Below are 72,089 nucleotides of genomic sequence, written 5' to 3' on the forward strand. Positions count from 1 at the left end.
TTTGTATATATCTACTAGGTCCATCTGTTCTAGTGTGTCATTTAGGCCAATGTTTCCTTATTGAACTTCTGTTTGGATGATCTATCCGTTGGTGTAAGTGGAGTGTTAAAGTCCCCTACTATTATTGTGTTACTGTCTATTTCTGTTTTTATGTCTGTTAATAATTGCTTTATATATTTAGGTGCACCTACATTGGGTGCATAGATATTTACAAGTGTTCTATCCTCTTGTTGGATTGTTCCCTTGATCATTATGTAATGCCCTTCTTAGTCTCTTTTTACAGTTTTTGTTTTAAAGTCTATTTTGTCTGATATGAGTACTGCTACCCCAGCTTTCTTTTCATTGCCATTTGCATGGAGTATCTTTTTCCATCCCTTCACTTTCAATTTGTGCATGTCTTTAGGTCTGAAGTGTGTCTCTTGTATGCAGCATATATATGGGTCTTGTTTTTTTATCCAATCAGCCACGCTATGCCTTTATTTGGAGCATTTAGTCCATTGATGTTTAAAGTAGCTATTGATAAGTATGTACTTACTGCCATTTTTAACTTTTTTTTTCTTAGAGTTTTAGTAGTCCTTCTCTGTTCCTTTCTCCTTCTATACAGAATTGATGGTCTCTTTAGCTTGACCTCTGTCTGAAAGCTCTACTCTTTAACTCCCCTCCTCCCTCATTTTATGTTTTTGGTACATATCTAACCTCTTTTTTGTGCATTTGTATCCATTACCCTCTTATCATGGAAATAGATAATTTTTCCTATTTGTGGTCTTCTCTTTTCCCCTTAAATCAGTCCCTTTAACATTTCTTGCAGCACTGGTTTCTTGATGACAGACTCCTTTAATTTTTGCTTGTCTGGGAAATTTTTGATCTCTCCTTCCATTTTGAATGATAACCTTGCAGGGTAGAGTATTCTTGGCTGTAAGTTTTTTCCTTTTAACACTTTAAATATATCGTGCCACTCTCTTCTAGCCTGTAAGGTTTCTGCTGAGAAGTCAGCTGATAGCCTTATGGGGCTTCCTTTGTATGTAACTCGTCCTTCTCTTCCGGCTTTTAGGATTCTCTCTTTATCTTTAATTCTGGACATTTTGATTATGATGTGTCTTGGTGTGGGCCTCTTTGGGTTTATGTTGTTTGGGGCTCTCTGTGCTTTCTGTACCTGGATGTCTGTTTCCTTCCTTAGGTTAGGGACGTTTTCATCTATTATTTCTTGAAATAGATTCTCTGCCCCTTTGTCTCACTCTTCTCCTTCTGGGACACCTATAACACGAATGTTAGTGAGCTTGATGTTGTCCCAGAGGTCCCTTAGACTGTCCTCACTCTTTTTAATTCTTTTCTCTGTTACCTGTTCAGCTTGGGTGATTTCTTCTAGTCTTTCATCCAGCTCGCAGATCCGTTCTTCTGTATCCTCTACTCTGCTTTTGAATTCACTAGAAAAATCTAGTGAATTTTTCATTTCCAGTATCGTATTCTTCATTTCTGATTGGTTCTTTTTTATATATTCCATTTCTTTGTTGACATTCTCACTGAGTTCATCTATTCTTCTCCCCAGATCAGTGAACATCCTTAACACTCTTAGTTTGAACTCTCTGTCAGGTAGGTTGCTCATTTCTGTTTCACTTAGTTCCTTTTCTGGAGTTTTGTCTTGTTCCCTTACTTGGAACGTATTCCTCTGCCTCCTCATTTTGCCTCTTTCCCTGTGCTTGTGTCTACGTATTTGGTAGGTCAGCTACGTCTCCTGCTCTTGGATAGGTGACCTTATCCAAGTGATGCCTTAGGAGTCCTGCAGTGTGCTTCCCTGAGTTCTCAACGTTCCAGGGGTGACCCCATGTGGTCTACGTCAGTCCTTCTGTTGTGGCCTGTTTGCTCTCCCTGTATGCGCCCTGGTAGGCCGAGTTATGCTCCTGGTCAGCTGTTGTAATGCTCAGCTGTTTGTAGTTGTTGTCGGCCCTTCAGTCTCTTTATCAGGTGCGGGGAGCCCCAGCACAGTTGGCTGCAAGTTCTAATAACACATTTGTGTTGCAGTATTTCTTTTAAGTGAGTAGGCTCCCAGCGTGGGAGGTTGTTAGGCTCAGGGGCTTACAATTGCTATAAGCCTCCAGACTTTAGGTCTCTTGTCAGCTCTCTGAGGATTGCAGCTGGGTGGGGCTGGCCTCAGGCACGGGAACACCCAATTGTTTCAGGCTTTGGAAGGTGGGGCAAACCCCCTCTGTGGGTCTTTGAGAAGCACAAGTCTTCTGCAGCTGACAAGCCCTGCCGCTCACAGGCCCACACACACAGTCAACACAGTCCTGCCCCATGTGTGCGCCCCGACCTCCTGAAGTGGACCCAGTCTCTCCACGGTGGGAGCCCCACACACTCCACCACCAGCCCACACTCTCCACCCACTCGTTGTGCATGCCCTGCCCCACTGAAGTCTGCTCAGTTGCCAGACTGCAGAGAATCTAGTCACCTATCTATGCAGGCCCACAAGTTGCCTGAGGGCTTGTTGTTGGGTGGGGCCAGTCTCTAGGGTGGGCTGCCTGCCCTGGCTAAGCTGGATTAAATCGGTGCTCTAGTAGGTGGGGCAGGCCTGGGCTAGCAGGCCCCAGGGAGAACTCCAATGGTGTCTGTGTCAGCAAGCCCACACCAGGCCACTACAATGGCCACCGCCAATGTCCCAGTCCCTGGAGAGGTCTCATCTCTCACTGAGATGCACTCAGGGCCTCTCAGCTGAGTCTGTTTTCACCAAAGCACTATGCACCTTTCTTTCTGGTGATTTTCAGTTGCTTTCTGAAACAGGTGAGTTTGCGCATGGGCCCTTTAAGAGCCGGTTTTTAATTTCTTTGTGAACCAGCTTTTCTGGGGGTAATCCCCAATGTTTTAGTAGCAGGCAAAGTCACATATTATGCCACTGGTCTCGATTGTGCTTGGTCCACAAAATGCCTCCAGCAGGGGCGCTCCCCAGCTCAGGGCCCCCTGCCTCCAGGGAGGGCTGTGTACCTGTGGGCTGCTCCCTGGCGGTCATCAAGCTGGCGGCTTGTGAAGGCGGCATTTTTTCTCTCCCGAAGGTAGTTTCTGCCTCTTCCACCTCAATTTGGGTTGTCCTTTGTTGCAGGAGTTCCTCTTATCCAGTTTTCAGTTCTCTCTCAGGGGTAATTTTTCCATGAGTAGTTGTAAATTGGCTGTGTCCGCGGGAGGAGGTGAGTTCAGAGCCTGCTTACGCTGCCATCTTGACTTCCTCTCTCCTATGGTCTAGATTTAGAGGTATGTGTCTTTGAAATCTTTTAGTAAATCCTTCCACAAAGGCTTCAGAATGTTTTTCTTTTCCTCTGGGTACATAGTTTCATTTTGATGTAGGGGAGAAGACCTAAAGAAAAGTTCCTATCGGGATATGAATATTACCTTCCAATTTGGCCAACTTCTGACCATAGAGCTACTTAAAAAACATCCTTTCAAATATTTTGTCAGGTTTCAGCTGGAACAAACAGCAAATATTTCTTGCAGCATTGAATAGCCCCATGGATGCAAGAGGCATTCCCAAAGAGGGTGCAAAAGATACTACCCTCCCAAGATCCAGAGCCATTCCCAAAGCTAACCAAAAGAAAGAAAGACTCAGACAATTCCTCTGACTGGCAATGGTCAGTAGGACTCTAGCCACAAATAGAATGCAATTCACGTTTCTCTCCAGCCATATCTGGCTGCAAATGGGATAGAACTCACATCTCTGTTTAGCCATATTTTTGGAACCCCCAACCTAACGGTTGCCAAGCCAAGTTTTCAGGACACAAAATGAGACAAACAAGTAGGCAATAGCTGCCCCTAGGAGAGAAAGAATTGACAACCAATGGGTACCTAAAAACAAATTCACGAATCACAGTTGAAATATCTAATTCTTATAAATGTGTTTTGCTTGCCAATATGAATTTGGAAAGGAAGGTACAATGTGAAATTTTACCTTCCTCTATCAACCAGGCACCACAGATAGAGATCTAGGAGAGCTGACTTTGGTAAGAATTTTCACTCTTTGCTGGCTTCTGCCAGTTTTGCTAGTATCCTATCTGCAGGCTCTGGAGTGAGTGGGGTGTCCCAGCAGGTATCATTTTGGTCACCAGAAAATATAGATGAGGAAAAATAATTTTTTCTCTATCCTTTATGGTGAGTGCTTGGCCTAGACTCCTTTTCCTCTAGGCCATCTCGTAAATAGATAAGCTTATCTAGGTTAAAAGTTGTCTACTGTGGTCACTGTAATTCAAGATTATATTTGGTAAGGTTAACCTGCTTGTTTAGTCTTAAAGCAAAATTTTATTTACCCAAGACCTCACACTGTACCCAATCCAGCTTAAATTGGACCCAGTCTGACTTTATACCCGATCTGGTTTCCAAGTCAGATCTAGTCCATCTCCAGACCTATTCCAGCTTAAGTCAGACGCAGTTCAGTTTCTAAGTCAGATCCAATCTGACTCTGGCTGGTTTCCAGACAGAAAAAGAACTGCTCAAATGAAGTCTGAAAGCTCATAATACAAAAGTTGCAGAGCTAGAATCTAAGCCGAGGTTTACTTATGACCTCCAGAGGCAGCAAGAAAGCAGCGAGCTCAAACGGCTCAATGGGTACCTTTGCCTTGTTGCTTGTTGCTCCTCGGGGCCACTGGGGGTCTCCTTCAGTTTTCTCTTTTGACAGTAGAACTATTAAAAGGTAAACTGAGACATAAGAATCTTAAGTGTTTATTTGAGCAAAGATTGATTCTAATCAGGCAGCATCCAATCTAGCAAATAGAAAGGAGCTCTAAGGAGCTGTATAAAATGAAATACTTATAGCCAGAAGGGAGTGAGAACAAGAAAGTTATAGTAGGCAAAAAAGCAGGTTGGTTATTGCAAAGTTATTTTCCTTTAGGTGATGGCAGGGGTTTATTAGGCAGATTACCTAATGAGTACTGATCAAGCAATTTCTAATTGACTGGTTTAAGTTCCCATTTCTGGGAGAACCAAAACTATAATTAAGTTAAACATTGGTTTGCTGATGTAGGGCTTAGAATAAGCAGCTCCATTTTGGTCCTGTTGTCTTGTTTTTTAAAAACACCATGCAGTAAGGTTATAGTAATGATTAAAAATGCCCCAAAAAAGATAATTTTTAAATCTAGATCATTCTAATATCAATAATCAGGAGAAAATATTGACAATCATGATAGTTTTGTTTTCAAAAAACAAAAAAACCCAGAGGTTCCAAGACAATCTTCCCAAAGAATTTAGGTGAAGAATGGGCAGAGACACTGAAAGTCATTACCACACAAACTCATTAAAACAACTAGAAAGAATCATCCTAAGAATTGGAGTACTTTTTGGCCATAAGGATATACAATCTGGACATGTTGAACCTAATGTCAGAGTAGGATCAAAATATGGAGTAAAAGACCCTATTGCAGAGAAATGTGCAGGGTCAAGGTTATAGTTTACTTTGCCCTTAGATTGGGGGCACATAATTGATAGTTTAGTAAGAAATCATAATTTCTCCTGGATTTTCCATGTTCCAAGATATTTTGATGTTTGGGTTTCTTTTTTCAAGGGAGAGATTATTATGTTCCCAAGGTGAAAGTTTAGCATAGAGCAATACGCTTGCAAAGAATTCAATCTTTTTCCCTTTAATTAAATTTCCCTTCTATGATGTACCCTTTTACTCTTATTTCCACAATAAGTACCCAGGTTTAATGAATACATACACACAGACAAGGGTCATCATGCCTGCTTATTTTGTAGACTATACTCTTAGTTGGTCTTTTGCCTTCAAAAGTCTTAAATTAGATATTAAATTATTTGGTACAAGATTTAAAGGTTTAAATGATAGACCTCATATTTAAAAATGTCTAATATGATGTCGAACAAAAATAAGTTTTAGGTTGATTTGTTTTGAGTTATTCTACTGCATGTTAATAGGAAAGGATATAATGCATTAAATAAATATATCTCTATCAAAAAATAATCTAAAATTGATTCCTCACATAGGATACTGAAACTTTGTGTGCCGGTAAACAAAATATAAAATACTCATCATCATCAAATCATTCTCTAATGTGATTTCAGTTATAAGTTTGTCTCTCAAAACTTTCAGTAAAAACAGTCAAAAATTGACATTTATAAAAGTTATGAAACTCCAGACAGAAAAATGTTACATTCATATATCTAAATAATTCTATTTTTCAATTAAAATGTACAATAACAACAGACAATAATTAAAGTTTCTTCCTTAAATATTTGAGACCTTGTAGCTTCAGTCAGCATATTTTTATTTATAAGTCCTGTTCTGATGATAAATACATATCTTACCTTATTAGACATTTTTAACATTATATTAGGATGAACATCCTCTAGGAGCTGTGTACAAGCTCTGGAGTTAGACCATACTATGACATTGCCAAATATATTTAAGTTCTCTGAATCTCACTTACTTTCATTAAAAAAATTCTAGAGGACTTCTAGTTTCTGGTTCCACATGTAAGGAGCCTGGAAGTCACTACTTCATCCTGACGAAAGTAGGAAGCTGAACAGATTAAAAAAACAACAACTTTTCTTGGATCTATAAGAGATGGGAGGACAAAGGGCAAACCATTGCCCCAATATTGGAGAGATTTAGAGGCAAATAGAAAGCATAACAACTTACTGGAGCAAAGACTAAGGAGCAAAAACCACTGTGGGAACCAGTGCCAGGATAGGAAAATCTGAACTGTAGTTAGCAAGTTGCTGGAGGCTCAGTGTGGACAACTCAGAGAGTTAAAAAATCCAAGGGGATGCAGTCATGGGGGGGCCCCCACAGGATTGTGAGATTTGCCTCCAGGAGCTCAACCAGTTTCCCACAGTGAATATCTGAGAAAGAGCCCCTCAGTCTTCCAGGAGGGCATGGTGAAAAGAAACTATTTTGAAATATGCCCCAGTACTCTGTTCTTAGCAAGGCTTGCCCTCAGGTGAAACTAGTTAACCAGAGCCTAACTTGCTGGGGTATTATCAGAGCTTAACTGAGGTCAGTTAGCTCCAGGCTTCTATGTGGGAAAAAGGAAACACTCAACTCCAGCCCACTTTAGCCATCTTGTCCCACCAAGTGCAGGGGAGAGAGAAGAAAAAACTGAGAAACACTTATGAAGTTCACATGCTAGCGGCATAGGCTTATTGAAAAAATAAGACCTAATCATAGGGCTCTAGAACTCTTCCCCTCTCCTGATACCTCACCTCCATATTATTAAAAGCCTATTTACAGCAGTTCTTTTTATCTAGTATATCTGTATCTAGTTTATCTAGTGTGTCTTCAGCTATCAAGAAAAAAATTACAAGCTATACCAAAAGGCAAAAACACAATTGGAACAGTCAGAGAAAGCACCAAAACCAAACATAGCAGGGATTTTGGAATTATCAGATGAGGAATTTAAAATAACTATGATTAATATGGTAAGGGCTCTAATGGATAAAGTAGGCAGTATGCAAGAACAGATGGACAATGTAAGCATAGAGATGGAAATCCTAAGAAAGAAACAAAAAGTAATGCTAGAGATCAAAAACACTATAACAGACATGAAGAATTCCTTTGATGGGCTTATTAGTAGACTGGGCATGACTGAGAAAGGAATCTATTAGCTAGAGAAAATATCAATAGAATTCTTGAAAACCAAATAGCAAAATGAAGAAAGACTGAAAAAAAAGAACAGAATATCTAAGGACTGTGGGACAACTACAAAAGACGTAACATGGAATACCAGCAGTAGAAGAAAGAGAAAAAGAAACAGAAGAAATATTTGAAACAATAATGATTAAGAATTTCACCAAATTAATTTCAGACGCCATACCACAGATCCAGGAATCTCAGAGAATATCAAGAAGAAAAAAATACCCCAAAAAACTATACCTAGGCATATTATCTTCAAATAACAGAAAATCAAAGGTGAAGAAAAAAATCCTGGAAGAAACCAGAGTTAAAAAAAAAAACAACACCTTACCTTTTAGGAACAAAGGTAAGAATTATATCTGACTTCTACTCAGAAACCAGATGAGCAAGAAGAGAGTGGAGTGAAATATTTAAAGTGTTGAGAAAAAAAACTCACTAACCTAGAATTCTATACCCTGCTAAATTATCCTTCAAAAGTGAAGGCAAGGGGCTGGCCCAGTGGCATAATGGTTAAGTTTGTGCACTCTGCTTCAGCATCCTGGGGTTCACAGGTTCAGATCCTGGGTGTGGACCTACACACCACTTATCAAGCCATGCTGTGGCAGGCATCCCACATATAAAGTAGAGGAAGATGGGCATAAATGTTAGCCCAGGGCCAATCTTCCTCAGCAAAAACAACAACAAAAAAAAATAGTGAAGGCAAAATACTTTCTCAGACAAACAAAAATTAAAGAAATTTGTTGCCAATATACCTGCCTTGAAAGAAATGTTAAAATAATTTCTTTGGAGAGAAGGAAAATAATATAGGTCAGAAACTCAGATCTACATAAAGAAAGGAAGAACATCAAAGAAGAAATAAGTGAAGATAAAATTAAAACTTTTATTATTCTTATTCTTAATTGATATAACAGGTAATTGTTCAAAATAAGAGCAACAATGTGTTTTATTTTGTATTATTATGTATATCATAAGTATTATATGTTGTATGCTTATGTATGCTTTTAAATAAGTGAAATGAATGACAGTGATGTTACAAGATCCTGGAGGAATGAAATAGGATTATTTTTTATTATAAGGTATTCACACCACCTATGAAGTGGTATAGTGTTATTTACAAGTGACTTGAATTAGTTGTAAACTAAAATAAATTACATAGGCATTTCCTGAAATGTGCAGTCCAGTTTTCCAACTTCATATGATTCAAGGTTTTCTCTGAAAGATAAAATTCCCTTGATATAAAGATTACTAAACATATATGAGAATATCAACTTCCATAGTTGGTCTTGGCCTAGTTGTATTAAGATATTAGCTTACCTTTAATATTTTAAACAAACCGAGAAACAAAAAGTATACCTCGCAAACAGTGGAAATGCAGTGTAGAAGGCTGAATATAAAAAGAACAAGTTAGGATTCTGAGTGATGTGAGTTTTAATTCAAGCTTCATGATTTACCCTGTGGCATTTGAAAGTTATTTAACCTCTCATAGTTTTTATATTTATCAGATAATTATGACAACATGTTAAAATTGGATGAAAGGATTAAATGAAAAAAGAAAGTGAATTCCCTTGTGCAAAGTATTATTCTGCTGTGAATAATAAAGACAGGTGAGCTATCAGTCATCTTATTTAAGGAAATAACTACCTTTATTCTTACTTAAGGAATATTGTAAACCAAAGTTGGAAAACTAAACCTAACAATTAAATTAATATCCATGTTAACTAATGTATATGTTATATGATTTTAAATAGTCAAGGTCTCATTTCTTCCCAAGAAAATATTTCAATACTGTTATTTCTCAAATTAAACTCCTGTCTGTTGCCTTCCCTCCACTAATAAAACTTTACAAAAAAAAATCTATCTTTATGGCCACATGACAATGTTCTTGTGAAGAACAAAGTCTGATTAAATGAAATTGTGCAACTGTAATCCAAGCACAATACCTAATTAATGTCTATTTTGCTTTCTTCTTCACACTCTCTAAATACATAAATTAACTGGAAAAGAAACATGCCACGTAGTCCCCTTCTCCTCTGACACACATCCTCCAAATGAAGGCATCCCCTAGCACTGCAGTAAACTACTGTAATTGCTTGACTTCTTTTCAAAACTGATGCATTTCCCATTGACAAAGATATTTTCTTCATCTTTTAAAACAAACCTAATGGAGCTTGATATTAAAACTCTGTTAAATAGTATGAAATTCTATATCATGAAAAGTACCTTCCAAGAAGATGACAGATTGTTTTAATGAAGAATATTATTTTTATGATTTCTCAAAATTATTCCTTTCAATTATTTTTCTAGACACATTGACTTTTCAAGCACAATTATATATATGTGTGTGTGTGTGCATATATGTGTATAGGTTTGTGTGTATGTACATATAATATATTTTTGCCCTTATTATTGATCATGAGTCTGTGTTTTTATACTCACTTTATATATTACTACTATGAATAACAAGGTCCATCATTTTTTATTTGAAGCATCTACATAATTATATTATGTTATATTATATTTAATTATATATATATCATATATAATTATTTGATTTCTGTCTGATTTTCAATGCATAAAAAATAAAATTATTGGAGTGACGTCAGCATCATGGCGGAGTGAGCTTTCCCGTGAACTCTTCCCCTGACAAGATACAACAAAAGCAACAGTCACAGACCAACAACGGAATCCCAGACAGTGAAAACCTAGAGCGGAGGGATCCACACTGCCGCACATCTGAGAGCAGAACGTGCTGGGTCCCCGGAGGAAGTGGGGAGAGGTAAGGAGAACTCCTCTCCCTCCCCAACAGATCAGCGATCCCGGTCCGCGCGGCTCCCAGAGAGGGGGGAGGGGCGGCCCTCAGCGGGGAAACCGTGGCTCTTCGGACTCTCTCAGCCAGTGGGAAACTCCCGCACAGAGGACTCAGAGAAGCCACAGGGCTACCATCAACATCTGAGCACCCCAGAGAGTGGATAAAGAGGAGCAATCGAGAAGCCTCCTACGTCAGGGACCCAGAGGGTAAAAGAGAGAGCTCCCCCCTCCCCACAACGCGGACTCTGCAGCTCAACCAACCAGACCAGATGTAGCGATCCTAGGCAGACCTGATCAAAAAACTGGACCCGTGGATCGCAGCGGGGAAAAAAAAAAAAAAACTGCGGATCGCAGCAGAAAACCCGGGGCAGAGTGCAGGGGGCTTAGACTACACAGCCCTTTACCACCAGACAGTGGAGGCAGGTGGAAATTGCAACCAGAGACTTCCAGGATGAGGAAAAACAAAACCAACACAAGAACCACAATGCAAAAATATATGAAATCACCAGACCAGAAAGAAAATGACAAGCACCCAGAAACCAACCCTGAAGACACAGAAATCCATAACCTAGACGACAGAGATTTCAAAATAGCTATCATAAAAACACTCAATGAAATACGAGACAACACAGACAAACAATTCAATGAGATTAGGAGTTTCTTCACAAAAGAGATTGAAATCATAACGAAAAACCAATCAGTGCTGATGGAGATGAAGAACACAATGGAGGAGATAAAGGAGAATCTGGAATCTTTAAAGAACAGAGCTGACAATATGGAGGAAAGAATTAGTACTTTAGAGGATAGGAATACAGATATACTCCAGATGGAAGAGGAGAGAGAACTAAGACTAAAAAGAAATGAAGAAAGACTCCGAGAAATATCTGACTCTATTAGAAAATGTAACATAAGAATTATAGGTATTCCTGAGGGAGAGGAGAGGGAAAGAGGAACAGAGAGCCTATTCAAGGAAATAATAGCTGAGAATTTCCCAAATCTGGGGAAGGAGCAGGAAATACCAGTAAGCGAAGCCAACAGGACACCTATATATATTAACAGACAAAGGCCTTCACCACAACACCTAGTGGTAAGGCTAGCCAGGGTCAATGACAAAGAAACAATATTAAGGGCAGCTAGACAAAAACAAAAAATAACGTACAAAGGAACTCCCATCAGGCTCTCAGCAGATTTCTCAACAGAAAATTTTCAGGCTAGAAGAGACTGGAATGATATATTCAAAATACTGAAAGACAAAAATTTTCAGCCAAGAATACTCTATCCAGCAAAAATATCCTTCAAATATGATGGAGAAATAGTAACTCTCCCAGATAAACAAAAGCTAAGGGAGTTCATGGCCACGAGACCCCCACTACAAGAAATACTCAAGAAGGCCCTCAGGCCTGAAAAAAAGAAGAGAAAGGGAATACAAAGCTTGGAGGAAGGAGAAAAGTAGGTAGACAAAATCAGAGAAATAGTAGATCTTTACCGGAATAGGTTAGCAACCACTTAAATACTAAACTCAAAGATCAAAGGAAGAAATTCACCAAAAATAAATTTAACCACATCACTGTAAACACACAGCCACAACACAAGATAGAATAAGGTATAACAAGAACAACTTAGAAGGGGAAGAGGAAAGTGATTGAATTGACTTAGTATAAGGAAATAGGAGGCCATCAGATAATGGACTATCTCATACACAAGATTTTTTGCCCAAACCTCAAGGTAATCACTAAACAAATAATCAAAGCAAAACCACATATGATAAACAAAGAGAAAACTAGAAGAATCATAAGACAGAACAACCAAACTGAATTGGCAGTCCAAAACAAATGGGACAAGAAACAAAGGAAATGCAAAAGAACCAGAAAATAAGTGACAAAACAGCAACATTAAGCCCTCATATATCAATAATTACCCTAAATGTAAATGGATTGAACTCTCCAATCAAAAGATACAGAGTGGCAGGATGGATTAAAAAGCAAGACCCAACAATATGCTGCCTTCAGGAAACACATCTTAGCACTAAAGACAAGCACAGGCTCAGAGTGAAAGGATGGAAGACAATACTCCAAGCTAATGGCAAACAAAAGAAAGCAGGTGTTGCCATACTCATATCAGACAAAGTAGACTTCAAGATAAAACAGGTTAAGAAAGACAAAGAAGGGAAATATATAATGATAAAAGGGACACTCCATCAAGAAGACATATCACTTATAAATATATATGTACCCAACATAGGAGCACCAATGTACATAAAGCAACTATTAACAAACCTAAAAGGAGAAATCAACAACAACACAATAATAGTAGGGGATCTTAACACCCCACTTACAGCAATGGATAGATCATCCAGACAAAAAGTTAATAAAGAAATATTAGACTTAAATGAAAAACTGGATGAGATGGACCCAGTAGACATATACAGAGCACTCCATCCAAAAACAGCTGACTACACATTCTTCTCAAGTGTGCATGGAACATTCTTTAGGATAGACCATATGTTGGGAAACAAAGCAAGCCTCAATAAATTTAAGAAGATTGAAATCATAACAAGCATCTTTTCAGACCATAAGGCTATGAAACTGGACATGAACCATGAAAAAAAAACTGGGAAAGTGACAAAAATGTGGAGATTAAACAACATGCTACTGAACAACCAATGGATCATTGATGAAATTAAAGGAGAAATCAAAAACTATCTGGAAACAAACGAAAATGATAACATGCCATATCAAACCATATGGGATGCAGCAAAAGCGGTCCTGAGAGGGAAACTCATAGCGATACAAGCCCACCTGAACAAACAAGAAAAAGCCCTAATAGGCAACCTTAAATTACACCTAACAGAACTAGAAAAAGAAGAACAAACAAAGCCCAAAGCCAGCAGAAGGAGAGAAATAATAAAAATCAGAGCAGAAATAAATGAAATTGAGACAAAAAAAACAGTAGAAAGGATTAATGAAACAAAGAGTTGGTTCTTCGAGAAGATAAACAAAATCGACAAACCCTTAGCCAGGCTTACTAAGAAAAAAAGAGAAAAGGCTCAAGTAAATAAAATCAGAAATGAAAGAGGAGAAATTACAACAGATACCATGGAAATACAGAGGATTATAAGAGAATACTATGAGAAACTATATGCCAACAAATTGGACAATCTAGAAGAAATGGATAAATTCTTAGACTTATACAACCTCCCAAAATTGAACCAAGAAGAAATGGAGAATCTGAATAGACCAATAACAAGTAAAGAGATTGAAATAGTAATCAAAAACCTCCCAAAAAATAAAAGTCCAGGACCAGATGGCTTCTCCAGTGAATTTTACCAAACATTCAAAGAAGATTTAATACCCATCCTTCTCAAACTATTCCAAAAAATAGAAGAAGATGGAACAATTCCTAAATCATTCTATGAGGCCAACATCACCCTGATACCAAAAGCAGACAAAGACGATACAAAGAAAGAAAATTACAGGCCAATATCGCTGATGAACATTGATGCAAAAATCCTCAACAAAATATTGGCAAACCGAATACAACAATACATTAAAAAGATCATACACCATGATCAAGTGGGATTTATACCAGGGACGCAGGGATGGTTCAACATCCACAAATCAATCAACGTGGTACATCACATCAACAAAACAAAGAATAAAAACCACATGATCATCTCAATAGACGCAGAGAAGGCATTTGACAAGATACAACATCCATTTATGATAAAAACTTTCAATAAAATGGGAATAGAAGGAAAGTACCTCAACATAATAAAGGCCATATATGACAAACCCACAGCCAACATCATACTCAACGGGGAAAGACTGAAAGCCATTCCTCTGAGAACAGGAACGAGGCAGGGCTGCCCACTCTCACCACTCCTGTTCAACATAGTACTGGAGGTTTTGGCCAGAGCAATTAGGCAAGAAAAAGGAATAAAAGGAATCCAAATAGGTAACGAAGAAGTGAAACTCTCACTATTTGCAGATGACATGATTGTATATATAGAAAACCCTAAAGAATCTGTTGGAAAACTATTAGAAACAATCAACAACTACAGCAAAGTTGCAGGGTACAAAATCAATCTACAAAAATCAGTTGCATTTCTATATGCTAATAATGAAGTAACAGAAAGAGAGCTCAAAAAGATAATACCATTTACAATTGCATCCAAAAGAATAAAATACATAGGAATAAATCTTACCAAGGAGGTGAAGGACCTATACAATGAGAACTACAAGACATTATTGAAAGAAATCCAAGATGACATAAAGAAATGGAAAGATATCCCATGCACGTGGATTGGAAGAATAAACATAGTTAAAATGTCTATATTACCTAAAGCAATCTACAGATTCAATGCAATCCCAATCAGAATCCCAATGACATTCTTCACAGAAATAGAAAAAAGAATACTAAAATTTATATGGGGCAACAAAAGACCCCGAATAGCTAAAGAAATCCTAAAGAAAAAGAACAAAGCAGGAGGCATCACAATCTCTGACTTCAAAACATACTACAAAGCAATAGTAATCAAAACAGCATGGTACTGGTACAAAAACAGACACACAGATCAATGGAACAGAATTGAAAGCCCAGAAATAAAACCACACATATATGGACAGCTAATTTTCGACAAAGGTGCTAAGAACATGCAATGGAGAAAGGAAAGTCTCTTCAATAAATGGTGTTGGGAAAACTGGACAGCCACAGGCAAAAGAATGAAAGTGGACCATGTGCTATCGCCATTCACAAAAATTAACTCAAAATGGATCAGAGATCTGAAGGTGAGACCTGAAACTATAAAACTCATAGAAGAAAATATTGGCAACACACTGTTTGACATTGGTTTTAAAGGAATCTTTTCAGATGACATGCCTACCCAGACTAGGGAAACTAAAGAAAAAATAAACAAGTTGGACTTTATCAGATTAAAGAGCTTTTATAAGACAAATGAAACCAGAATCAAGATGAACAGACAACCAACCAGCTGGGAGAGAATATTTGCAAAACATACATCTGACAAGGGGTTGATCTCCATAATATATAAGGAACTCACACAATTGAACAACAACAAAACAAACAACCCGATCAAAAAATGGGCAGAGGAAATGAACAGACACTTCTCCAAGGAAGATATACAGATGGCCAATAGGCACATGAAAAGATGCTCAACATCACTAATCATCAGGGAAATGCAAATCAAAACAACACTAAGATACCACCTCACGCCTGTTAGAATGGCTATAATCACCAAGACAAAAAACAACAAATCTTGGAGAGGATGTGGAGAAACAGGAACCCTCATACACAGCTGGTGGGAATGCAAATTGGTGCAGCCTCTTTGGAAAACGGTATGGAGATTCCTCAAAGAATTAAAAATAGAGATGCCCTATGATCCAGCCATCCCACTACTGGGAATCTATCCAACGCACCTGAAATCAACAATCCAAAGAGGCTTATGCACCCCTATGTTCATTGCAGCATTATTCACCATAGCCAAGAAGTGGAAGCAACCTAAGTGTCCCTCGACTGACGATTGGATTAAGAAAATGTGGTATATATATACAATGGAATACTACTCAGCCATAAAAAAAGACAAAATCGTCCCATTTGCAACAACATGGATGGGTCTGGAGCGTATTATGTTAAGTGAAATAAGCCAGAAAGTGAAAGACAAACACTGTATGATCTCACTCATATGTGGAATATAAACCAACACATGGACAGAGAAAACTGGACTGTGGTTACCAGGGGCAGTGGGGGTGGGGGGTGGGCACAAGGGGTGAAGGGAGTCATATATATGGTGATGGACAAACAAAAATGTACAACCCAAAATTTCACAATGTTAGAAACCATTAAAACATCAATAAAAAATAAATAAATAAATAAATAAATAAATAAAATTATTACATTTACACTAATTACAAAGAGTTTGCCCTCTATTATTTAAATTGTTCTAACTTATAAATTATGAAACTGTTGGAGTTTTATATTGTTGATGCAAATAATCCGTAACCAATCTATAAGTCAAAATTGGGGTAAGTTTATTATGAGCCAGATCTGAGGACCATATAGCCTTGGAGAGTCCTTTCACAAAGGAATAGAGCACTCCAAAGAAGTGGGGATGTACAGAGTGGTTATACAACATCAAAGAGCATGTATCACATATGATCAGAATTTCTCTTTTACAATAGTCATAAGGTTATCTCGCAGCCACAGCAATTCACACAGCAATTGATGAACACAGCAGGTAGCTGGTCTATGGTCTCGAGCTGGGTGGTCACAGCAGGTCAGCAATCAATCCCTAGCTTAGGGAGTAATGCTTATTCTTAAGGAAATGCCAATGTCGGAGAAGTTACTTTATCTTTAAGGGCATTGTTCTCGTCTTTGGGACATAGTAAATACTTAAAGCAGATACACAATGCATGCTCAATGACCACGTCAGGCCCTTTTGCAAAAACAGGGTCAGGCCGAATTAGTTTTACACCAAATGGCTTTCTTGTATACTCCAATATATCTTACTGCTTGTCATTTATTTATCAATATTTACTGAGTTTCAAACTTTTACTTCCTCTGCTTTAGAAAAATATGAAGCATGTCAATAACTAGAAGCTGAGCTCTGTTCCCATCTAAATAAAATCACTAAATAAAATCAGTAAATTACCTTCTACTTCTGATTCTACCACAAAAGCAAATTAAAAGTATGTGGCAATATTTCTCCAAATTAACTAATACTAACCAGTGTAATATTCAAGAAGGGTATAACAATCTAATCACACAAAATTCCTTTTGTACAATTACTACTTCAGTGAAATACCCATTTGGAGCCTAGAATTGCATTAAATAAAAAGATAAAATAATGAAAACAAATTCCATTACAAGTCAATTGTTGACAATACAAAATAAGGTTGGCTTTATTTGCTTTAAACTTAAAATAATGCTAAATCATGTGTCAATATTAGGAGAACAATACATATGTGAAAAAAAAAAGAGAGAGATCTAGACAGAAATGTATGCAGTATATTGCTTATTATCTTTTCATACAAATACCATTCACTTAAGCATTTACTGGAAAATATACACAAAAGAGTCTGTTTTACTGGTAATGTGGTAGTTGTACAAATAATTGAAATAAAAATTTTAAATGAAAACAAATGGACTTATATAGACAATTTAATGCATTGGTTGTTTTATCTTGACGCATAGATTTTGATAGTAATTGGGTTTTTGACACTTTCTAATTAGTAAAATATGTATTCATAACATTTTCATCACCTATAAAGCAACAATTATGGATTTATATTAAGATTTATAGTTATATTTATGCAGCTTAAATTTTAGAGGGAAAATATCATTCACAATGTATTTCAGTTATAAACATGCAGAAGGTCTATATGCAATGTTATAGTGTAATTCACTATAGATATTTTGACAGGCAAATTATTTTGAACTTAGAGAAATGCATCTTCAGAGATATTGATGAGCTATAATTAAAACTATTCCACAGGAGAGCATCTTCGCTAATAGTTTCTGGGGGCAGTTTTTGTGCATGTATTGACTCTTTCAGGTTATGTCCTGTGATTCATACATATCCACATATCTCTTATATCCTCTACATGTTAATCTCGTTTAACATTTAAACGATATTCTTAATTATAGACATTGGACAAAATCTGTAATTATCAAAAAAATTGCATCTTATTTACAGACATTTTCAGCAGTAAGGGATAAATCAAAAAAGGATTCAGGCTTTTGTCTCACTTAACCAAAAACTATCATCAACTCGAGATTTGAGCTTTAAAATTAACTGAAATTTTATTAATTCATGAATTTTATTCTCACCTGGATTTTCTAAGCAACTGAATAGAAGAAACATACACTAATCAATATTATTTTACAGTATTGATTTTCCAAATAAGGTCAACATTAAAGAACTTTCACAATGTAATACTAAACAGAGGTAAATAGTTTAAATATGTCAAGCAGATTATGAGACATTTTAGATCATCCAATTTTTATTTCAAATTTAGTTAAACCAAAAACATCAGAGAAAATCAAACTACTACCCAAACCATTAACTTGATAAACGCGAAAGTAATTTCGTTATGAATGAACACTCTATTTCTCTCTTCTCTACCTACACAAAATAATCATTGTATAATTGACGGATATCAAATACAGTAACAAGTGTGAGGAGAGGAGAACAATTGGGTAGAGAAATATACACTTCTGGTCTCATAGAATCGTAATACATTTACTCCTTCATACTCTTGTGACCTTTAGAAATGTTGAGACAGTGAGAAAACACTCTTATCAGTTTACTCTTTTAAAATTGCATTATTCAAGAATGTGCAAATTTGTCAAAAGATAACACTAATGAAAACCATTTTTTTTAAGTTAGTAGACATGCAATCAATAACTGATGAACTAGGAGTATCCCTTTAAATAATTTATTAGGACTTGAAGTTTCATATCCTTGGAGAAAATACAGCAAAAATTGGTTTTATTTGGTTAAATGACCCTCTAAATGACACCATGAGATTATTCTATTTAGAAAAGCTTTCTCTTTTTTTTCTTATTCATGTTGATCTGATAATTTCTCTCCCATTTTTGACCTCTGGTTTTAAAGCAAAAATAGTCTATAAAATAGTATTAGAAATTTCAAACTATACCAGAGCAATACATTTCCATTTGATGTTCTCACAGTGTAAGAAATTGATACAATTTTTCTAGTAAAATTTTAAATTAAGGTACTTGAGTTTGAATTAGAAAACATTCTTTGCTTCCTTGCAAATAAATACCCTTACAAAAATATAAATACAAATTTTATATAAAAGCAGGAATTGATGGAGGGAAGCATTATATTTATTCACAGTTGTTCTATAAAATATAAATATACATGTTTTTTAGTGATGCTAATACGTCAGGAATTTGATTAGAACCTTGCAGGAAAAGCTAGAATGCCATACTAATTTTGCTTAACTTGAAAGAAAACTTATTTTGTATTTAAACAAGAAATAAAGTCAAAGAAGAAGCCCAGTGGATCAAATTCAGCTATTACTGACTCTATAGTTTCTCTAAAACTATTAACCTAGAAAAGCAGTATATTTTCAGAACCAAACTAATATTCAATTATATCTCCATTCCTGATATTTTACCCATGTATATATTCTGCCAATAAACAAATAAACTGCTTGGAAAACATATTCTAATGTGGCCCCCCATGATCTCTGTCTCCTGATGTTCAAATTATAGTGTAATCCACTCTCCTGTGTGGGTGGGACCTCTGGCTTGCTTCTAGCCAAAAGAATATGGCAAAAGTGATGGGTTGTCACTCCCCAGATTATATTACATTGGATAAATACTCCATCTTGCTAGCAGACTTGTTGGCTTATTGAAGAAGGTGAGCATGTTAGGAAAGCCCATCTGACAAAGAACTGTGGGTAGCTTCTAGCTTCTGAGTGCAGCTTCCAGTAAAAAGCCAGCAAGAATGTGGGCCCTCTGCCCTACAAAAGCAAGGAAATGAATTCTGACAACTTGAGCGAGCTTGCAAGTATATTTTTCTACATTTAGGCCTCCATGTATGAACTGAGCCTAGATGATACCTTGATTGCACCCTGGTGAGACCCTAAGGAGAGGGCTTGCTAAACTATTCCCCGATTTCTGACCCACAGAAACTGTGAGCTAATAAATGCACATTGTTTTTAATTGCTAAGCATGGGATTATTTGTTCTGAAGCAATGTAAAACTAATATAAACAGGTTAAAATAATTAAATCAAAATGTCAATAATGCTAGCTTTTGGCAAACTACCGAGCAACTTTATGCTACGGTTTTATGAAAAGAGTTAGACATTTTACTTACTTGCTAAAATAGCATCTATGGATTTCAGTTCAATGCTGATTTACACAAATATCTATACTACTTGGCCATAATTAAACAAATGTCACACATTCATTCCTAACCAAACTCTTCTATTACAGTGTACCTTCTACTTAGCATCTTATTTAGTACATAGGAGAAAAGATTGAGTAACTTCTTTTTATAAAACTTTAAGCTGCATTAGGAGAGCAGTACATGCTGTACTTTTCAATATTATGGTAGATTTTTCTCTATTAACTCAGGCTTTAACAGGTTATTTTTGAAATACAGTCTATGATTTTAGAAAAATCTCTAATTCTTATTAAAGAGAAGAATAAATTTCTATGTTATCAGTACTTTAATTTTGAAAGGCAGTGCTCAATAAAGATATAGTTTTAAAAGTAAACATGTTTAAATTATTCTGGGATCATTCTTTCCTTCATGCCATTTCCTTATTGTGACTAGCAAAATGAAAATCCAAAAGTACTGCCAGACTTTCTGAATGTAGCATATTGGATGGTCCTTCCAAAATCATTCTTCTAGTGGGGATGCATTTTATAGAAACTGAACAATTTTTTTCTTTCTCTAATTAAAAGCAAAGTTTTAAAAATAAAAACTAATTGAAAACAAAACTAACTTAAAAAAGAAAAATCAGCAGTTGTGATATATAAGGCTTTCCCAAAACATTAGAGACCTGTAAGAATGCTTCTATATCATCATCTTCCAAAACTCAATTTCCAGAGTCTTTAGCTAAGGTGTTTTTTTTTTTTTCCCTATGGCATTATGGAGTTTGTTTCCAAGATACCAAACAGATTTTAATCTTCTTCACTTCCCTAAATGTCCTTCTTTATTATAAATTGATTTATTTGAATGTTTGGGACAGCAAGAACATAAATCTGAATACCACCCCTCCCTTCATTCACTGTTCCTTCATTCTCAGTATAGACAAGAAAGGATTTAGGCACTACATCAGGATTTACTGACCCACACAAATGGGTTTGTTCTAACCATGTAATTGCACTCAGAAAAAGCAAACAAGTAAGAAATATTATTCACTTGTGTCTTATGAATCCAGGAAGAAATTATGAGGAAAAAAAAACAAACTCTAGAATCAGATAGACATGGGTTTGAATCATCCCTCACAATCATATTAATTGTGTTCCTTTGAAGTTGACTTGTCGCTGTTACCTCCCTTACCATATTTGTTGTGAAGTTTAAATAAGAAAATCAGAAAACTCACACAAAATTGCTGCATGCATTATAAAGAATCATTATTTTACATAATAACATATATATGTAAGTAATATATTAAAGAAATGGAGAATAGTGCCCCTCTTTTATTCCCTGTGGCTCTATCAGCCCCATCTCAAGCCATCTTTTCCTCTTTAATCTGCCTATCAAGGGGCCTTCTTACAGAGTATTCCTTATCGGGTCTACTCCAATTATAGATTTTGTGGATATCTTTCTCTGTTTCCATACTACAGAACATAGTATAAGCAAGAAGTACCTCAGTTTTTTTTCCTGGTTTCCATATGTACTCCTTCCTGTTCTTTATTATGCAGTAGCAACCAAACTACTCATGGTAATCAATGTCAATCATCTCAATCAATTTGGTAACTTCTTCCTTTGTCTGCTGATCTATCAGTAAAAGAAGCCTAAACTGAGCAGGAGATCACCTTCATTTCAAGTTCAGAAGAACCTTTAGTGTTTCTCCTGACAGAAATGCTCCCCCATCCCTCTGGGAAGCAGGACTACTAACATGGAATAGGGCAAGAATGTATGGACAGGAAAAACAAATTCCACATGTGGACTATTAGAAATAATGTTGAGAAGAGCCAATCCTGCTACCATCTCTCATTTTCCAGACTGTATATTTTAGCTTTGGGGAACAGATTATTATATTTTAGTGATTGGTTCAGTGTATCTATCACATTCTGGGGGACAGTACACCAAACTTAAAGGGTATTGTCCAAAGCTGTCACCTTAACTAAGCTTTTAATAGACCATTCCATTATTTCATTAAAATTTCTCTTTCTAGTAATACAGTATACTGTAGGACCAAAGGTTCTCATGGTTGTGTACCCATTGTTGCACCTCCTTTGCTCTAAGAATAGGTCCCTTCATCTGAGGAAATGTTATGCAGGATTGATATAAAGCTTTCAGATGGTGGTGATTGCTGAGGCACAGCAGGCAGGAAAAGCAAAACCATATTCCGAGTAGGTGCCAAATACCTATAAAAATCAATCACTCCCATCTCCAGGGTGGAAAGGGTCTGATGTAATCAACTATCTTTCAAGTAACTTCCTGGTTTCCTTGAGGGATAGTGCCATAACAAGGACTCAGTTTTTATCTCTATTTCTGACAGGTTCAACATTCAATAGCAGCAAAAGCTATCAGACTTAGAGGGAGGGAATCAAAACTGTTTACAGAATATGCAGCGCAAAAATATACCATTTTGGCATAAGGATTATTTTGAGCTGAAGGAAATTGAGAAGAAAAATATACAGGAGAAGCTCTCTGCCCTCCCCTTATTTGCCTAAAAGCAAGATATAAATTTACAGAGGTGTCTCATCTCCCCTCTCTACCTGGAAGGACAAAAGTTAATCACCAGAGATAACTTTAGAGCCTATCAAGTCTAGAAATGGCACCAGAGGAAATCTACATAACAAAATTTACTAACTAGTCTTTGTCTCTGTCCTTGGAAGACTAAAACTGCTTTCCTTTGTCCTGTCATTTCTCCACAAATTTATTGTTCTTTGTTGAAGATTCTATACATGCCAGAGTTCTTTTTTTTTTTTTTGTGAGGAAGATCAGCCCTGAGCTAACATCCATGCTAATCCTTCCCTTTTTGCTGAGGAAGACGGGCTCTGAGCTAACATCTATTGCCAATCCTCCTCTTTTTTTCCCCCAAAGCCCCAGTAGATAGTTGTATGTCATAGTTGCACATCCTTCTAGTTGCTGTATGTGGGACATGGCCTCAGCATGACTGGAGAAGTGGTGCGTCGGTGCGCACCTGGGATCCGAACCCGGGCCGGCAGTAGCCGAGCATGTGCACTTAACCGCTAAGCCACGGGGCCAGCCCCCATGCCAGAGTTCTAAGCCATCTCTTTGATGGCTCATTTTTCCGTAAGTATCTCCCATGTATATATGAGATATACCATGTTAGTGAACATCTGTTTGTTGTTCTCTTGTTACTCTGTCTTTTATTACAGGGGTCTCAGAAGGGGTAGAAAGAAAATTACTTTCCTTCCCTACAGCTTCCACCATGTCCACAGTGTTCATGGATTTACTATGCAAGCATTAGGGCAGTCAAAGACAGTGGTTGGCTAAACTGCACTGAGAAAGTCATGGTTCCACCTAGTTTCTAAGTGCCTTTTTGGCAGTAGATGCTCTGATAAATATTAAAGCTATCCAGGGGCATTGAGGAAAGTTAGTTTCAGGAAGTTATGTGAGCAAATCCAATCCTATATCACAGAAAGAATGATTATTGGGATCAGCTGAAGGTATGCATATTATATAACAGATTTAGAGCTAATAAACTACCCTGTTCATTGAAGGATTGAGCTAGCCCACATTTTACTTTAAGAGGCACTGGGTTGCTACAGAGGTAAGAGCATAGAGAGATTTTAAAAAATGGTTGTAGATCATCACCTCCCAGTTTTCATACTCAAAACCAATTGAACAGGTTATAGATATGAATTCTATAAATTGGTGACTCGTTATAAGGACTTTATATCTCTCAAAGTAGTAAGTCACACTGATCCTGCTCAAACCATCTTGTTCATGTTATTCTAGTAAAGAAAATCTGAAACATTATCACATTAGCTGAGAGGGAAATTCAATTTGTAAGCTCCTGCACCTGATAAACTCAGAAGACTGTTTGATTATATGATAACAACTGAACGTTCTTATTGGAAAAAAAATGAAAAACAAGAGTAAAACTTTGAGGACTATTTGTAGTGCTCATTATTCATGTCTATATTATTCTATCAGAAAATTTTGCCAATTCTTAATATGATCTTCTGCATACAATAAAAGCAAAGATCCAAAATGATGCAGAAAAGGGAAATTTAAAAGAACCTCTTATAATATATTAAGTTCCCATACTACAGAGCTGGTTATTTTTAGAGTTCTGTTAAAACTGTAACAAAGGAAACTACAGATTGAAGTTAGAACAACTGTATGGGTCCTTGTAATTTATCTGGATGCACTTTGCTAAAGTTGCAGTCATAACATAAATCTGCACATTTTTGTATTGGCTCAGATCTAGAGGATTGACCCTAATTTAAAAAGTAAATGTCTCTACTTGCTGCTATTGTCAACAGCAATTGTCTATTTCTCAGTGTGATATTCCCACAGAGCAAGGAAGTTTATAAGTATTTCTGTTACAGGCACATATTCGTATTATAATTTGAAAAGTGGGAATTTGAGAAGACCTCTAATTTGTTATTCCAAGGTTCAGATGACTTTTACCAGTAAATCGGATTTTTACTAAACTATAGAAAATTACTGAGAGCATGATTATCTATATGCAACTCAACTACTAAAATGAAAGTTATTTATCTCATTGGTCACAGAGTAAATTGCTCAGTAGCTCCTTGAAATAATCTGACCATGTGCCACACCCACTGTCCTTCTTTTCTTAATACTGTGCTGCCAATATGTCCCAAGCCTTGAGCCTGAGTCAAAGAAACTATTCTAATGGTGAACACTTCAATCTATACTTTGCCTGAGAAAAGCATTCTCCATTGCAGTAATGCACTTAGGCTTGCTTTCTGGGACTAGTGCCTCATTTCCATAACTACTTTTCCCTAATCCTCCTCAGTCAAAATTTGTATGGCTTTAAAGTACATGTTAGGAAGAAAGCAATCTGATGAAATGAATTTAAACTCAGAATTTGCTTTTATGTTGCTTTTCCAGAAATGCTTGTATTTTAAGTGTTCTTTAGCCAAAAGGATAAATTTTATGTGGAAATATAAACATTTTGAAAGCTTATGGAGATTCTCTCTCTAGAGGGAGTATCAACGTCTCTTCCAGCATACTTCAAATCATTCCAAGTAAGTAGCTTCCTATTCTCCCCACATGAAAGAACTGATATCAATATGTTATAATCATGGCAGCCATTTTTCAGGAAACGCTTTACCATAAAGTTCGTAGGAAAAATAAAACAATGTTATCTAAATGAGAAAAAACAAAAAAGATCCAGATGGCAGGATGGCAGGAAGGCAGAGTGCAGAGACAAATCTACCGTGAAGCTAATGAAGCTTAAGATTCAGGGCCTGTCACATGTATAGGACCATGCTAAGAACCTGGGAAGGTCTGGAGCAATGTGTTCACATGGTCATATGTTTTTGTGTAACTTGCAAAAACAAAAATATTATAACTTCAGTTGGTTAACATCTCTGTATTTTTCCACATCCACTTGCCTTCTGTTACACTTACCACCAGTTGGGTGGCACTGGAGTGGCCTTAGGGAGTTTGGGAATCTTTCTAAGGAAAGCTGAGCTGGGATATTTTAGATTTAGTAGGATTTATTTCTGTGTTTTGCAGTCATTTTCATGCATGATTAACTTGTTACCAACTGTCCCCGGTATAGGAATGGCTTCTAGAATATATCTATGATGTGCAGTAAACCAATGCACCTGACATCATGCATGAAGCAGCATGGCAAGGTGTCCTATAGTGATATGAACATGTTCTACAGCACTGGAAGTAGGGGAATAGTGGAGTATAAAAATTGTGAAATGCAAGACTATGTGTGAAGTCACATGTTTGATGAATCGCAATGTATTTAATCGTGTCTTTTTATATTTGTAGCATCTTATCCTGATGAAGTCTGGTGGTCCCAGATAAAATGGTGGGAAGAACATACTAAAAGCTAAGGAAAAGATAAATTTTTACTATAAGTAATGAAGTTCTTGGAGTTTTTAATAATACAATTAATATGGAGGAGGCAATCACATAAACGTAATGCATAAAGATACATTTCTTGCTTCTTTTGCACGAAATACTATTTGACATCATATATATACAAGTGACACTAATAAAAAATATAACACTACAATGAAGATTAAAAGACAAACTTAGTGTCTTATATTTAAATGAATTTACAATTAGTCACTGTATAAGAAAACTTGAAATACCGTTAAATCTTATAACACATGAACGGAATTCAATAGAGGTTTCACCAGAGTTGACAACAATCGTAAAGTTTACTTGGCATTACCAAAAGCAAGTCTTGAAGCTGAAAAAAATTTTCATAAAATATCAATAATGTACAACTAATATTCATCAATCATGCTAGAGGAAGACTCATTTGTCTTTCTAATCTCTCTGCAGAAAATATTATTAAAATAGTTTTTATAGAAAGAGCCAATCAAAGACTGTTATTTTTTTCTGGATGTTGTGACATCTGTGGTATTTGCAGTTTTTATTAAATTTGTAATTTCTTGTCTTTCTTTTCTCATTCTACATATTTACTTTCATATCTAATTTTTTAGTAATTTGGCATTCTTTCTCTTAAAGTGGACGCCTAAAATGTATAAATTTCACACCCTTCAAAATCTTGATCCTCCAGGACAGAATTGGATACTGGAAGGAGAAGAGATGAATGCAGACCTGGCTTTATTCTGCTAACTTGTTCTTTGACCTTAAACAAGTTATTTAACCTAACTTAGCCTTCCTTATAATATCTTCAAAATGAGACCCTTGTTTTGAAGGACTCTTTTATTCAGCTGACAATGTTGAATTTTACTGGAGCCTCATGCTCCTGGAAGACAGAGAAAGTTAAAGGAATCCCTCTCCCACCAAATTTTGTTTTGTAAAATGGCTTACTTTAAAGAACCACCCTTCCCCACATGACTTAGATAAGACTCACGAATGTCTCCTTGTTCAACCTGTAACAAAGCTAGACTCTGACACTCAAATTCCCATTCTTTGTCTCATAAATGATGATTAGCTGAACTGTTTTATCTGCATAGATCAATCAAAACAAAATATCTGTTAACCTATCTTTGGTTAAGATTCTCTCCTTCCTTTCCTCCAGGCTCCTGCACTTTGGCTCACCCTCAGCCTGAGCCAGCGTATAGCCCCTCCTGAAAATAGTATGGCCTAAGGGAAAAATATTCTCTGATGTATTAACTAATCATGCCATCCTTTCTTCCCACTTGACATACACCCGGTTCTTTCCAGCCTTGTTTACTCCTCTCTATAAAAGAAAACCTCTTTTTGCCTAACTCTTGAGTTGTTTGCAGACCTTATGGTGACAGCATTTCTCCCTATTGCAGAAGTCCCTCTCCCTCTATTACAATAGTCCCTTTCCTTCCCTTGCAATAACCTTTTGAAAAACAGTCTGTTTTAAGTCAGTCTGGATTTATTTTTTATTTGACACTGCAAAAATGTGTCTGTTAAAGGGTTAGAGAAATGGAGCCAGCATATTATCCATAAACCCCAAAATTCTACTTTTCCTATGAATGAAGCTACTGAATCAGTCCACAGTATAGAATTTCTTTTAAGACCCATATTCAATCACTTTTATGCACTGAAAAGGCCCCATTTATGGCTGAGTCTTTTATAAAGCCAATCATCCAATGAATATCAATCTAAATATAGTACATTACTCAAAGAAACCTTTTCCTGAATTCTGAATGCCATGAAAGCCTGTGTTACACTATTCCTGTCTAACTAATGTAACATTTGGGAACAGATAGTGAGATTTCTTTTATGACAAAATTCATGTGTTGAAGTGGTTTAAATTAAAGAAATAACTTCAGGAATATAATACTATTCTTCTCTATCAATTTTTCACGTTTGTGAAATTTCCTAGAGGTCTTGTAAATGGCACTTCCAACAGTAAATGTTTTTAAAAGCCCCAAGGACCCTTGAAAAGCCAGATCACAAAACACACAGAAGGATATTAAAACCAATTATTAATATATTAGTGCTAGAAGCATATTTTTAACCAGGTACTTCCTCTAAGATATCTCCTCTGCATATCAGCTGCAAAATATACACACCACCTACAGTAGCCATGATTGAAAGGAGTTAAAACCACTGTGTCAGCAGTCGAGAATATAATACAATTTTTAAAAGGTTTATCTGAAATTTTTTATATATATAATATAATGCAATTTTTAAATTGCAATTTTTATAATGCATTTTAATGCAATTTTTAAAAGGAAAAATCTGATTCAATTCTCTATGAATAATTTAAATGCTGTTTCAATCTTTGTTAGAAGATACCCAGAGACATTGTCTTTTTTTCCCCATGTCTGTGAACCTTTTGTGTCCACTAGATCAAGAGCTATTTATGGGCAAGAACTAATTCTAATTTCTCTCTGTGACTTAGCATTGAGTAGAGACTGATTAATATTTGGGACAGACAGATAAAAGATATTTCTCTCTGTGTTTATTCTCTTCCTACTTCTCTCTTAATCTCTTTGACCTTTTATTGCTGCTTCATCTTTTCTTTGTAAAATATTTCCTTGACACACAGGAGTGCTCATTACATATATGCCCACTTTAAAAATCATGAATAAAATATTCATAGACTCATCAATGAGTAGAATGTAGGATGAACTACTACATCTTAAATCCCTCAGTGTCCCTCTCCAAATTGATCCCCCTCTGTACCCCCAGCTGTAACCACTAAGTCTATATTTTTTATTAATTATTCCTTTGCTTTTCTTTATAGTCCTTCCACATGTGATTGCATCCTTAAACCATATATTGTTTCATTTTGCTTACTATTACAGTTACATAAATAGAATCATACTGCATATATTCTTTTGTATCTTGATCATTTCACTTAAAGTTTCATTTCATTCCAAAGTTGAGATTCATTCATCTTCCTTGTGTATAGCCTAGCACCACAAAGTGTCTTCCCATTGTTCTCTGACCAACATCACCTAGAAATTTGTTAGAAATGCAGAATCTTGGGCTGCACTACAGAACTCCTGCATCAGAATTTGCACTTAACAAGACCCCCAAGAGATTTATATCTTAAAAGTTAAGAATCACTTCATTGTTTGATTAGCGTACAATATAGTTATCCATTGTCTTATCTATGGATATTGATTGATTTCCATATATTTACTATGCAAAAATTTCTCTTATTCATTTAACAAATATTTATTGTGTACCTACTACATGCCAGGCATTGAAGTAGTTACTTAGGATCCTTCAGAGAACAAAACAGAAAAAAAAAAAAAAATCTTGCTTTTATTCTAATGAGGGGGAAAAAGAAAAAAAGCTATTTATATAATAAACACATTTTATGTTGTAAAGTGATAAGTGCTTGCTATGGACTAAATTCTGTTTCCCTCAAATTTATATGCTGAATCCCTAACCCCCAGTACCTCAGAATGTGACTGTATTTGGAGATAGGGCCTTTAAAGAAGTAATTAAGTTAAAATGAGGCCATTAGGGTGGACACTAATCCAATCTGACTGGTGTTCTTATAAGAAGAGAAGATTAGGACATACAGAGAGACACCAGGAGTACATGTGCAAAGAGAAATGGCCATGGGAGGACACAGCAAGTAGTAGTCATCTGGAAGCCAAGGAGAGAGGTCTCAGGAGAAACCACACCTCTTAACACCTTGATCTTGGACTTCCAGCCTCCAGAACTGTGAGAAAATAAATTTCTGTTGTTTAAGCCACCCAACCTATGGTATTTTATTATGGCAGCCCTAGCAAATAAATACAATGCTTTAGAAAAAGGAGCAAGGTAAGATGGATGTGCCAGGAAAGAGAATGCATAAAATTTTAAATAGGATGGTCAGGGTATATTGCATTAAGAAGATGTGATTGACCAAAGACCTATAGGAGATAAAGAAATTTCATGAAGACCCCTGATGGGAAAACACTCCAGTCACAGGAAACAGTCAGGTAAAGGATCCAAGTAGGCTGTGTGTACCTGATGTGTTCATGGAAGAGCAAGGAAGCCACTATGGCTGGAAGCAGAGCAAACAAGGGGAGAGAGTAGTAGGAGATGAGTTCAGAGAGCTAACAGGACTTTGGCTTTTACTCTGACTGAAAAGGGTAGCAATTACGCAGTTTCAGTGGAGGTGCAGCATAATCTGACTTACATTTGTGAAGTACTATTCTGGTTTGGGTGTAGAGAATAGAATGTATAGGGGCAAAAGGAGAAGCTGCAAGACCAGCTGATGTTAAATTTCTAAGAGTCAATTAGAAAAATAATACACACATAAATTATTAATATTAACTTTAATAATTCTTTGACAGATAATTTGTTGGAAATATACACTTTCTATTTTTCTTTTGTTTTTCTTTCTGATATCTTAATTTTAAAGCCAAATTTACTTAGCTTTTCTCTTGTAGTTAGCCCTTTTTGTGTCTTGTTTATGAAACCTTCCCCATCACAAAGTCATAAAGTTTTTTTTTTTTTTTTCTCTTAAAAGCTTTAAAATTTAGTTATATAGATGTAACTCATTGTTCCATCTGGAACTGATTTCTGTATATGGCTTTGGGTGCAAAAAAAATTTATTTTGCTTTTCAGTATGGATGGTCAATTGTCTAGCACCATTTGTCAAATAGTGCAGTTAGTACTCATTTGCAATGCCAGCTTTGTCATATGTAAAGTTTACGTATATGCTTGGTCTATTTCTGAGTGTTCTTAGTTGATGTGTTGGTCTATTGGTCTATCTGGCTAATTCTATACTGTTATAATGAATTTTCCTTTAAAAAAATATTTCTGGTCAAGCATATCCTCAATTTTGTCCTTCTTGAAGGTGTCTTGGTTATTCTTCTGTCTTTGCATCCATACAATTTTTAGAATAAATTTCCCACTTTGTCCTAAAAAGATTGTCCTTATTAGGTGGGATTTTCCCATGATATAATCTATTACTAGACATTGATTCACAGTTCCTCTCTCTCTATCAATATGGGTACAACTCCAGGGCAGATGATTATCTGTGTCAGTGACTTCAGCAGTTATTATAGACATTATTCTTTTGTAAACATCTAAAGTTTGTGAAAGCTCAACTCTGACAGTCAAAGGTTGAAATCAAGTAACCACTAAACTGTATTTGTGGCACTATTCTCTTCTTCTCCTCCTCTTCTTCATCATTATCTTCATCATATCATTAATCCAACAGAAATAGTAGATAACATTTATTGAGTGCTAAGTACTTTTTAGTTACCTCAGATATATTTTTGTCTAATCCTCTTTATATTCATAGCAATATACAATATTAACTGCTTTTAAAGATTTGGAATGAGGATCAATCAGAGAGGTTAAATGTTGTGCCTACATTCATATATCTGGGAAAGGGATGGAGTACAGATTCAAGGTAAGATTATTTTAACTACAAAGGCTTTGCTTAGTCTTTGTTAATTTTCTAAGTTAGAAATAAAATGGCTTCACTGTTACTACTTTATATTCTGCTTTTGATACTTTTCAGAGAAACTTAGTATTTAAGAGAAAAAAGCACTAAAAAGCATGACTACCTTCAAAGATATGTTAATAATTTAATCTTTATTTGCCTACCATTTGAACTTGTATAGTTTCCTATTGAGCACCCTCAGTGTCCTTTTATAAAGATACATCCTTTCCCCTTCAAAGTACTGACCTATCTCACAAGAGTGTCATAAGAATTAACTAACTAAAGATCAAAGAGCACTTTGGGAATATACTGTACTATGTAAATATTGAGTACTGAGAAGATACGTTTTCAAGATTAAAAAAATCAACATCAGTTTTGTTGTGTGGGAGATCAAAATTTGCCACCCTGAAATATGTCTCTTTACCTTGATTATTTTCTCTGATGGACATTTGACCTCGCCCAAACTGCCTAAAAATTTAACATAGAAGACCTGTTCCAGGAAGGAGCCACTATCATATGATGGCTGTAATACAATGTAAAATAGATGTTACAATAGGAAAGCCACTAACGAGCCCATCTTATCAAAAATTCTGTCTCTCCCAGGCCACATTCTCTAAGTGGCCCTGTAAAGAGTTGCCAGACAAACATTTACATTTATAAGGGAAATCTCCATTTGTAAAGGTATCTCCCTCTCTGTATTGGGAAGGGGGGGGATGGCCTTATCTGTGGAAACTCTTATCAGTACAGAAGGAGAGGACTTAAATCTGCATACCCTTGATTACTGTAATTTCTGTCTCCCTTCTGTCTCTCTCTTCACTCCCCAACATCCTCCTTTGTCTTCAGCTGAAGACAGTATTTAAGACAAGAATCTCTTCCATTGTGTTGAGAAACTCAGTTTCCCTGGTTTCTCCCATGTATACATGTTATTAAACTTGGTATTATTTTCTCCTGCTAACCTGTCTTTTAATTATTTGGCCAGCCATAAGAACCTTAAGGGAAAGGGCGGAGGGGGATTCTCCCTCTTCCTCGACTGTTGCAAAGTTTTGGAATTTTTTTGTTGTCCTTTTTTTACATTGTAAGATACGTATTGAAACGTTTGTCATAAAGTACAGTCTTGCTGCTAAATCCAAAAAACCCAAACAGATTTTACTTTTTCAAAATTAAATATTCTCATTTGATTTTAAATCACAATGGTTCCTGTGGAACCAAGACTATATTCTTCTAAAAAGTAATCAGAATCTTTTAGGAAATATAATGTTTTATATTTCCTATTGAATGATCATTGCTTCTGATGTTTAATTTTTTTACCGTAATTTGTGGCTTTATATTCAAGTTGTTATTTAATTATCTTTATTCTTTAAAAAAAATCAGCCAAATATGTTCATGCTTTATAGAATAATAAACATTGGGAAATTATAATAACTTATTGGAACTATAAGTGATAAAATATATCATTTCTTGAACACCTTTAGATTTACAAGTATTCCTACACTTACAATATTATAGACATATAGAAAATATAGAATCACACAATGAGATCATTCAGAGATTTCAAAGAGGCTTAGAAATTACTCCCACTTTATTACTGAAGGGGAGCAGAATATGCCACCCCAAAATATACCACTTTGGCATACTGATTATTTTGAATTAAAGTTACTTCAGAAACAGGCAATGCAAGAAGGACACTCTGACCCTCTTCTGTCCCCCTGAAAGCAGGAGATAAATCTCCCCTGTGTAAAGTACCCTCTCTGTACCAAGAGGGTAAAATGCATCCTCATCACCAGAAATAGGGAATTTAGGGCCAAGAAGGCTATATAAACAAACCTCATTACTTCACTAATTTACTGCCCCAAGCCCAAATCCCTTTGCCTTGTCAATCCTTCACAAATTTACTGTTTCTTTGTCTAAAAGGTATAAAAGCTTCCTGCTTTGGTCAGTTCTTTGAGTCTTATATCTTTATGAGGCTCCTATAACTATGAAATTAGACTTGTTTTTTTCCTGTTAATCTATCTTATGTCAATTAAATTATTAGGCTAGCCAAAAATCTAAAAGGAAAGAAGTGAAAAATTTTCCTGCCCTATGGTACAAATCATCAGAACCACATTATAGACATCTGCAAATAGCTCTTTGGTTTTAAACTTTGTTATTTCAAGAAATATCAGTACCAATTAAATTAAATTTTCTCCCCAAGGTCTGATATGATAATTTGTTTGTTTGTTTTGACAAATGACAGTTCAAACTTTAGTAAAAAGATGTTCTTGAACACTAGAAATCACAAAAAATGCATTTTTGACCAACAAAAATATGACAGTCATAAATTCATAGTGATTTACAAATATTCGTATTTATAGACCAGAAGTCAGATTTGACTTTCCAAAGAAAGAATAAAAGGGAGAATGGAATGGCAAATGTTTGGATCATCACAATGTAAACAGCCTTATCAAAACTCTTGAAGTACAAGATTATATAGTATTAATATTATATTAAATTGCAAATTTACTTTAAGCACATGCAATGGTATATTATTATAATAAATATACTTGCTTTTATAATTTTTTTATATTTTCCTTATTGTGCTTATTAAATAAACACTTTAATGGTACCTACAATATGCCAAGCACTATTTTTAGTGCCTTACAGTTATTCATTCATTTAATCTTTATGACAACCTAATGAAGTAGTTACTATCATTACTCCCATTTTACAGATAACTGTTTAAGTAACTTGCCCAACGTCACACAGCTGAAGAGTGACAGAGCCCAGGCAGGTGCATGATGGAGTCCTTAACCAGGTGCTAAGATTGCTTCTAATATTCCTTTGTTGATAACCAGGTAGCAAGTTGGAAAATATCTCTAGTTTGAGAGCACACCCATTCTGAGCATCTTTGATGGTACAGAAAAAAGAAAAACATAGCAGGATTCTGCCAATTAAAAAGTTTATCATTCTTAATTTTATTCCTCCCAAAATGGTGAATTTGTGTGAGCTGCTGTCTAAATCCCTCAAGAGAATGCCAGAAGAAATAACTAAAATAGTTGTAAGAATTTTTATGGAAAGAGAAATATCAACTGTAAAAACTTCCTGGGGAAATGGAAGCCATTGTGAATTTATAAGAGTGTATGTTTTTGTGTATGTGTATGGAGGGTGTAGAGCTGAATATATTAGAAAAAATTTCAATTTTGCTCTTCAGTTTCTCCTTCTATTGCCTTGGGTCAATCAACACCTGCCTCCTTACTATGAAACTCTATGGCAAAGACCCATACCTTTAGTTTCAGATGTTCATATAGATAACAGTGCAAAAGCTCTGTTCCAGAGAATTTGACTAGCCTTGAGCATTTACTTCTATCTTCCTTCTCCAAACTCCCAGGGGTTTTTTGATTATAATCTAAAGCAGGGGTTAGGAAACTTTTTCTGTAATGGGCCAGATAGTAAATATTTTAGGTTTTGGGATCTACACAGGTCTCTATCACATATTCTTCTTTTTTTTTTTTTAACAAACCATTAAAAAAGCATGAACAATTCTTAGCTAAGGGCATGTACAAAACCAGGTCAGATCTGGGGTGGACTTGTTCCACCAGATTATGTTTTGCAGACTGCTGACCTAGAGCATACCTACTCCAAATGCTGATTTCCCGTCAGGTTCCAAAGGCCAAACACTGCCTTAAATAACTGCTTGGAGGGGAATATAAAACTAGAGTGATCAAGAGAGGTTTTTCAGTACTTGGGAACTCCTTACTCTAGGGACCCACCCCTTTCTTCTCTTTGAGTTTACCGCTAGAGGAATGGTGTAGCTGACACAGAGCCTGGCCAGCCTTTGGTGTGTGATATGCATTGCCATTCAGACTTACAGAAGTGTCACAAGCCAAAATAGAAATCTGAGAAGTACAACTACTTTTAAAAAAATAATTGGAATATAAATACTTTAGGAGGCAGAAATATTAGACCATATTAGTCATTAAAATGGTTATCTGAATTTATAATAAGCCTATTAACGTACTGAAAATTATAAGGCAAAGTTTTAGCAATAGACACAAGAAAAAGAATTCATAAATAAGTAGAATTTTAGTCAGGAAAATATAATTATTGAAATAAGTACAGATGCAAAATGAACTACAGAGTTGGGAAACCAAATTGACAAACTTTCTCAGAGGGAAACAGAAATTGCAAAAGAAATGGAAAATACAAAACAAAAAAAAGGTAAAACCAGGAGAATAGTAGCAAACACATATATAGCTGCTTAATATGCACCAGGAAAAGTTAATAAAATAATCTTATGAGCTCAAATCTATTATCATCATTCTCATCTAGATAAAATACCAGAGGCACAAAGAGATTAAGTAATTTGCTAGTAAATGGGAGAACAAGGATGTGAACTCAGATGTTTAAGCTCCAGAGACCATACTTTCTGACTGCTATGATTTTTCATAATCTGAGCCCCAGAAGGAGAAAAATAAATTGGAAAAGAAAAGATGTGTTGGAGGAAATAATATATAAAATTAACCCATGACTAAAGAATAATGAAAGACACCACATTGAAAAAAAACATAGACAAATAGGAGAAAAAAGAAAACCAACAACTAGATAATTAAATTTAAAAATATGAAAGACAAAAAGAAAAACCTAAAATTTCTAAATAGAGATATTACCTTCAAAAGGTATAAAAATCAGCTTAATAGACGTTTCAAAAGCAACACTAGATGAAAGAAGAAAATGGAGTAATATTTTGTAAAGCAGTGTAAGAAAATTGTTTTGCAAGTAGAATGTTTAAATCTAGCCAAATTATCATGAAAACGTGAGAGCGTAGTAAAAATATACACAAGCATGGAGACCTCAGACAGTCTGCAACACAAAAACTGGCTTTTAAAACAGTTTTGGATGATCTAACCAAATGATAAGAGAAATAAATAAAGGAGAAACTGCAAGAGATACGAAAAGTAATGTTGATTAAATACCTTGATAAGGTGTATTGTTGTCTAAAAAATACATCTAATAACAAAGAAAAGGAAAAAAAAGATTATATCCATAATTACCTAAATTCAAATTACACAAAATAGCGACATGATATTGGGCGCATGGGTTGTTGTGAGATCTAAGGATATGAGAACATCTAACATTTTTCTTTCATTAGAAGGAAGGCATGAATATCTGGTAAAGATACATGTGCTTTTCATTTGTTTGTGGGAATGTATATGTATGTTTAGTAAGGAAGGATAAAAATAAAACACATTAAATGAGTCCAATTCAAATAAAAAACTAAGATAGTAGAAACAATTGCAAATATTTAAATATTTACAATAAATAGAGTAAATTTACCATTTAAAAGACAGTGATTGACAGGTTAAGTAACATTAATAATAATAGCCACAACAACAATAATAAAAACTAGTTCTACGTTTTATACAGGGAAACCACATACAAAAAAAAAGACACAAAAGTTTGAAACAAAAGGATGGTAATCAATACATCATAAAAATAGAAAATGTGGTGTATCGTATTCATACCATATGATATAGAGATATAAAATTCATCATTAGGAAAAGAGAGATTAGTTATATATGATAAAAAGGTTCAATTCACCAAGATAATATTACAATTCTAATTATGTAGGTATCTTTTAACTTGGCCGGGCTAAGGGATGTCCAGATAGCTCAAGCTCTGCATAAATGACCTAAAAACTTCTGCAGTCCCCATTTCCTAGAGTCTACTGGTTTAATCCATGCTGGAAATTTCTGATAGTGCACATGGCCTTCTATTGGCCAGTTCATAGTAACATTTCTTTGGTTATCGCTGGTGTGTTAAGGTGCACATGTTTGGTTTGTTTTGTGTATGTAAAAGTTAATTGCTAATGGGACTCTCAGAAACCAAAAAACCACCAAAACCAATGGGTACAGGTCAAACACTTAAGAGCTATTAGAGTGCTTTCCACCAAACCCAAAGATTCCTGTGATAGCACCCTGTGGCATATCCCTCTTAGGTATTAGTTTGGCACCAAGAAACCCAAAGACCTAGCTAAAAGAAATAGAATCCTTTATATCCAAAGAGTTGAGCACACCATCTTCTCGCACATCTGCTTATTTTGTATTTAAGAACTATAGTCCTGGAAGCTGTAGATATTTACAAGAATGGTAAAATCTTACTAAAGACAACCTAGAATTACAATGGCCATTATGAAGAACATTCCAATTAGACAAGATGGCTCATTTAATAAGTGCTCTTGAGAGCAAGGGATCCCAAGTTGAACAAACAGAATGGGATGCCTATCTTAATTGGTATGCAGAAGCTTCCAAAAGGCTTCAAGATTCCAAAATAGCTTCATTAAAAGACTCGTTACAAAAAGCTAGTAAAAAGTTCAAGACACAAAAGGTAACTAAAGTGAAAGACAATAAGACTGATGTGACTCTTACTGCTCCCCTCTATCCTCGTTTATCTGAGTACTCACGATCTACCACTTCTCTATCTGAACTGCTTTTTCACTCTGAAGAGACTATTAAATAGTTACCTTTTAAGATAAAACCACCTGAGGTTGCAGGTAATCCTCAAGTATCTTTTACTCCTTTGTCAAAAGCCAAACTAACAGCCATAGTTAAAGAATTTCCTAAACTTAAGGAAGAGCCCCAAATGTTTTTTGAAGAACTTAGAGTCATTATAGGGGCCTGTGACCCCAGACTGCCGGATCTTTATCAGCTTCTGCACATGTTGGTAGTACTTGTTTACTCCCAAAATGGATGTAAGTAGCAAAATGGCAAAACCCCAAGGATGATATTTGAGATCTTCTATCTAAAATATGGTTTCCTCATGGACCATAAAAAGCTTGCAATATAGTAACTGAGCTTTTAAAAGCCATTCCTGGAGTCTTCCCTGCCCACATTGATGGTATATTATTCAAACATGCAAACCAAAAAAATATGAATCTGTGTCAGACTTTGAAGTCAGTTTGGAAGCTCTCTTTCTATGGCATTCCAGGTTCAATACAATAAATAAGGTCACCAACCTACTTTAGCTGCTCTATTTGCAAATGGACTATCTCCTGAGATTAGCGGATTGATAAAATGCAGTAAATAGGATGAGGGGCCACTGGTTTGACTGAACTCATGACCATAGCTGAGCAGTTTGAAATGACTTTGGAGGAAGACCATATATCTACAACAGTTCCATGGCCAGAGACATAAAATACCACCTAGGCCTCCTGCATTACACCCTCCTAGGGGTCCATTATCAAAACACAGGCCTAGAAATTGTAATCAACTGGGACACTGGAAAAAAGATTGTCTTCAAAGGTTCTATGCAAATTCAAGGGAAGGCTCCCATATGGGCCCCTCCCAGAGTTGACAGGACTCTAAGAGGTTCTCTGGTAAACTGCTACATTATTCCTCTAAACAGCCAGGGGAAATTAAAATTATTCAGAGCATGATAAAAATTTTTCTTAGGCTTTCTCCCTTAAGCTAAATATACCCAGATGGAAAGAAAAACATTCCAACATAGGTGGAGGGGTGTGTCAGTCTTTTGATTTCATTTAGGTGGAAACCCAATTCTTTGAAGAATTAAAAGCAGTTGCCCTTGTTTTACAAATCTAGTCCTTATAGGACCAGAAGTGTGGCTCCAGAAACAATTCAAAATCCATGTCTTCTATACAAATCCCAAAACCTCCCCTATTTATCTCATAAGGCTTGTCCCTGTGCCTTTGAAAGGTAAATGTTCTACCTAGTCTTCTCCAGGAATTCTTATCTAGGTCCTGCAATGCAAACTACAGGGAGATAATTCTTATCAAAGGCGGGGAAGGTCATTTGAAATTGAGGCAAATGAAAATCTTAAGTATCTTTAGCCATCTGAACAGGTAACATTAACTTATTTCACTTAGCAGAAAAACAACTTAGATTCAACTTCTTTTATAACTAGAGAGTTTTGTATTATTTTACCTGATTCGTGGCAGTAATCTTAAAATAGAAGCTTTAAGGTCTCTGTTTGCATCTGTCTGTGTGTTTGTGTGTATCTATGTATATATGTTGTAGATGTATGGTATTTTTCTACCTCCAAATGGTGTTACCAAAATTAATTCATAGAAGCTCTATTTAATTGGCTTAAAATTAAGCACTTCTAAATTAAGTATTCCTAAAATTCTCAGAAATATAATAGAAACTAACCCAAACGATTTTCAGATTCACACTGTGTGGAAAAGCAGGAAAGCATAGGACAAAAGCTGAATGTAAAAAACAAGGTTGTAGAAGGTTTATGGAAAATGGTTCTTTGGAAAGGAATTTTATGTGTGGTCAGAACTGGCTAAGATTGGAATAATTTTAATTAAGTGAATGAGTTTTAATATCAAAAGCACACTGATGCAAAATTAGAATTGGTTTTCTCTCTGTTAAAAGGACAAAGTTTTCTTGGACTTTTAATCTGCTTTTGGTAACAGATTGTGAAGATTTCTTTACCTTTTGGATTATCTGCCTAGAAAGCAAAGATTTTATGTTGTACCAAAATAATTTACTTTGTTTCATGTTATCTTTATCGTCAGGTTTTTAATTACTTAAGAAAACTGAGTCTTCTCTATTAAAAGAGCTATGGTTTTTTTACAACTATATAACCTTCTACATTTTCCTGTGAAGTCTTTAATTGTCACTTTGGTTAATATCTAAGTATTGTTTCATAATTGTCTGTGATCCTTATTTAGTCAAGAGTTCTAAAATCTTTTAATATTTTGACAAACTTTCCAAAATCAAATTCTAAATGAAGTCTTTTTTGACCTTGAAATAACTTTGAGATTCCTCCCCCCCCCAGAAAATCTCAAAAGGTTTGTTCTCTGTCTTCATAAAAAGGAGATGTTACACTAATTAGGCTAATTTGGTATGTTAAATTACATAGGAAGCATTGTCAAATAAGTGATGATAAAGCTTTGCAGGTTATATTGTATGGATGAATGTTATTAATGCAGGTGTTCTAGAAAATGTATAAAATTCCTAAAATTCTGATGCGTCCTCATGTAATGTTACCAGTCATAATTCTAGCTATTATCTTAAAGTGTTGCATGTTACAGAAACAACCAAATTTCCTTGTTGATTCCATTATAATGAACTCTCATCAGATCTTTAACGATGAGTGTCTTTAAGTATTTTCACAGACAGTTATTGCTTTAATCTGATGCTTTTACAAAAGCATTCCTGCAAAATTACCTCATCTTCAAGGAGATTCATGCAAAGGACTTTTAACAAGTTACTAAGAACAAAGATTGCCTTTGAGTCTCCTTGAAAGGGACTATACCAGATTCTCTTTATTACCCAGATGGCAGCTGAACTTCAGGTACTTGCACCTTGGGTAGACATCTCACAGCTAAAGAAGGCTCCACCCGACATATGGTCCTGTACAGATGCTGGAGACCTATGAATCAAATTGATGAGCAAGAGAAGTAGCTGACATCAAGGTAGATTGCTTTCTCCCAAGATGCCAGGTCAAGACTTCATGCTTTAACTAAACACGAAACCCTCTCTTCTTTCCTTTCCTTTATTCTGGCATTGGTCTGGAAAGATAATGCTCTCATCCATATCTTCCAGGCCATTGCTAAGAGGTGTAACCTTTCAGATTACTGGATTTGTCATGATATGAGAGATCCCATGGGACCAATTTTTCTTCTATTCTCAATGTCACTGTAAACTACAATCAACTCCCTCCCCCTTATAAGTTTCTTAATGAGTTCAAATTTGTGGCCAGAACAACCTGTGTTAATTATAACTGTATATACCAAATTAGACACATTTACCTATAAGAATCTTTGTACATTTGCATCCTCACATTCCCATGATAATCTAGATCAGATGTGCCCCCACTCATTAAAAGATCTCACCAGCAGTGCCCATCTTTGTACTGCATTTAGAATAACTTTTTATTTCAGGCTAGGAGATTCTTTTCCCATATGCACTATAAACCTGACTGACCCCTGGCTTAGGAGTAAATAAAAATGAGAAAATGGTAAGAACCCTCTCCTTAACTCTTGGAGACACTGCCGATTTCATTGCTAAGACTTAGCTGCCCAGCAAATATCTTTAGATTCTCTGGTCAAAGTTGTTCTTGATAACAGGATTATCTCTTAGCTGAGCAAGGAGGTATCTGTGATGTGGCCAACAGCACCTGCTGTTCCTGGATTAACACTTCTAAAGAAGCTGAAACTCAGTTATATAAGATAACTGAGCAATCCACTTGGCTTAAAAGGGTGACTCCTTCAACAGGGTCTTTCTTTGATTGGTTTGAGTCTTGGGAATTGTGGCTCCAAAGTGCACTCCAAACATTCGGAATTATCCTGCTTATAGTTATCATAATAATCTCCATGGTGTGTTATATTCTCTCAAAGGCTTTAAATACATGTTTGCAGCCACTAACCACCAAGCAAATGAACTCCTTAAGACTGGAACATTAAGAAAGGAACAAAGAGAGTGACTGACTAAAAAATCGTGAGCCTAAAGTCATGACTTGTGAATAACACAGATTCAACATAAAAAAAAATCAGCAAAAGCTGCAAGAACTACAGAGTGGTCGCTGAGAGTGGTGTCAATGCGTTAAATTTTGATTACATCTCTTCATTAGGCTGGGAGTTTGATCAAAAGGGGAGGAATTGTTATAAAGAAATACCAGGCCTCAAATAGAGTCACTTACGCTAAGCCCCACCAAGACTTAATAACTAACCTAATTGCAGTTTCAGCATCTCCCAGAAGTGTAATTTTAAACCAATCAGTCTGGAATTTCCTGATCAGCACTAGTGAGGTAATCTGCCTGATAAGACCTCTTGCCTTCCCTAAGGGAAAAATGACCTTGTCTGAAATAATCCAATATTATCCTTTTTGTCCCACCTTCCTTATACCTGTAAAAAACTTCCATTTTGTACAACTCCTTGAAGCTTCTTTCTACTTGCTAGATGGGATGCTGCCCTATTCATGAATCACTGAATAAAGCCAATAAGATCTTTAAATTTACTTGGTTGAATTTTTGTTCTTTAACAGTTTTATGGTGTTGGCTAGTTAATCATGGTGTTCCCTGGAAGTGAAATAGACAGGAAGCCTACTGAATTTTTACTTGATCTGTATAAGCAGAAAAGATCTATGTAAAGGCAACAAAAATCTAACTCAAATCATAAAAACAGAGAGTCATGGCCCCTCAATCAATTTCTAGATTTGAGCTGGTCTACAGACCCAGAACAACTTTGAATGAAAGTGAATCCAGGTACTTTTGATGAAGGACCCCGGTACACTACTGAAAATTTATACTGGTAATTTTACTCCCAGATTGCCCCAGACAGACCTACAGCCTTTTACCAACCTTGTAATTGTATACAGGAGAAAAGGAAATAATCAGACCTTTCAGAGACTGCTGACACTGGCTCTAAATTGTCACTGATTCCAAGAGACCTGAAATGTCTCTGTGGCCCTTCAGTCAGAATAGGGGCTTATGGAGGTGAGGTGATAAATGGAGATTTAGCTCTCATTTGTCTCACAGTGGGTACAGTGGGTCCCTGAAATCATCCTATGGTTATTTCCCCAGTTTCAGAATGGATAATTGGAATAGATATACTTAGAAGTTGAAAGAATCCCCACATTGGTTCCATGACCTGTGGAGTTAGGACCGTTATGATGGAAAAGGCCAAGAAGAAGCCATTAGAACTTCCTCTACCTAGAAAAATAGTAAATTAAAAGCAATCCTTCATCCCTGGAGGGATTGCAGAGATTACTGCCATCATCAAGGACTTGAAAGATGGGTGGTGGTTCCCACCACATCCCCATTTAACTCTTCTATTTGGCCTGTGCGTAAGACAGATGGATCTTAGAGAATGACCATGAATTCTTGTAATTTTAACCAGGTGGTGACAACAATTGCAGCTGCTATACTAGATATGGTTTCATTGCTTATACAAATTAACATATCCTTTGGCACTTTGTATGCAGCAATTGATCAGGCAAATGCCTTTTTCCCCATCTCTGTTCATAATGCCTACCAAAAGCTGTTTGCTTTTAAGATGACAAGGCCAGTAATACAGCTTCACTGTCTTACCTCAGAGATGTATATCAGCTCTCCAGCCCTATGTCATAATTTAGTTCCCAGGGATCTTGATCACTTTTCCCTTCCACAAGATATCACACTGGTCCATTACATTGATGACATTATGCTGACTGGATCTAGTAAGTGAGAAGTAGCAACTACTCTAGACTTATTGGTAAGACTTTTGTGTATCAGAGGGTAGAAAATAAAACTGACTAAAATTCAAGAGCCTTCTACCTCAGTGAAATTTCTAGGAGTCCAGTAGTGTGGGGAATATCAAAATATCCCTTCTAAGGTGAAGAATAATTTTTTTCATTTGGCCCTTCCTACAAACAAGAAAGAGCCACAATGCCTAGTGGGCCTTCCTGGATTTGGGAGGCAACGTATTACTCATTTGGGTGTGTTACTCTGGCTCATTTACTGAGTCACCCAGAAAAGTTGCTAGTTTATAACGGGGTCCAGAAGAAAAGAAGGTTCTATAACAGGTCCAAGATGCTGTTCAAGCTGCTCTGCCATTTGGGCCATTGATCCAGCAGATTCATTGGTGCTTGAAGTGTCAGTGGTAGATAGAGATGCTCTTTGGAGCCTTTGGTAGGGCTTTATAAGTGAATTTCAGGTCAGACCTTTAGGATTTTGAAGCAAGGTCCTGCTATCATCTGCGGTTAACTATTTTTCTTTTGAAAAACAGCTGTTGGCCTGCTATTGGGCCTTAGTAGAGACTGAACACTTTACCATGGGACAACAATTTATATGTAACCTGAGCTGCCCATCATGCACTGGGTATTATCTGACCAACCAAGCCATGCGGTATGGCATGTGTATCAACACTTCATTATCAAATGGAGATTTTATATACGTGATCAGTCCCAAGTAGGCCTTGAAGGCACAAGTAACTGACATGAAGAAAAGACCCAAATGCCCATGAGCCCCACTCCTACTACATAGCCTTCTTTCTTCCAGTCTGCACTTATGGCCTAATGAGGAGTTCCTTATAGTCAGTTGACAGAGGAAGAAAAGACTCAGACCTTGTTTACAGATTGGTCTGACTGATATGCAGTCACCATCAAAAGTTGAAGCACTACTGAAGCACTATAGCCTCTCCCTGGAACACTCTTCTTATGCAAATCTATATATGTCCTATTGGTCCTGTTTCTCTGGAGAACCCTGACTATTACAGCATATAAAAATATCATCAAAATATACATGGCAAAAATTTATACAAAGAAAAATAAAATGTCCGTTTTCATTGTGGGAAAATTCAACACAGTCTTACAGGAATGTAACATTTATAAAAATAGATAAAAGTCTGAGATTGACATCAGCAAAATGGTAGACTAGGAAGAAGAACAAGACCTTGTTCTCTTATGCGGAAATCAAAATGTAACCAAAAGCTGGCTAATATGACCTTGTGGGAGCTTTGGAAACAGTCAAATGTTTACAACAACCTAGCAAAAACACCCAATCAAGAAAAAAAGCCATATTCAAAATAGTAGGGAATTTCATAGTGTTTTTGTTTACCCTTGCCCACCCCTTCCCTGGCACAGCATGGTCTTGGTCTGTAGAAGGTGGCAACCCAGTTCCAAATTCTCTCTCTAAAACTGGAGTGAGTAGACAAGACATTATTTTCAATATTCTAATGTGTTTGGGGAGCTGCCTAAAGGAATGGTCTCTGTTTAGCCTACATTGGAGCTCAGGTATGGAAAAACTGCTGAAAAATGTGGGCACTGCTGTTAAATGCTACAGAGAGACAAAGAACCATGAGTACCTAGGGTAAGAGAATATGAGTGGAGGTATACAATAGACAATTTAAGGTCCCAAGGAGAAGCTAGGGCGAGACTCTGAGAAAAAAATACATTTAAAAGCAGCTGTGTATAAGAAAAGCACACACAAGCCCAGGCAAGACTCATGTTCAGAGAAGCCCTAAGAAGACATTCAACCTTCATCTTGGGCAGATTCCAAGGATCAACAAATGCCCTGCTAATTAGCGAAGGACTTCCCTTGTCCAGAGCCAGTCGGCAAAGGCTGGGAGAAGAGGCTGTTTTTTCAAATGCTGAATTTTCAACAAGAAAAACAATCACAAGGCATACAAAGAAACAGGAAAACATGGCCAATCCAAAGGTAAAAAATAAAGTGGCAGAAACCATCCCTGGAGAAACACAGGCATTGACTTACTAGATGCAACTTTAAAATAACTCTTTTAAATATGTTCAAACAGCTAAAAGAAAACACAGAGAATTAAAAGAAATCAGGAAAACAACATATGAACAAAATGTGAATGCCAACAAAAGATATAAATTATAAATGGAAACCAAACAGAAATTTTGGTGCTGAAAAGTACAATAGCTGAATTTAAAAATTCGCAAGAGGGGTTCAAGAGCAGATGCAAGCAAGCAGAAGAAAGAATTAGCAACCGAACGATTGGTCATTTGAAATTTATTGAGTGTGAAGAGCAAAAAGAAAAAAAAGAAAGAAAAGAGAAAAGATCCTAAAGGACTTATGGGATACTATCAAGTGGAACAATATATGCATTATGGGAGTCCCAGAAATGGAAGAGAGAAAGAGAACAGAGAAATTACTTGAAGAGATAATGGTCAAAATGTTCCCAAATTTGCAGAAATACATGAATCTACAAATCCAGCAAGCTTGATGAACTTGTGGGAGATCAAGATTTGGCCACCCTGAAATATATCCCTTTACCTTGATTGTTTTCTCTGAGGGACATTTGACCTCCCCCACTAACTGCCTAAAGAATTTGACATAGTAACTCCTTCCTGGAACAGATCTTCTATCTGATCGCTGTAATATAATGTAAAATAGATGTTACAATAGGAAAGGCACCAACAAGCACATCTTATCAGAAGTTCTGTCTCTCTGGCCTCATTCTCTGGATGGCCCTGTGAGGAGTTGCCAGACAAACATTTACATTTATAAGGGAAATCTCCATTTGTAAAGGTATCTCCCTCTCTGTATTGGGAAGAGGGGGTATGACCTCACTTCTAGAAACTTATCAATGTGGAAAGTGAGGCCTTAAATCTGTATAATAACCTTACTCTTGCTTACAGTGCTTATTGGTAATCTCCTGTAACTGACTCCCCCCACCCCCAACATCCTCCTTTGTCTTTGGCTGAACATGGTATTTAAGAAGAGAATTTCTGCTATTTTGTTGAGAAACGCAATGTCCCTGCTTTCTCCCATGTATACACGTTACTAAACTTGGTATTACTTTCTCCTGCTAACCTGTCTTGTTAATTATTTGGCCAACCATAAGAACCTTAAGGGAAAGGGCAGAGGCGGATTCTCCCTCTTCCTCCACAAACTCCAATTGGGATAAACCCAAGGTGAGTTACACTGAGGCACATTATAATTACTGTCAAAAGCCAAAGACCAGGAGAATCTTGAAAGCAGCAAGAATAAAGTGAGTCATCATAAACAGGGGATACTTTATAAGAATATCAGCGGACTTCTTAGCAAAAATCTTGGAGGCCAAAAGGCAGTGGGATGATAAATTTAAAGTGCTGAAACAGAAAAATGTTAACCAAGAATTCTATATTTGGCAAAACTGTCCTTCAAAAATGAGGGAAAAGTGAGGACATTCCCAGATAAACAAAATCTGAGGGAGTTTATTACAACTAGATCTGCCCTACAAGAAATGCTGAAGGGAGTCCTTCAGGTTGAAATGAAAGGATGCTAGACAGTATGTCAAAGCCAACTCAAAATGGATTATAGACTTAAATGTAAAATGAAAAACTTCTTTAAGAAAACATAGGAGAAAATGTATATAACCTTGAGTTTAGTGATGAATTTTTATATCCAAAAACAAAAAGCACAATTCAAGAAAGGAAAAAATGGTAAATTGGACTTTATTAAAATGTAAAACTTCTCTGTAAAGCACACTGTTAAGGGAATGAAAAGACAAGCCATAGACTGAGAGAAAATATTTGTGAAATACTTATCCAATAAAGTATTTGTATCCAAAATATACAAAGAACTCTTAAAATTCAGAAATAAGAAAACAACCTAATTTAAAAGTGAGCAACAGTCTAAATAGACGCCTTATCAAATAAGATATACTGATGACAAATAAGCATATGAAATAATCCTTAACATTTGTCATTAGGTACATACAAATTAAAACAATAATGAGATAATACTGCATATCTATCCCAAAAGGCTAAAATACAAAATAAACTGACAGTTCAGATTGTTGGCAAAGATGTCAAACAAGAAGAATTCTCATTCATTGCTGGCAGGAGTGAAAAATGGTACAATCACTTTGGAATACAATTTGGCAGTTTCTTGCAAAGCTAAACATAGTCTTACCATCCAATCTAGTAATTGTGCTCTTGTATATTTTCTCACCTGATTTGAAAATACAGTCACTTTTGCATTGCTTAACCACAGGGATACCTTCTGAGAAATGCATTGTTTCACAATTTTGTCATTGTGTGAACATCATAGAGTGTACTTACACAAACCTAGATGGTATAACCTACTACACACCTAGGCTATATGGTACAAATCTCACGGGACCACCAGCATATATGCAGTCCATCATTGCCCAAGATGTCACTATTCAGCACATGACTGTATATGCCCATATAAAAAACTGCAAGCAGTTGTTTGTAGCAGCATTATTCATAATCACCAAAAACTGGAAGTAACCAGTAGATGTAAACAAACTCTCATATGTTCATACAATAAAACATTGCAAATGATAAAGAGAAATGAGCTATCAAGTCATGAAAAAATATGGCTGAATCTTAAATGTATATTGCTAAGTGAAGGAAGTCAGTCTGAAAACAACTATAGAAATGGGAAAAAGACCAATTTAGGGGAAAGGGAGGAGGGTTGAATAGATAAAACCTAGGGGAGTTTTTAAGACAGTGAAACTATTCTGTATAACAGTTGTGGTATAATAAAAATGTATTTGGTCTTTGTTTCAGTTCCTGGCACAGAGCTTCCAAAACTCTTGGAATTCCCTAACTGATAGGAATGTCTTTGTTATGCTAAATATGTGACTCATAGTAGGCCTCTAGATAGCTTTAGGGTGGGGGCTAGTCACTAGAAAGACAAACCACTTGATTAGAAGATTAGAACTTTGGGCCAGCCTGACCTCTAGGGAGGGAAGAAGAGGGAGAGGCAACTGAGTTTAATCGCATACCCAATGATTTAATAAATCATGGCGATGTAATGAAACCCCTATTAAACCTTTGGACATCTGGGTTCAATGGAGCTTCCTGGTTAGAGAATACATGGATATGCCAGGAGGGTAATGCACTCAGATTATTTGAGGAGAGAGCACAGAAGTTCTCAATTCCCTCCCAGACATCATCCCATGTGTTTTTTCATCTGGCTGTTTCTGATCTGTGTCCTTTATAATAAAATGTAATCCTTAAGTATAGCACTTTCCTGAGTCCTGTGAGTAGTTCTAGTAAATTATCAAATCTGAAGAAGTCATGGAAATCTCCCCATTTGTAGCCAATCAGAAGTGTGAATGACCTGGGGAGTCCTTGAAGTGTGGCTGGTGTCAAAAGTAAGGGCAGTGTTGTGGATGACTGAGTCCTTGAATATGTGGAGTTCAACACTAATTCCAGATAGTGTCAGAATTGAAATGTAGTACGCCCAGCTGGGGAGGAAACAGAACAACACTGTAATGGTAAATACACAACATACGCATTTATCAAAACCATAGAATTTCACAGCTTTCTACAAAGTGTAAACAGTAATGGATGCAAATTTAAAAATTATATAGGCATTCAAAATATCCTATGATAGAATGCAGAATATGACAAAACAATGTAACTGTGTTACAAAGATATAGTACAACCTCATTAAGGGAAGTAGAGGAAAACGTCCTGACCTATGTAACTTTGAAAATGAGTTGAGTCTGTGATGCTCAAGTAAAAAAAAAGTGTATATAAGCACTGTACCATAGTTGACAAAATGGTTTTGCTCAGAAGTATGGGTAAACAATTGTGATACTGCTATAAATGTACACTGGAAATAATAATTAAGTAAATGGATGGCAGATGGTGTGAACCAAATTTCTCACTGCTGGAGTGGATTTACAGATAAGGAAGGGGTGGAGGCTATAATCATCCATGTGGTAATAGATTAGAATTGAAGACATCAGTATGAACTCATGTGAAACTTAATATAGATACAGACAATTATATCTATATATAAATATAGATATATGTATCTATACAGGTTAATATACACACTATTTTTTTTTCAGCTTTTTCAGCTGAGGGGGCCTAAAAGAAATGATTCCTTAGTAGCAAGGACCATGCTTAGTGCCAAGATCTTTGTTTCTAATATTCCCCAATAAAAAGACCAAGACTCCTTGGAGAATTGGCTGATTCTAGGACTGGGGCATGAAATATACAAGATGAGCCTGGAGCATCTTACAGGGCCAAAAAGTAAAGATGTGCTCAATAGAAAAAAAAACACATGCATTAATGGGGCTATATCAAAGGGACACAGAAGCCAAGTGAAAGAATTTCCAACGGCCAATGCTGGAAAAATTTGAGCAACACAATGAACAAATTGTAATAGATTGTAACTTAAATTATAAAAAACGTCTCCATGAGTCCAAACTAATATAAATAAATGCTTGAATAAATTAATAAATGGGAGAGATGAGACAAATCTTCCACACAGACAAACTCCAAATAAATTATGCTGCTAATGCACCCTAAGTGTAGACTATAACTCTCTACTCCTTAAGGGTGGGCTGTGCGTAGTGACTTCTTTCCAAAGAGTATAACATGGAAGGGGGCAGAGAGTGACTCTAAGGTGGAGAAACCTAACAAACACTACTTCAGCCAGATGATCAAGATCAACATCTGTAGTACTAAACCATGTTGATAGCATTTTCCTTTGGTATGATATGATGACAATGCCACTCTACCTTTGTGATCATCCTCCCAACAACACATTACTCCAGTCTAAGCATGAGAAAAACACCAGGCAAATTTCAATTGAGGGAAAGCCTATAGAATCCTGATCAGCACTCCTCAAAACTGTCAAGGTTACCCAAAACAAAAAAGTCTGGGAAACAGTCACAGCAAAAAGAAGTCTAAGGAGACACAATAACTAAGTATAATGTAGTATTCTGGATAGGATCCTGGAATGAAAAAAAAAAAGGATATTAGGGAAAAAATGGAGGAAAGTGGAATAAAGTAATAATCTATCAATGTAGACTCATTAATTGTGACAAATAGGCTAATGTAAGGTGTTAATAATAAGGGAAACAGAATTTGGAAAATATGGAACCTCTCTGTATTATCTTCATAACTTTTTTGTAAATCTAAATTTTTCTAAAATAAAAAGTTTATTTAAAAAAATTGTTTGGCCAAGAATTTAATGGAGGCCATCATGGCTGGAAAAAAGAAACAAAAATTAAACAGTATGTTCTGTAGGAAAATATATAAATATTGATATAAATATCTACATATGTAGATATGAAAATGTGCTTTTAATAAAAGCAAGGAAATGCTGGAATGATAAATATGAGATTTAGGAAAGTGGTCAACTCTTTTGGAGGAGGCAAAGAGATGTTGAGGGATGCATATAGCTAGATGAAAGGTATTGTTAGTATTTTACATCTCATTTTTGTAGTGGAGTCACAGGTTTTCATTTCTTTAGAACTAAATATATACAAAGGTAGATAATAGATATAGACATATATATACATATATAAATAGATACGTAGACAGATATGGAATAAAAGATCATACTCAGATCAATGATGAGAGAGTAGCATGAACAGTAAAGTATGTTTATTCCAATTCTGCACAACTTATATCAATCAATAAATAAGTACAGTGAGGTATTAGCCATACATTGATATCCAGGGCAAAGGCTGATCTATTTCTTAGAAATTGTCATGGACCTATGATAAAAAAATGTTGAAGAGAAGAAAAATAATAATTGAAATATTAGAATCATAAAAATATTAGGAAATTAAGAGGCAAGTTTTCAAAGCTTGAGTGGAAGCAAAATAGGTTTTCCAGGTATGTATTGTATGTAAGAGTGAGCTCTAAGGATTTCTGAAGAGAGATAAATTTGGAGCTATTAATAACCAGGTTGGAAGCAGTATAGCAATAATTCTGGGAACTGAATCTGAGCACATTTAATAGCTAGAGATCCTTTGGAACAAGAAGAACAGCTGTTGGATGTTGCAAGAGAAAATTGACTCAATCATCACAATAGACTTTCCACCAGAAAGCTTTCGTTTTCGCTGCTGTTGAGGAAAATTAAATCCAGAGGAACTAAGGAACACCTGGGCTGCTATGTACAAACATTGAATCAAATTAGAGTCAAAGTTCTCTTGAGATGGATCCAGGAATTTATGACACTGCAAATTTCAAAAAAAAAATAATTGTAGCCTGTCTATTCTCCCCACTCCTCCTTATCTTGTTGCCTAAATTGATGAGTGTTGGATGGTAGGGAGGGCATTAACCTGGTTAGTTCCTAAAAAGGAAACCTAAGATTCCTTAAGTGCCTGTGATGCTTGTGATACCACTGACCCAACATCAGATAAAGGAGAATGGATGGAGGTCTATGAGAAAGATCTGAAATTTAACTATTAAACTCTTGAACTCAACTCACTGGAATTTTGCCTTAAAAGTTATTACCTCCGGGCCAGTCCAGTGGCTTAGCGGTTAAGTGCACGCGCTCTGCTACTGGCTGCCCGGGTTCGGATCCCGGCACGCACCAACGCACCGCTTCTCCGGCCATGCTGAGGCCGTGTCCCACAGACAGCAACTAGAAGGATGTGCAGCTATGACATACAACTATCTGCTGGGGCTTTGGGGGAAAAAAAAAGTTATTACCTCAGTTAAATCTGGAAATAATTCCATTTTGGGTCCTCTGGAATACACACCAAATCACAATAACAGCAAAAGAGTAAAAGGAAGAACAATACCTTTCTAGCAAAAGGCTACAGAGAATACAAAGGTGCAGACAGCCAGCTAATTCTGAATGTCAAAGTCATAATTTTATCTTTGAGTGCTGGGTGCAGAGTAGGAGCTTACTAAATATTCATTAAATCATTCACTCTTTGGAGTTTTAGTCACAGAGCTAAACAAAGACTAATTTGTCCTTATATTTGCCCTACTTTTAAGAATGAGGTTTTTTTTTTTGTAACTCTTTTAAAGGACTCATGTGATTAGATCGAGTCTTTAGATTAACTCAGAGTCACTAACTAATAAAGTTAATTGCATCTGCAGAATCTCAGTTGTCATGTAAAGTAATGTAATCCTGGGCATGCTATCATATTCACAGCCTAGGGGATTTGGATAGGGATTTTTAGGGGGTTGTTTTGGAATTCTACTTACCACAACCATCTACATTAGTTCTTAATGACTGCCATCAGACAAGATTTATTTTTTGTGTAGCAAATTATGACCACTTCTTCATTTGCTAAGTAATATACTCTGTCTTAAAAATGCAACACTGTTTGGCACACTCTCTAAGAGTTCTTTAATATCTAGAGTGTGGTGAATAATTTTCAAAGTTGCTTTTGTTTGATAATCAAAGTTTAAAGATATCTCATCCGAATACTGTCTCTGCTCTAATTTTAGCTTTTAACTCCTTTACTGCTTTATATGAGCAATTTACTATGATATTTAAAGTGAATTATTTATAATCTATTTCAGTGAAAAATCTGTTTAAAATGAAGTAAAAATACAGATACATCATATGTTTTTGTAAACCTATCATCAGTAGTATGATAAAAATTATATGAGAATAGTAAACACATTTTAATACATTTAATTCACAAAAATGTTACCTATGAATGTGAAATGTACTTTTGTTCTTTTCAGATGCAAAAATTAAGGCAAAATCTTTCTTATCCAAGTTCTTATTTGAAGATGTCAGTCATAAACTTGGGAGATACATTGTTAGTTCAATAGTTCCATTCCCTGGTGTGCCTGGCCTTCCCCACACCACAAAAGTGATAGACATACAATTTACTCTAGAATACAATTTACTCTAGATTAACCAAGGTAAATTTTATGACCTACAGGTTTCACAGTGGTGAAAAATAATAATAATGCATTTGTAAAAATATTTAAAGTACTATGAATCACCAAAAAAACATATTCCCATGCATATTTGGGACACGCTTTTACTAAAATTTCTTCATTGTTTATCTGGAATTCTAATGTAACCGAGTGTCTTATATTTTATCTGGCAACCTTAAATGAAAAGACTCAGCAAAAATATGTTAGCAACATCATATATTATCTTCCCTCCTTTCTTCCATTCTAAACATACACTTTGAAGGCTGCAAAGTTTTATAATGGTGCAGGTCTAAGGGAGTCCATAAGAATGTCAATTATTGCAGTTGTAGTTTTAATTTCCTACAGAGCAGAAAAAATACTGGATGGAAAAACTAATTGTGGAGTACTGAATTTAGAAAGAATGGACTCCTTTATGTGTAATAAATTGTACAATTTAAAATATCTATGAAATATAATAAGAGAATATCTGATCTGACCAATTTACCATATTAATTTATTCTATATTTTTCTAAAAATGTTTATTAAAATAGTGAAATTTCTCTGCAGAATTGGTATTCTTCATCATAGCCCCAAAGTATACTGTGAATAATCCAATCCCTCTATGTATTTATTATCTCTTCAACCAGGTTGAAATATCTTGAAGATGTGGACTAGGTTTTTTTTTTTTTTAAGATTTTATTTATTTATTTATTTTCCCCCCAAAGCCCCAGTAGATAGTTGTATGTCATAGCTGCACATCCTTCTAGTTGCTGTATGTGGGACGCAGCCTCAGCATGGCCGGAGAAGCGGTGCGTCGGTGCGCTCCCAGGATCCGAACCCGGGCCGCCAGCAGCGGAGCGCGCACACTTAACCGCTAAGCCACGGAGCCGGCCCGATGGGGACTAGGTTTTATACATCCTTGTATTTCTCCATATTCAATCTTCAAATAGCAGGGTCAGTTTTCAAAACTGTATAGTCTGCCTGATGTCTGAGCTCTTAACCACTGCTGTGTAATGTCTCATACAACAATGGTGGGCAACACCTTTGTGCCAATTTTATCTTTGTATCATATATTTCTTTGTTCTTAAGTTAGCTGAACAATTTTGGGAATGGCTGGTAGTGCCCCTACATCTATTTAAAGCAGTTTATGAGTATACCATGAACCATGGCCTACTAGGATATTATGCTTAACTTACTTTAAATGTTTTTAAAGGCCTTTGTGATTCTCTTTAATCATACTTGCAAGAGTCTTGCTTTGCTCATTTCTGAAAGAGTAATATTTTGGGGAACTTAGACACAGTCATGTGAATCTGAAGCTAAAGAGCTAAACTAGCTTGATACTAATGATAGCTTCAGCTTGAGCAATGATACAGATACATTTTTCCTCCTGTTTGATTTGAGTAAATAATTTTGAATAGTTTAGTCATTTGTATAAGTTTTTTAAAAATACTATTTCACAAGAAAAAATTATTTACATTTAGAGGGCAAGTATGTTTTCCCTTTGACGGTAGTTCCAATAGATTTTCATGTTATGGAGTGTAATTACATGAAATTATTGACAAACTATAGGTCAGTAGGAAATACTCAGTATGTTTCCAAAAAGGAATAATTTCTTTAGGTCCTAACTTTCTCTACAAAATTCCTTGTGAGATCTGTACTTCATAGAAAACTAAATTGTGCTCTGTGGTTTTAACATACCATGAAATACCATTCATTAAATTTTAACCAGATTCTTAAAATGGTAAATGTTTTGCTATCTCTTACTCTACTATGCAGCATTTCTAATGATTATTCTGAAGAAGTGTTAAAGCCCGAAGAACTTCCTAACTCAAATAAGAAATATCAATACATGCTCAAAGTATGTATTTTTGTGAGCTATATTTTAAATATTTCAGAATGGTTGTATATACTCACTTTTTTTCATTTATTTTCCTATAATTATCTCTTAAACTCACTCCAATCTGACTTTTTATTCCAATCTCTTCACTGAAATTGCTCTTGTCAGACCACAAATGATCTCGATGTTGCTAAATCCAGTGGCTCAGTCCTCATCCTACCAAATTATTGGCGGCATTTAAGACAGTTGTTATACTTTCCTCATTTAGCTTCCAAAGCATGATTCTCTCTTCATGTTCCTCTTATCTCATTGTTGCTCCTTCTCAGACTTCTGTGCTGATATTTACTCTTCTCTTCAGTGCCACAGTGCTTAGTCTGTGGACTTCTTTTCTTTTTTATCTGCATTAATATCCTCAGAAATGTCATCTGGCACCATGCATTTATATAACATCTATATACTGACAACGTCCCAATTTTTATATCCAGTACCAACTTATTTTGGAACTCTAACTTTCACACTCAAATATTGTTTATTTTCTGTTTCTTTTTGCATGAATATGAGCTTCATGAGGGATCTCTGTTTTGTTTACTAATGCATTCCTTCTCTGGGGTAGAAAAAGATTTGGGATAGAGTAGCAGCATGATAAATAGTTGAAGAATGAATAAATGAATGAATGAACAATTGTACGTACATATGTATGTGTATACATACACATATATGAGACAGAGAGAGAAATATTTCACCAATATTTGATTAACTAGAACACCTTATTTCTTTGTCATGTCATATAAAAATTTGCTCTGGGGAGTTACATCATCAAGATGATGACATAGGTCATTCTCAACTTTAATCCCTCTCACAAGACCAATTAGCAACTATCCATAGACAAGACACCATTGTGAAAATCCCAGAACCCAGGGATGAGCTTAAAGCATCTCCCTAGACCACAGAGATTGAGAAGGACCACATCAGAAGGATAAGAGCAGTGGCTACACTCTGGCCACATGACCTCTCCCCAAGCTAGCACAATGCTACACTAGAGGATCCCTGTGGGCCTGTGGTTTCTGCAATGGGAAAAAGAAAGCCCAAAGTGGACATACAGCTCCACTAGAGTTGAAGGACTCTTCCCAGGAAGCCCACTCTGGTCTCACCTCTTAGGGATGACTCGATAAATCTGAGGGCTCACCACTGATGATCAAAAAGACATGGAGAAAGGTTGCTTACAGCAACCAAGGCTCAGATCTTGACAGACCACATTCCTGCTTACAGTGGCACGCCAGCAGGGATCCCAGTTAGCAATTCTGTCCATCAGCAGAGCCAAGCCAGTGGCGTCATCTGGCCAGGTAGCTCGGTTGCAGTTCTGCCTGATTTGGGTCTCCATCCAAAGAGCTGTACTAGACATGGAGCCCATTTTATGGCCCCGCCTGGGGAGGAAAGCAAAATTGCAGCCTCATTCAACTGCTAAATATAGTCTCCAGTTCCAACTGACTGGAAAGCTTGGTCAGAGAACCCAGGAAGCTATGACACCCATTTTATAGGCCTTCTTGGGCAGGGAGTCAAGCCAGCAGTCCTGTCCAACTATTAAGTATAGCCTCTGGGCCAACATAATCAGGGAACCTGAACAGTGATCCTGGGCAGCCTCACAGCCCAGTCTACAGTGCCACCCAGCCATGGAGCCCAGCCCACAGTCCCCTCTCACAGCAGAGCCCAGCCTATGGCCCAGCCCTATTGCTGAACACAGCCTGTAGTCTTCCCGAGGCATAGAGCCCAGCTAGCAACACTACCTGACCTCAGAGCACAGTCTACAGCTTCATCCAATATTGGGATACAGCTGGAGGCCACTTTCAACTAGACAGCCTGCCCAGTGACCTTGCCCAAAAGTGGAATACAGTCAGTGGCCAACCAGATCACAAAGCCCAGCCTATGACCCTGCCTAAATTTGGGGCACAGCCTGTAACCCTATCTGATAGCACAGGATAACCTGAGGCCCCATCTGACTGTGAAGTCCCGCTTGCAGCCCCATCTGAACATGGAGTCTAGCCCTTGGTACCATCTGTTTGGGGTGCACAGCCTGAGACTCCACACAACGAGGAGCAATTGCAGAGCCCAGCCTGCAGTCCTGTCCAATTGTGGAGTCCAACAAGTGGCACCACTCTACCAAGAAACAAAACCTGTGACTTCACCTGACCAGAGGTGATTGCAGAGCCCATCTAGTAGCTACACGCGATCACAGAGCATAACCAACAGCCCTGCCCAATCAGGGAACTCACTCACAGCCCCACTTGAATGTGGAGCCCAGCCCACAGGACCACTCAATGTGGAGCTCAGCCAGTAGCACTCCCCTGACCTTAGAGCACATGCAGTGGTCTCATGCAACTGGAAACCCTGATAGAAAGCCCTGTCTGCCTTTGGATGCTACCAGCAGACCCATCCAGTACCCCAAGCTGAGCTGACAGGTAAAGATCTTTCCCTGCTGAAGTGAACCTACAAAGTTCAAAAGAGGAGATTGGTTACTCAAATTCCCAGACACCAAAATAAGAAATCAAGAATCAAAAAAAGTCAGGTAAACATGACACCACCAAAGAAAACTAATAAACCTCCAATAACTGATTCTAAATAAATTGAGATCTATGAATTGTCTGACAAATAATTCAAAATAATCCCCTTTAAAGAAGTTCAGTGAACTACAAGAACACACAGACAGAATGATGTCAGCAACATGGCAGAGTGAGCTGTTCCCTTTATCTCTCCCCCTTTGAACTACAACTAAATGGACATTCATTGACCAATGGAGGATACCCACACAGCACAACAGGACACTTGAGAGACGCACACAGCTATACCTCTGAAGGTGGGTGTACTGGCTCCCCAGGAAGTGGTGGAGATAGGTGAGCACTACCCTACCCTTCCCCAGCAACCCTGTGCATGCCCCTGAACCCTTTCCCAGTTGGCACAAGCACCCATAGTACCACTGCAGCCCCGAAAGTGGGAATGCACCTCCTCATGACTGTAGGAAGGGGTGGTGGCAGCCCTGGGCCCATGCGTGAATGCTTTCCTGGCTGGTGGAAGAGCCCACCCTGCCACTGCAGTCCCATCAAGTGGCCCAGGCTCAGATCCCACAAAGAAGCCCTGCCCACCAAACACAGTGGCTGGCACAACTGTAAGAAGGGGGGGACAGCAGATATATGCACATGTGAATGCTTTCCTGGCTGTTGTGAGCACACGTAGTACCATTGTGGTCCTACAAGTGGGACAGTGCCTCTGCATAGCAGTGACCCTGAGCCTGTGTGTGAACACTATCCTGGCCAGGGGGAGCACCCACCATACCCACACAACTTCCAGCAGATGGGGTGAGATCAGAAACATAGTTCCTGCTTCCACCCAGTGGTCATAGGTGAAATCTGTGACCCGACACTACCATAAATACACTGACAAAAGATTAGTTCGTTAAAAAACATAAGAAACTACAGCAACAATTCAGAGCAGAAGGAAAAGGACAAATCTCCAGAAACCAACCCTGTAGTCACAGAAATTTACAATCTAAATGACAAAGAATTCAAAATAGCTGTCATAAAAACTCGAGTTACAAGAAAACTCAGAAAGATAGTTCAACGAGCTCAGGAATAAAATTAATGAGAAGCGTGAATACTTCACCAAAGACATTGAAACTATAAAAAAAAAAACAAGCAGAAATTTTGGGTATGAAGAACCCAATTACTGAGATAAAAAATAATTTAGATTCCTTAAAAAATAGAGCTGACATTATGGAGGAAAGAACTAGTGATTTAGAGGACAGAAATATAGAAATGCTTCAGGTGGAGGAGGAGAGAGAACTAAGATTTTTAAAAAATGAAGGAATTCTTTGAGAAATATCTGACTCAATTAGGAAAAGCAACATAAGGATTATAGGTATTCCACAGGTAGAAGAGAGGGAGAAAGGAGCAGAGAGTTTGTTCAAAGAAATAATAGCAGAGAACTTCCCAAACCTGGGGAAGGAACCAGAATTACAAATACATGAAGCCAATAGAACTCCTAATTACATCAATGCTAAAAGGCCTTCTCCAAGGCATATAATAGTAAAACTGACAAAAGTCAATGACAAAAATAAATTAAGGGCAGCAAGGCAGAATAATATAACCTACAAAGGAACCCCTATCAGGCTGTCAGTGGATTTCTCAGCAGTAACCCTACAGGCTAGGAGAGAATGGAATGATATATTCAAAATACTGAAAAACAAAAACTTTTAGACAAGAATAGTCTATCCAGCGAAATTATCCTTCAGACACGATGGAGAAATAAAAGCTTTCCCAAATAGACAAAAGCTGAGGGAGTTCATTGCCACTAGACCTCACTTGCGAGAAATGATTAAGGATGCCCTCATACGTGAAACAAAAAGGCAAAGGTTTACAAAGCTTTGAGTGAGAAGGTAAATAGATAAAATCAGAAAACTGCACCTCTCTTTCAAAGTATGGCAGCAAATACTTTATTATAACTTAAAAGATAAAGGGAAGGAAAGCATCAAAAGGAACTATAAACACTTCAACTTAGTCACAAACTCACAACAACCAAAGAAGAATAACTTTTCACAACAATAACTTAGAAGGGGAAGAGGAGAGGGATGGAACCTACTTAGGCTAATGGAGATAAGAGGCTATCAGAAAATGGACTATCTGATTTACAAGACCTTTTATACAAACCTCACCAGAAACCTAACCAGAAAATGAAAAATCAGAGTAGAGTCACAATTTACAAAGAAAGGAAAAACTGGTAAACCTTTATAGAATACCACCAAAATGAAATGGCAGTCAGAAATACAAACAAAGAGAAACAGTGGAAATATAAAATAACTGAAAAACAAGAGATAAAATGGCAGTATTAAGCCTTCATATATCAATAATCACTCTAAATGTAAATGGATTGAATTTCCAATCAAAAGACATGGAGTTGCTGGATGGATTAGAAAACAAGACCCAATAATGTACGGCCTCCAGGAAATGTATCTCAGTTAAAAGACAAACATAGGCTCAGAGTGAAGGGATGGATAGAAGATGAAACTCCAAGAAAATGGCAAAAAAAAAAAAGCAGATGTGGCCATACTTACATTAGACAAAACAGACTTCAAGACAAAAGAGACAATGATAGATGAACAGAGGCAATATATAATGATAAAAGGGACTTTCCACCAAGGGGACATAACACTTATAAATATATATGCACCTAACACAGGAGTACCAAAGTATATAAAGCAACTATTAACACACCTAAAGGGAGAAATTACTAGCAACACAATAATAGTAGGGGACCTCAACACCCCAGATACATCATTGGATAGATCATCCAGACAGAAATACAACAAGGAAATAGTGGATTTAAATGAAACACTTGAGTAGATGACTTAATAGATACATATAGAAAATTCCATTCTAAAAAGCAGAATACACATTCTTCTCAAGTGCACATGGAACATTCTCAAAGATAGACCATATGTTGGGAAACAAAGCAAGCCTCAATAAATTTAAGAAGGTGGAAATCACATCAAGCGTCTTTTCTGATAACAATGCTATGAAACTACAAATCAATTATAAGAAAAAGCTGGAAAAGTCACAAATATGTGGAGACTAATCAACATGCTACTGAGCAACAATTGGATCAATGAATAAATCAAAGAAGAAATCAGAAAATACCTGGAGACAAATGAAAATGAAAATACAACATACCAACTCTTGTGGGAGGCAGCAAAAGCAGTTATAAGAGGGAAATTCATAGCAATACAGACCCACCTCCACAAGCAATAAAAATACCAAATAAGTAATCTTAAACTACACATAACAGAACTAAAAAAAGAAGAACAAATGAAGCCCAAAGTCAGCAGAAGGAGGGAAACAATAAAAATTACAGCAGAAATAAATGAAATAGAGATTAAAAAAACAGTAGAAAGGGTCAATGAAACTAAGAGCTGGTTCTTTGTGAAGATAAACAAAATTGACAAACCCTTAGCCAGACTCACTAAGAAAAAAAAGAGAGAAGTCTCAAATAAAAGTAGAAATGAAAGAGGATAAATTATAATGGATACCATGGAAATACAAAGGTTTATAAGAGAATAGTATGAAAAACTATATGCCCACAAATTAGATAACCTACAAGAAATGGATAAATTCTTAGACTCATACAACCTCCCAAAATTGAATCAAGAAGAAGTAGAGCATCTGAATAGACCAATCACAAGTAAAGAGATTGAAACAGTAATCAAAAACCTCCCAAAAAATTAAAGTCCAGGACCAGATGGCTTCTCTGGAGAATTCTACCAAACATTCAAAGAAGATTTAATACCTATCCTCAGAATTCCAAAAAATTGAAGAAGATGGAATGCATCCTAACTCATTCTATGATGCCAACATTACCCTGATACCAAACCAGGCAAGGACAGCACAAAGAAGGAAAATTACAGGCAAATATTGCTGATGAACATAGATGCAAAAATCCTCAAAAAAATATTAGCAAACTAAATATAGCAATACATGAAAAGCATCATACACCATGATCAAGTGGGATTTATACCAGGGACACAGGGTTGGTTAAACATCCACAAATCAATCAATGTGATACACCACATTAACAAAATGAGGAATAAAAATCACATGATCATCTCAACAGATGTAGGGAAAGCATTTGACAAAATCCAACATCCATTTATGATAAAAACTCTCAATAAAATGGGTATAGAAGGAAAGCACCTCAACATAATAAAGGCCAAATATGACAAACCCACAACCAACATCATACTTAATGGTTAAAAACTAAAAGCCATCCATCTGAGAATAGGAACAAGACAAGTGTGCCCACTCTTGCCACTCCTATTCAACATAGTACTGGAGGTTTTGGCCAGAGCAATTAGGCAAGAGAAAGAAATAAAAGGAATCCAAATTGAAAAGGAAGAAATGAAACTAGACTTCTATATTACTCTGCTCACAAAAATTAATCCAAAATGGATTAAAGATTTAAATGTAAGATCTAAAGCCATAAAACTCTTAGAAGAAGACTTAGAGAAAGCACCTTGACATTGGTCTTGGCAATGATTTCATGGATATGACATCAAGATCATAAGCAACAACAACAACAAAAATGAAGTAGTAGTTCCACATCAAACTAAAAAGCTTTTGCATTGTAAAACAAATGATCAAAAAAATGAAAAGGAAACCTACAGAACGGGAGAAAATATTTGCAAAACGTATCAGATAAGGGTTAATATCTAAAATATCTAAGAAAACACAACTGAATAGCAAAAAAAATAAATAAATAAATAAGCTGAATAAAAAATAGGCAAAGGACCTGAATAGACATTTTTCCAAATAAGATATTTTAATGGCCAACAGGTACATGAAAAAGTTCTGTACATCACTAATCATTAGGGAAATTAAATGAGAACCACAATGAGATATGATCTCTCACTTATTAGAACAGCTATTACGAAAAAGACAAGAGATAGTAAGTGAGGCAAGGATGTGGAGTTAAGGGAACCCTTGTATACAGTTGGTGGGAATGTAAATTGGTACAGCCACTTTGGAAAACAGTAAGGAAGCTCCTCAAAAAATTAAAAATAGAACTACGTTATGATCCAGCAATTCCACTTCTGGGTATACATCTGAAGGAAATGAAATCACCACCTCAAAGAGAGATCTGCACTCCAATGTTCATTTTAGCATTATTCACAGTAGTGAATACATAGAAACAACCTAAGTGTGTATTGGTGGATGAATAGATAAAAAAAATAAACACACACAATGGACTACTATTCAGCCATAAAAAGAAGGAAAAGTTGTCTTTTGTGACAACTGGGTGAACCTTGAGGTCATTATGCTTAGTAAAATAAGTCAGACAGAGAAAGACAAATACTGCAGAATCTCAATAATATGTGGAATCTAAAAAACCTAACTAAGAAAGAGAGCAGATTGGTTGTTTCCAGGGTAGGGGTAGGGGAATGGTGGGAGAAATGTGTGAAGGTAGTCAAAGGGTACAAACCTCCATTTATAAGATGAATAAGTTCTGGGGATGTAATGTACAACATGGTGACTATAGTTTACAATACTGTATTTTATATTTGAAAGTTGCTAAGAGAGAGAGCTTAAAAGTGCTCACCATAATAATAATAATAATAACAATAATAATTGTAACTATGTGAGGTGATGGATGTCTTTAACCTTATTATGGTAATCATTTCACAATATATATGTATATTAAATCATTACATTGTACACACTAAACTTACACAAGGTTATATGTCAATTATATCTCAATACAGCTGGAAAAAATAATTTACTCTTTCAATGATCTCTTGTTCTTCTCAACATATGTATATCTTCTAAAAAATATGAAATTGTAGAATGTTTTTAGTATAAAAGGCCCCTTGCATTTGAAAAATGTATGTACCAGTCTTATTTTATGCAAAATTTTGATAAAGTTAACACTACAAATTCCATATGTATTTCTTTTTTTTTTTTAAATGTCCCTTTAACTGTGCAAAAGATTCACTCAGTTTCTGAAGAGGGAGATAATCTCATCTTAATGATTGCTCTGACAACTTAGTACTTCATTCTTGTCATATAAGAAACAGAAATTTTATGAGCTGGATGAGAAAAAAAAGCACCGCAAGAGTCTTCAGGTGGTCTATGTAAAAAGGAAGATAAAGAATCAAAGGAGAGAAAGAAGTTTCTTATAGCTGGTCCCTTTCAGAACTTAAGTGGAGTCCTGTTTTTGAACACTGAATTTGACTCCCTGCTGTCACCCTTAAAAATACATACAGAATACAAATTGTATTGAATTCTTTAAAGTGCAGAAGGTGAAGGGCTGTTGTAGTTGGAGTTCCTCTAGAAGACAATTCTGTCACAAACAGAGTTTGGTGCTTATGAGAGGTTAACTTCTCAGCACGAATATGACACTAAAAACCTAATTATCAGTTTTCCTCTTTCCTGGTGGAGCTTTCATCCACAGCTGATCTTTTTCTTTTCCTTTCAAACTACATTCAGTTGTAGTCTCTACAGGAAAGGCAGATAGATCCCTGTTGATTGTCTTTAACTCAAGGAGAAGAGTTTAATCTTTATTTATAGCATTTTTTAAGTACCCACAGGAAACAGTAGGGTCAGGGTCTTAGCTAAGTCCTAAGATCTATCCAAAGTATATAAAAATAAGGCAAACTTCACAACCTCGAGAAACGTATATTCTAAAATATAGATCCAATGCTCTTTGAAATTGTAACTATTGGGAATAAAAACTCAGAGAAACAACATCTGAGAAATGAACGCATGGCAATGCATTAAATTGGTCTACTGAACAGAAGCCTAGTACTGTAGGTACTTACATGGAAGCACACTCAGCCCAGGTTGTAGAAATTCTGCTTGTATTTTTCCAGTCTTGCAAAGGAATGGTTCTCAGCCTTGACTGCACATGGGCATCAGCTGGGGGGCTTTTAAAACTCTTAATGTTAGACATTACCTCAACAAAGCAAGATCTCTGGGACTCAGATATCAGTATTTTTTCAAAACTCACCAAGTGATACCAATGTGCATCCAAGTTTAAGAACCAGTATTATAAAGGATACCTGTCTCATAGAGGAGGACCACATTATACAGTTTAGACAATATATGACAAGAGAATCAATCATGTCAGAGGCCAAATAATCACACCAATTCCTTGTTTGTTTTATGAGTTAGTTTATAATTGATCATCTGAGACATTCAAAAAACCCAGCCATAATGACGAAGTTAGATACCTGTCATCCAATTCAAAATTTGGAGAAGAACCTTATTAACCTTGTTAAGGAAAGAATAATACCTTTTTCTAGGCATGCTAAAAAGTGCTAGAGCGAGAGGAGTCCTTTCATTTCTCTTCTCAAACACCTTCAGTGATCTTTCATCAATCAATAGACCATCTGTATCTGAATCTCCAAGTATGTTTTGTTAAACATAAAGGTTCTTTAGAGCTACTGAATTAGAATCTCTGGGATAGGCCAAAGATCTCTTGTTTTAAAAATCTCCCAGATAATTCTGATTTGCACTAAAGAGTAAGGCTTATTTTACTCTTTAATTAACAGCAATAACAAAACAAGACATAGTAAATAGGGGAAAGTCAAAACCCCTAAAGTCTGATCTAACAAAAATCATACCAAATTAGTCATTTTAGAAGGTCCAAAACAAATTTTTAAAAGATTAACTCCAAAGAGAATAGTGTTACTTTACTTGGCCATTTTCTTAGAAATTTACGTGGCAGGGCCGGCACCGTGGTGTAGAGGTTGAGTGCATGTGCTCCGCTACTGGTGGCCTGGGTTTGGATCCCGGGCGCGCACAGACACACCGCTTGTCGGGCCGTGCTGTGGCGGCGTCCCATGTAGAGTGGAGGAAGATGGGCACAGATGTTAGCCCAGGGCCAGTCTTCCTTAGCAAAAAGAGGAGGATTGGCATGGATGTTAGCTCAGGGCTGATCTTCCTCACAAAACAAAAAAAAAAGAAATTTAGGTGAGAAAGTAAGCAACAATGGTACAATACTTAAAGTAGCTTCATTTTAAGTTTTTATTTCTCAGTAAGAAAAGAGTCATACATAAACACCAATTTTAATGAAACTAATAATAATGACTTAGAGGTACAGATTTCTTTGAAAATTATTGCCATTGGAATAATTGGAAGAAGTAAATTATATAATTTGCTGTAGAGTTGAAAGCACTATATATCTGTTTGTACTAATTAAGTACAAATCCAATAGGATTGTATGACATTATTTTAAAAAGTATATTTCAGACAATAAACTTTTCTTTTTTAAAAAATAGCTTGAATATTTTATAAAAATAATGCCTGTTCATTGTAAAATTTGAAATTCCAAAAAATAGTACAAGGAAAATAAAAATCACCAGAAATCTCACCACTTTTTCAGAAAAGACAAGCAATTTTTGTATAGGAGTTTACATAACTAAGATAATTGATGTGCTGTAACTTATTTTTCTTTACTCAGTGATATAATTTATACATTTTTCAGAAAATAGAACTACATATTATCATTTTTAATGACTGACTATATGCTATTTATGTACCAGAACTACTTTAATCAATCCCCATCAAGGGGATTTAGGTGATTTTTCAAGTATTCTCTACTATAAATTGTGTCTTAAGATGAATCCTTTTGTGTACATATTTTCAAACATGTACACCTGTCCCCTTAGTGTAAACTCCTAAAAGTCAGTTTTTTCTATATGAGAATTAATGTGCATTTTATATATTGATTCATATTGCTAACAAGCCCCAGAAAGATGACACCATATAATCTGAGGTTGTCCCTTATTTTATACACTCAACAAGCCTGGGTTTGGTCAAGTTTATTAAATTTTTTCTATTCATATTTTTAATGATTATCTCAACACTGTTTTAATTTTCTTTGAAAAAATATTAATGAAACAATAAATATGCTTCCATTTATTGGCCTTGGTGAAAGAAAGTCCAAGTTTTTGAGCTCATATATAGCATCTATCCCTGCCACCATAGACACTTGGTTCATGATCTCGTTGAAGAAGTACCAGGGTGGCTGGGGAAAGAGACTAACTGACACTCAAGATAGGTCATCTTGTCCACTTGATTAAAGATCATGCTTCACTATGGATTTCTTCAGCTGGGCAGTTAGGTGGCCCATGTACATATTTACAATATGTATCTATTCTGAGAGATCCATCCACATACCTCACTCACTTGCCGTTGCTCTTCCAATCTTACTCTTTTCAGTCTTTGACCAACCAGCCAATCATTAGCTACTGCCTATGAATCATTGTGGATCCATACCTGAGGTAATCTCTCCCGCCATGCAAAATATATAGCTAAATTCTGCCCACCAGAAGAATATCCCTTCAACTCTGTCTTTCAAGGCCACCTCTTAATGGAACTGTAGTGCAGTGCCATCCATGGCACTGATCTGTCATGCAAATCTATCTGTAATCTAGGACTTCACTTTTCTGCTCCTCCATTGATTTGTTAAAAGGGAACCTCCCATGAGGCCACTGCTATGAGTTTTGAGGGAGGTATCAAAACAGCAAAAGCGATAGTCTGAGCCTCCTGCTCAATTGATTTACTTGTACCTTCTGGATTTGCATAGGCCAGTTCTTGTATATACCATATCCATTTTATAAAATTATGCCACTGTGCATATCCAACTGTATGTTTTTTAACTCAGACAACACAAAGTTTAAGATGGTCAAAGAGTCACCTACTGTCTATCTTATTATCTGTCAGGAAGATTATGTCTGTGGTCCTCAAATTTGTGAGCAAGTCAATCCCAGAATTTAATTTTGAGGGTCTGTTTTCTGGGGTCACTTTTGGTGCCTATTACTGTGTGAGAAGGGATCTCAGCAGGAAACAGGTGGCACACTTATACTAGGTCCTGATGAATTTAATAGTGAAACTAATTTAAAAAGTATGGATACAGTTTAAAGAAACCAAAGTGGGAATGATTTTCACCCATAAGAATGAAAGGGTAAGTCAAGGGAGCTTTTACAAAATAAAACCAAACAAGCTGAGAGATGGAGAGTGGAAGAGAGAGAGGGAGAAATAAACCACTAGTATCTGTGTTTTTTGCAGAGGGGGAAAAAACAATCTGCTGTAACCCAACAGGAAAGGAAGTAGGGAAATTAGTAGCACATCTACATTCCCCACCTTCTGATTTTATTTCAGAGCCCTTCATTGGGTAAACCCAACCAGAAGCCAGAGGGGAAAGGGACCCACTAGAGTAGTCCCTACAGGTCATCATCCGAGGATGCACAGTGGGATGGAGAAGGACGGATGGTAGAGCTGGAGATTCAAACAGAATATGTATAACAGAAATTTCCTTCATTGTTCCCCTTTTAAAATTTTCTTGACTTTTCTTATAATACATTTTTAAGATGAACTTTAGAATAATTTGCCATGTTCCAAAAATTAGAAAAATTGAATTATACTCTTGGCTGACATTGGATATATTTTTAAATCAGTTCAGAGGAAATTGATACTTTTGCAATATTTAGAGCTCCTATGCAAAGCAAGGAATTTCTCTCTATTTAGTCAAATTATTTATGCCTTTTATAGAGTTTTAGAGTTTCACATAAGACTTAGAAATTTGGTATTAAGTTTATTCCTCAGTGTTTTATGATTTTGCTATTATCATTGATAAATTTTCTTCCATAGAGTTTCAGATTCTTAGTATTTGTATATAGGTTGTATATTATAGAAAACAATAATAACCTCTAATAGTTTTTTAGTTGATTCTCTGGGTTTTTCCTGGGATACAATAATTTCTTCTATAAATATTGATAACTTTGTCTTCTCTTTGACAATATTTATCTTTCTCATATAATTCCCTTGCCTTATTAAAATACAGCTAGCATATATAGAAAAAAATGTTAAATAGTAGCAGAGATAGCTGGATCTTATCTAAGATCAGCTGTTCCTGATCTTAATGAGAATGATCATAATTCACCTTTAATCATGACACTGACTTTTGGTTTGAGATATATATATATATAGATTCTTATTTTATGGAATGTAGCTTTTTGTAATGAGAGATAATTGTTGGATTTTACCAAAGGCCTGTTTATATCTGAAGGTAAGGTTGAGATATCTCTCATTTACCTTATTAAATATAATAAATTATATGAATATAAATTTCCAAAAAATGAACTTTTGTAGCACTACTAAAATAAACTCTACTATGTATATTTTATTACATTATTCTTGGATATATGGTGAACTTTAATTAGCATTCTATTTTTATTTATATATAAATATTAGTATGTGGGTTGATCTCTAATTTCCCTTTCCTGTAATCTTTAGCAGATTTTATTAATTTAATGATGTTATTTTATCCATAAAATATGCCTTAAAATCAACAGATAAAAATTAATCATTGATTTCATTATGTTCTCACAGTATTTTGTCTCTATTACTTTATTTTCTCATTTTTGGTTGCTTGCAGTCCTGTTTTCCCCACAAAATTCAAAGCTCTTGGAGGTCAGGGACAATGGCTTATTCATCATTGTATCCACATCATGCCTGGTCTGTTGCCTAGCACATTATAGTTACTGAATAAATGTTTATTGACTCAATAATTACAAGTTTCTTGTGATGTTTAAAATATTAATTTCAAAACAACCTTGGCTCTCCATGGCTTTTACTCAACTATTGCTGTGTCTTCTTCACATTTGGTTTTTGGAAAAATTCTTTCCTAGAAGACTTACTCTCCTACTGTCTCTGCCTGCCCTAAGTAGCAGAATCCTTCTAGAAAAAGTTACAAAGTAGGATAAATTGCTACTGTTATAAATTCATAACTTCCAATATCAAGTGAGCTCACATTACAAGGCCATGCTCTGGGTTTCTCCAGACAACTCTCTCATTCAACAATGACTATATCAAACCTTTAAACTCTTCAAACCACTGATGCTTCCACCATCCTACTTACTCTCCATAGACTATATAACCTCTTAAAAATAGGATGAGTAGAAGCTATTTTTAATTATATCTTTGTAAAATTTTATTTTCTAATACTTTATTGTTGTTATATAGACATGCAAAAGAGGTTTTGTTTTGCTTTGCAGGAGATAAAACTCCCATGTGAAAGATGTCCTCCCTATACCAGGAGGAAAGAAACATTGTTATCACCAGACAAGCGGAATCCAGACTGAGAAAATCCCGTACAAACAGACCTTAAGTTATTTTATCTTCCTTTAGCCGCCCCATATATTCTGGTTACTTTTCCACAATTGCCTCTCTTTGTTCCACCTAGTATAAAAGCATTTGAGCTTTGCCACTTCTTTGAGTTTTCATTTCCTTATGAAGACTCCCATGTCACATAGATCTTAAATAATGTTGAATGCTTTTCTCCAGTTAATCTGTTTTATGTTAATTTAATTCTCAGACCCAGATAAAAACCCTATGTTAGTGTTAATGCTGCCTAATGTGACAAACTCAAAAATTTCAATTGCTCAGCACAATAAAAGATAAATTCTACTCATGTAACACTCAAATGTGCATATTCCTAATCAATGAGCAGCTTTATTTCATGTGATAAGTCAAAGACCCAAGCGTCTTTCTTCTGCATCGATGGCTTTATAAACTCTTAGGACCTCATATTCCTCTGAATTTAGTCTGTAGATAGGAAAGGAGAAAATGGAGAAGGCATCTCACTTAAAAATTCAGACCCAGAAATGAGACTACTTCTGTGCCCATTTCAATGGGAACAACTAGTCCCATGACCATATATAGGGAGGATTGAGAATATCTCTGGCTAGGTTGGTGCCCTCTGGCCACAATTTTGTAAGAAGCAGGACATATTTTTGGTGGAAAAATAAGTTTTAATGTTAGCGATACCCATCCTTGAAACTTTACTGTACATACTTAGTAAACTGCAGTTAATACCTTAATCCCCTTCTGAAAAAACATAAAGAATTTAGAACACTTTCATCCTAATCATGCCCTCACAAATCAATTACCTTGCCACCCAGCATTCAGATCTCTCTTATTTTCAAACATCACATACTAGACATTTAAAAAATTATTACATTATCATTATCATTACCTTACTAGCATTTTTTCTAAACACTTTAGATGGATGGATAGCTAGATAGCTAGCTAGATAGCTAGACAGCTAGACAGCTAGACATATATGCTCATCATTATCCTTTCTTTCAATTCAGAACTTTTGGAAGTCTTCCTATAGCATACCCTTGAAAAGTCCCTTCAATGTAGGTCTCTGGATGGTAAACACATTCAATTTTTATATATATGAGCATATATTTATTTTTCTGTCATTTTTGAAAGATAATTTTGATGAGTTTACAACTCTTGGTTGAAAGTTATTTTCTCACAGCACTAGGAGTATATTATTCCATTGTCTTCTACACTTTATTATTATCTGTAATAAGTCTATCTTCAGTCTAATTGCCATTTCTTTGTAGGCAATCAGTCTTTTCTATCTAACTGCTTTTGAGAAAGGTATGCTTTGGTGTATTACTACAATGTGTCTAGGTCTAAATACACGTTTATTTATGCTGCTTAGTATTTATTATACTTCCTGTATCTTTGGTTAATATCTTTCATAATTTCTGGGAACTTCTTAGTCACGAATTCTTTTCTTTTTCTAAATAAAAATTTTAATTTAAGTATAACATTCATACAGAAATGTGTACAAATCATATAAAGCTTTAAGCTTCGCAAGCATTCAATAAATAAACATTCCCATGTAGCTATCACCTAGGTCAAGAGATACAATGCCACTAGCATTTTGAATTTCTTCTCATGCTCTTTTCCAGTTACTAAACTCCCAAGGTAGTCATTATCTTTGCTTCTAGTAACATAAACTGGTTTTACCTGTATTTATATGTTCTCTATAGTAAAAATACTAATAATAATATAAATGGAATCACAAATTATGTTTTAGTGGATCAAAGATAGCTACAAAATCTTTGATTCTCCTTCCATTGAGAGGTGGCACCTACATTCTGCTCCGCCCCCAGTTTAATTTTGATTAGTTTATGAATGCTTTACTTATGAGATGTGGCTAAAAACAATACTGTGTCAATTCCATGCCT

Source organism: Diceros bicornis, chromosome X, assembly GCF_020826845.1.
Source record: "Diceros bicornis minor isolate mBicDic1 chromosome X, mDicBic1.mat.cur, whole genome shotgun sequence".
NCBI classification, from domain to species: Eukaryota; Metazoa; Chordata; class Mammalia; order Perissodactyla; family Rhinocerotidae; genus Diceros; species Diceros bicornis.